The 71,466-nt window shown below is 42.1% G+C and overlaps 5 protein-coding genes across 12 annotated transcripts in view; all 5 read left to right on the top strand.

The window, feature by feature from the left end:
* LOC108425726 (Fc receptor-like protein 5) overlaps nucleotides 1-5,611 on the top strand; it is a 6,373-nt gene extending 762 nt beyond the window's left edge. The window contains exons 3-9 of the mRNA XM_037534404.1: nucleotides 110-376; nucleotides 1,271-1,537; nucleotides 1,610-1,849; nucleotides 1,970-2,051; nucleotides 2,203-2,251; nucleotides 2,575-2,798; nucleotides 3,578-5,611. Of these exons, the coding sequence (XP_037390301.1) occupies nucleotides 110-376; nucleotides 1,271-1,537; nucleotides 1,610-1,849; nucleotides 1,970-2,051; nucleotides 2,203-2,251; nucleotides 2,575-2,798; nucleotides 3,578-3,611 (1,163 nt within the window). The 3' untranslated portion in view covers nucleotides 3,612-5,611. The remainder of the gene's footprint in view (nucleotides 1-109; nucleotides 377-1,270; nucleotides 1,538-1,609; nucleotides 1,850-1,969; nucleotides 2,052-2,202; nucleotides 2,252-2,574; nucleotides 2,799-3,577) is intronic.
* Nucleotides 5,612-27,604: 21,993 nt separating this feature from the next.
* Nucleotides 27,605-60,987, top strand: LOC108425725 (C-C chemokine receptor type 5-like). Of its 4 annotated transcripts, XR_005129627.1 has the most exons (4): nucleotides 27,605-27,741; nucleotides 29,131-29,316; nucleotides 33,427-34,606; nucleotides 60,447-60,987. XR_005129627.1 is itself a non-coding variant. In XM_037534333.1 (3 exons), the coding sequence occupies exons 2-3, from the start codon at nucleotides 29,247-29,249 to the stop codon at nucleotides 34,449-34,451; spliced, it is 1,095 nt and encodes a 364-aa protein (XP_037390230.1). In that variant the 5' UTR covers nucleotides 27,605-27,741; nucleotides 29,131-29,246; the 3' UTR covers nucleotides 34,452-35,191. The 4 variants fall into 4 exon arrangements, 3 of the variants coding, with proteins under 3 accessions (XP_037390230.1, XP_037390232.1, XP_037390231.1); XM_037534333.1 differs by lacking the exon at nucleotides 60,447-60,987 and having other exon boundaries at nucleotides 33,427-35,191; XM_037534335.1 differs by lacking the exons at nucleotides 29,131-29,316; nucleotides 60,447-60,987 and adding an exon at nucleotides 29,005-29,079 and having other exon boundaries at nucleotides 33,427-35,191.
* Nucleotides 35,543-40,553, top strand: LOC108425695 (vegetative cell wall protein gp1-like). Its single transcript, XM_017694573.2, has 4 exons — nucleotides 35,543-35,793; nucleotides 35,909-36,375; nucleotides 37,871-37,892; nucleotides 40,384-40,553. The coding sequence occupies exons 1-4, from the start codon at nucleotides 35,661-35,663 to the stop codon at nucleotides 40,551-40,553; spliced, it is 792 nt and encodes a 263-aa protein (XP_017550062.2). The 5' UTR covers nucleotides 35,543-35,660.
* LOC108425694 (C-C chemokine receptor type 4-like) lies at nucleotides 40,400-60,987 on the top strand. 2 transcript variants are annotated; one of them, XM_017694572.2, is made up of 3 exons: nucleotides 40,400-40,811; nucleotides 42,598-42,787; nucleotides 59,099-60,987. In XM_017694572.2, the coding sequence occupies exons 2-3, from the start codon at nucleotides 42,769-42,771 to the stop codon at nucleotides 60,121-60,123; spliced, it is 1,044 nt and encodes a 347-aa protein (XP_017550061.2). In that variant the 5' UTR covers nucleotides 40,400-40,811; nucleotides 42,598-42,768; the 3' UTR covers nucleotides 60,124-60,987. The 2 variants fall into 2 exon arrangements, with proteins under 2 accessions (XP_017550061.2, XP_037390233.1); XM_037534336.1 differs by lacking the exons at nucleotides 40,400-40,811; nucleotides 42,598-42,787 and adding an exon at nucleotides 52,800-52,930.
* Nucleotides 60,988-66,224: 5,237 nt separating this feature from the next.
* Nucleotides 66,225-71,246, top strand: LOC108425703 (C-C chemokine receptor type 4-like). 4 transcript variants are annotated; one of them, XM_017694584.1, is made up of 2 exons: nucleotides 66,225-66,324; nucleotides 69,657-71,246. In XM_017694584.1, exons 1-2 carry the CDS (start codon nucleotides 66,291-66,293, stop codon nucleotides 70,676-70,678), a joined length of 1,056 nt encoding a protein of 351 aa, XP_017550073.1. In that variant the 5' UTR covers nucleotides 66,225-66,290; the 3' UTR covers nucleotides 70,679-71,246. The 4 variants fall into 4 exon arrangements, with proteins under 4 accessions (XP_017550073.1, XP_017550072.1, XP_017550071.1 ...); XM_017694583.1 differs by having other exon boundaries at nucleotides 69,654-71,246; XM_017694582.1 differs by having other exon boundaries at nucleotides 66,225-66,330; nucleotides 69,654-71,246.
* Nucleotides 71,247-71,466: the final 220 nt, after the last annotated feature.

The following is a 71,466-nucleotide window of genomic DNA, read 5'->3' as shown; positions in this document are numbered from 1 at the left end:
CAAGTTTTTGTCCTGTAAAGCTACCATTTTGGAGACATGAAGTTTTGTTTCAACAGGGACAGTATGTTGGCACTATAATATCTCAGTTTTGGTTTTTCTTTCCAATCAGATTCTCCTAGAAACACAAGAGCCGTGATCGTTCCCTCTGGAGAGGTAGTGGAGGGAGAGTCAGTGACTCTGAGCTGCAGCAGTGATTCAAACCCTCCTGTTCTCATCTACTGGTTTAAGCAGAGAGCAGCTTCAGACGCCCCACTGACAACAGGCCAGAATTACACCATCACCAACATCAGCTCCCAGCACAGTGGACTCTACTACTGCACCGCTCACAACCAGCTAGGACAGCACAGCTCAACACCCACCCGTCTGGACGTGCTATGTACGTGCCTTTATTATTATATATTTTTTTGCTTTAAATCAACAGAACATCAGTGTAAAATGGCTGGTGTCTCAGAGACACCAAGTCAGTGATAAAATTCAGCTGGAAATTAATACTATCTAGAGTAAAACCAATCTGATATGACATGTGAATATTGAAAACATCATTTTCAACCAATAATAAAAAAACTGTCCTAGCTTTAAATGTGGGGTTTAGATCATAGTGCCATCAGAGATACGGAGGGTCGACACGCTGTAGGAAAAAGTCAAGTAAGTCACATTCGAAATGCCAATGAGATATATATCAGCTGTGAAAATGATCTGACAATCAGCACTTTGAAATGAGCATTCCAACAACATAGGGCATCTGATAATGACTGGCAAAGGAACCATGCTACTCTGATCAGGACCCTAAGAAGAGGCTCAGTAACCAGCACTCAAATATCAGAGAGGGCCAAACGGAGGATTATTTTGGTTCACATTTGACGGAAAGTAGATCAACAACTGAAAGAACCCATTCAGAGAGAACTTCTCTCTTACTCTCCTTTTGTACATCAGAAAACGGAGGAGATACCAATGTTCTTAAGTCACTATGATTATCAAAGACATTATTCAGTGACCCAGTGTACTTACTGCAGATTTTATTTGTGTCTACTGGTGAAATCATACATGATCAGCCAGTCACCCAAAGTTTAGGTGCACTTTTGTGGTTTACAGAAATACCAGAATCTCACCTTGAGCTACCTCAGTTCCATGCACCTCTCATTTGGTCCAACATGTCCAAAACATATACTACAAGGACATAAAGATTCCAAGCATCTTTATAGGGCTCCATATGACATTCTTAGCACACCCATGAAAAAAGAGCTCTATCTATGTCTGCGTCTATTTTCAGATTCCCCTAGAAACACAAGAGCAGTGATGGTTTCCTCTGGAGAGGTAGTGGAGGGAGAGTCAGTGACTCTGAGCTGCAGCAGTGATTCAAACCCTCCTGTTCTCATCTACTCCTGGTTTAAGAGATCAGCTGCAGACGCACCACTGACAACAGGCCAGAATTACACCATCACCAACATCAGCTCCCAGCACAGTGGACTCTACTACTGCACTGCTCAGAACCAGCTAGGACAGCACAGCTCAACACCCACCCGTCTGGACGTGCTATGTAAGTGCAGTTTGTTCTGTTTTTAATAAGTGTGATACACTAATTGACTGGCTGAGTCTCCGTTTGGCTTAGACCCTCCCAGACTACCATCTGTATCGGAGCATGTCTCTGGCAGCTCAGTCACCCTTGTCTGTGTCAGTGACTCCAACCCTGCCAGCTCTTACTTCTGGTACAAGAAAACAGGAAGTGACATCCAACTCATTGGAAACAGCACCAATTTAACTTTAGTCACAGGAGCACATGGATCTCTCTACTGCATGGCAATGAATCAGTATGGATCATACAACTCATCGGTGTCGTTATTTATATCAGGTATGTTATGGATCTAATAAAGGTGCCTTCTTTCTAGTGCTTTAGTCCAAAACAGAAAGGCTGGCCAAGAGTTCTATAACACATCATAAAAAAATCTTTGATGTCTTTTCACAAATACAGATAACACATCTGCAAAATATGCAGCTTCTTCAGTCACTGTGATTCTCATACTGACGGTCATTGCCGCCTTTTTGTGGATGAGGTGAGAAGTTTAATCCACATGTAATATATTACACATGTTCTGTATACTGCATGTAAATCGCTTACACAGTCCATAGGCTCTTTAATCTGCGCTAGAGTAAAAAAAAAATTCTGGAATTGTGGATAACCCTTCTGTACAAAAACTCCGACAGGAGACAAGCAGCAGCTGCCAGCAACAGGAGTGGGGAGAAGAGTGGAAGGGTAAGTTTAACTAATGGATAAATATCATTTAATCCCACTTTAAACTTACTGACAAGTACTCAATGGCTCTCATCACTGGCGGTCTCTAAGGAGTAGGGGGGACCAGTCCCTTGGTGCCCCCATGGTTGAAAAGCCTCGCTAAGGTGCCCTCTAGACTAGCAAATATGAGAGAAACAGTCTGATTGGCTGCGCTTCACAGGGAAAACGTTGTTTGAGCATCTCCATCAAACAGCCTGAGTCTGCCACTTGGTAGAGCCATTGTTTGTATTAAGGGCTGTGCATCTTTACCTCCACATATATCTCTGTTTCTCCCTCTCTCTCAGGATGAATGTGCTCCAGTGTATGATAACATCTCAGCCGTGCCCATGACTTCTGCTCCCACAAGGACAGCAGCGTCAGATGATGATGAGGATGAACTTAACTACACCACTGTTCGTTTCACACGCTCTCCCCTGCTATACTCCACTGTCCAACTGCCAAATGCTCTTCAACAAGGCAAGGATGTGGAGTATGCCACAGTGACCCTTTCTAAACCAAGAGCTCTTCGGTAAGTGATGCATATGACTGATCACTCTTGCGCACTCGCACACACACACACACACACACACACACACACACACACACACACACACACACACACACTAGTTGATTCAATTCAGTTCAAATGACTTTCTATAGCACTTTAGCCCGATTGCCATTATTGAAGCTGTTATTTAAGTGACCGCAGTTTATTTTTGAGACATGCCATGGGTCTTACAAAAAACAACAAAAGTTCTACTTTATAACTTTGTGCTATAACACATTTAGAGGATTGTTTGAGTGTCATAACACAACACACGATTCTGTCTAACTGTAGGTGTTTTCTCTGTTTGCCTTCACATAGTAGCACAGTGTATCATTTCATGTCAGTGCAATCTGATATTTGCTACAAAGTAAACCTCGCTAGGAAGCAAAATGCCTAATGGTGTCAGGTTGCAGTTTGATAGCTGCAGAAAAATGAGCAACAACAACAAAAACACGTTAACTGTGATTATTTATGTGACCGCAAAATTTCCTGATCATATCAGGCCTAGCATTGACATCTGATGCTTAATTCTGATGCTTGCTTTTCTCATGAAGAGACGGTGGTGCATGTTGAAAAGAAAAGGATCTGTTCAGTTTGTAAACGTGAGAAATGAGCAGAAATCTACATTTTGGAACATGGCTAGCACTTCCTCCTGAGCACAAAGAACAAGGAAGCGTGTGAAATTCGTCAAGTAAAGCTCCCTTTTACATGCCAAAATGGCTAATGTGCCCTAATATGCCCTCAATGATATGTTTTTGCAGAAATCCAATCTACGGCACAGTCAAAAGAACCTGAGAAGAACAAACTGCTGCATCGAGCACCAATCTCTCCAGACTCACCATAACAAATAAGCGCAGATACTCCTCCAATCATCAGTACAGCATTTAAAGTGATATTACAATTAAAAAAACGAATATACACTATGCGGATGAAAGTCCTGGGACACCTACACATTACACCTACAGGAGCTTTTATGGCATCCTGTTCTAGGCATTACTATGGATTTGATCCCTCCTTTACAGCTTTAACAGCTTTCACTCGTCTGGGAAGATTCGGGAGTGTGTCTGAGTATTGAATTGATATTTTCGACCATTCATCTAGGAGAGCATTTGTGAGGTCAGACACTGGTATTGGATGAGAGAACCTGGCTCGATCACCATTGAATTTCCCCCCAAGGTGTTCAATGGGTTTAAGGTCAGGGCTTTGTGTGGGCCAGCCAGGTTCACCAAATTCACCTAATCATGCCTTTGCTCTGTGTACTGGAGCTCTGTCATGCTGGAACAGAAAAGGGTCTTCCCCAAACTGTTCCCACAAAGTTGGAAGCAGGCAGTTGTCCAAACTGCTGAAGCATTAAGACGGACCTGTACTGGAACTTACGGGCCTATGCCAGCCCCTGAAAAACAACCCCATAGCATTATCCCTCCTCCACCAAACTTCACACTTGGCAGTCAGAAAGGTAACATTCTCTGGGCATTTGCCCTTCACTTGATTTGTCACTCCACAGAATACATTTTCCCTGTTAGCTATTGGGTGTGACTGAAACACTTGAACTCAGTAATTAGGAGGTGTGTCCCACTACTTCAGTCCATATAGTGTAGTTCCCATAATCATAAGGGTTGTTTAGTTTGTCACCTTTTATGAAACACTGCTCTAAACCATTGGACCAAAATTTGCAGAGCATGTTTATTATGTGTTACTGGTTTAGACTTTATTGCTTTACAAACCTACTACTGCTTCACCTCCACTGTGATGTACATTTCTGTGTTGTATTGAATGTCACACTGTGTAATGCTGTTGGGTACCAAACTGAACGACCGTAATTTAAATAGTGATGTGAAATTCTAGCCTTACTCTTTTCATAACTGCTAAACTCCAGATCTACTATTCATCAGATTTTGTATTTTACTGAAAGGATTTACCTCCATGTGGTTTGACAATAACATTTATTAGTATATATAAAGAAATGTGATATTTGTAACTATATTAACACCTCTTCAGTACCTTGCTGTCTAATCAGCTGCTTAATGATCATATTGGTCTCAAAAGTGTGAGCTCATTGATAAAAACAAAGACTTGTCAGCCAGTTTTCTACATTGCTTCCTCAGATTAAGCCTAAGCCTAAATACTGTTGGCACTGCAGTTCATTCCAGCACCTAATCTATGTCTGAAACATACCTGCCTTGTGAGCAGTTAGAGATTATCTACTGTAATGTAACTGGTATATGTATAATGTAGAGCATATTTCTTATGAATGTATTCTTACACTGAGCATGTAATATATGACTCTGGGTTTTGTGCCTCTGTGAGGCCTGTGGTATGTTTGTGTGGTGTTTTTTCATGGACTGTTGGAGAGTGATTGTTCCTTGAGATGGTTTTTGTGACCTGCTTATCTCAGTCTCCAAAAAGTCCTGCCACAGTCTGCAACTGACACTGGGTGCTGTAACTGTGGGTCTAAGTAATAGGTGATTTTGTAGCCCCTGATTGCTTTTAACATGCATATGAGGGACCCACGTGGACATCATTTCTGTTGAATTTAAGTAGTGAGATGATGCTTAGTTATGTTTGTGAACCAGCCCAATCGCCTTTATATTATATTACAATACATTCTGCTACGTTGTCTGAGACTGTATATTGCAACTGCAAACATGTTGATCTGTTGATATCATTTCTCTACTTTTTTTTATTGTTGCTAGCATTTCATCTATTTTTATCCATTATCTTTTTTCAGGTCTATTTTTTATGTTTGTGTAATTCTGGAAAGTAAGTTTACTATTAAATTGTGTGGTTTTTCTGTATAAGTTCTGGTTTGAGGTCTTCTCTACTTGGTGCATAACAAGCAGTGATGGATGGGCATTTGCAACAGTACTTCATAACGACAGTAGGGGAAAAACTAATTCATCATCAGTGGACCAAAAAGCATCACTGTCATATAGTGTGAAACGGACAATGATAATGAAAAATGAGAATTCAGATTTAAATAAGGTACAAAAAGGGTAAAAGCAAAAAAAAAGTACAATAAACTGAAAGTTAGTAGAGTAACTCAAACTTTATGACCGTCCAGCAATACTGTAGCATCCATTGTCTCACATCAAGGTGTGGGTGGGATGTATTTGCGGGGTAAAAACTATTGAATACTTTTTTAGTGTTGGTCATACAATAAATATGTAAAGACTCAGTAAAAGTCATTTCAGTCAGGAGCACTTCATCAAAGACGAGATTTTGTTTCCATTTGCATCAAGTTATAATTGGTGGTATGGCTCTATTCTGGGACCTCCCTGTCCTTCTATGTGCATACATGGGAGACCTAAGGCAGGGAGAGCAACAGAAAGACCACCAGAACAGAGCAGGCATTAACAACAACAACAACAACAACAACAACAACAACAACAATGTGACACTGAGTAAGTCAGACACAGCATGAAGGAGGTGTTGGGGTGGAGGCGGATTGCAAAGTGGTCCACAGAGGAAGCGTGAGAATGGGCAGCTTAAATAAGCGCCCTGACAAATTTAGCCAATCGTATGCGTAGGACACAGTCAGCTAGAAGCTGGGGACTTTTGAGTCTACCTCAATTAACCCCATGCTCAATTTTATAAACACACAGCTGTTTTTTGTAAAAAAAAATAAAAAGTGTTCTTCTTTAAAAATGTACAGATGGAGCATGAAATGATGGACTCCTTTGGTAGTTATACCATAACAAAAATACTTTCAGACAGCTTCAGCCTGTCTGTTCACAGTGAAATCATAAAGAGTGTTTAGCCTGGACTGCTTTTTTCAAAGAGAGGCAATACAGGGCAGCCAATCAGAGCATGGATCAATTACATATCTGCCTTAAAGGCACAGTAACAAAAGTTACAATGGCAGAAACCAAGTCGGAAACCCAAAAAATAAAGAGACTCTCCAAAACTGACAAAAAAAAACAACAACAACAACACATAGAAAAACGGTTATATTGTCTTTTGCTCCAGAAATAAAAGGTCCATCTTTCTCAGCTTTTCTCCTACATCGTTAGAGGTGTTTGGTTTACAGGAGTGGGTAACATCTCTTCCTATGCTACAGAATGGAGTTCACTCTCTTACCTGGGCAAAATACCAAATGCAATACTAATAAAAGGCCCTGAGCAAAACACCTAACAGTACCTTCACCTACCTCTGTAAAGTGATCTAAGTGTAAGAAAAATGCTGTGAATGTATCTTCAGGGCTGAAAGTCGAGTCCTCTGAGCTCAAGGTGAGTGTTTATTGTTTATAATACTGGACCTGGCTGCTGGTCTGAGATGGTCATCAGCTGCATAAGAGTCCTGTGGAACATGAAATGAATGGCTTAATGATGTATTTTTCCACTCAGCCAAATGTAATAGACTTTGCATTTCAAAGTGTGGGTACAATACCATCATTTGCTCAGCAGATGGCAGCAGTGCACCTGTTGAAGTTCATAGACAGAGACAGGACCCCCCCTCTTGTCCTGTGCTTGCACGATGAGCTCTGGCAGGGACATTTCCATTGTCTGAGCATTTGGAACCAGCAGAACGATGTCCAGAACACTTGGCACTGGTCTCTCTGTAGGGTCAAAGGCAGGGCAAAGACAGAGAGGATATACCTGCAAGTCATCCATATAACCTTCCCTATTGTGTTCCATATGTATTTACCAAATATGTTTGTGCAATATATAACAATGGACATGAAGTGAATTAGTGGTACTGACTTCTGTGCTCTGCATTGTACTTTGCATCAACCATGTGACCTAAGCAGGAAGACAGTGCTACAATAGCTTTTTATACAAATAGTGCACTGAATGCTGATGCTGTGGCTGAATCCCGCAATGGGTTTCTATTAGACATACAAAGCATTATTTGAATGTGGATGTTCTTGTTTCATGACCCATAGTGCTCTACATGGGGAGCTGGGAGCCATTTTTGAGTTACTTAACTGAGTTGACAGGTAACACAATTGATTTTAACCATTTTAGCTCCACACAAAAGCCTAAAACCGCCTAGAACTTTGTATCTTTGGTGTTGAATATCCATAATGAAATGTTTTTATTCAATACATATTTATTCAGAGTTTGCTGTCTACCAAAACATACGGCTTGAGTCGCCTTATTTCAATATATATTTATATTTATATTATTACAGGGTCATATACAGATACAAAGGGACCCTGAGAAACATGCTTTATGCCAAGCCAGCACCCTTTTTAACATACTGAGAATCTGCACAGATGTAATGACTTGGTTTACTCACTGGGTGGCAGCAGTGTGTCACCCAAGTTCACAGCAGCATAGTGAATGAGCACTTCTTCTGAGGTTCAGCAGAGCAGAAAAGAGACCCTTCCTGTGAGTGAGATGAACACTGGACTAGTGCGTATCACTGATGGGTTTCATCTTAACCTGATTAATCCTACATACAAACCTGAATCAAGATTTCTTCACTTTTTTCCCTTTAGGCCACACCAAAAAGCAAAAACAGACGTATTCCTACACATTTCAAAGTGTAAAACATATCATTTGATTGGCAGCAACTAAATTAATGATAATAAACCTGAGTGGTTTGTGTACAGATAACATTAATTGTTTTACTTCATTTATTTAGTCATTTGAACATATTCAAGGGCTATTAGTTGATCTAACGCTTATACCTTCAGCAGACTGTCGCAAGCATTTGAGCCGACTCAGGCCTGGTGCTCTGAAACCTCCTAGGCTCCTGGCAGTCAGAGGCCCCTGTACAATGGCCACGCTGGCTCTGTCAGTAATCCATCAGGGGGAAATCGGACCACACATTTGCATAACAAAGCCAAAAATGGACCAACCCCTACCTACTTGATGGCAATGGTGAAATCTCGAACTGCACCACGAGCCATTCGAGCTTCGAGTACAGCTCTGCTTCACCCACCATCCTTCAAGGTGCACGGAAGACAAGCGTAGAGATTGTTCTCTGTACTGGTGCCCAAGTGGTGGAGTGAACTCCCACTGGCTGTCCGTACAGCAGAGTCTCTTGCTGTCTTCAAACGCAGACTGAAGACACATCTCTTCACACAGCACTTAAATGGGCAGTGAATTAAGTGTTGTTTGCAATCTATTGTGCTGCACTTATATATTATATTTTATTGTTTTGCACTGTGTATCATAGTTTACTGTATTGTATTGTATTGTACGGCACAGATTTCTGTGCTCAACTCTGTTCCTTTTTTCTGGGTATCTACAGTGACTTTTGTTTCTAGCAGTGTCTGAGCTCAGGACTGTCTTTCTCTCTAACCTATTGGTAACTAGCAAAGATACTTTCTCTAGACGGACAAAGCACTTCTTGTAAGTCGCTCTGGATAAGAGCGTCTGCTAAATGCTGTAAATGTAAATGCATAACAAGGGATATAAGAAAATACATGTAAAAATCATTTTATAATGTTTTTCTTTTTTAGGATATATTATCTTGAATATAGGGCCTGGGTTCTAGTCCCTGGCTGGGCAACCAGGGTCCTCTCTGTGTGGAGCTTGCATGTTCAAGTTTGCATGTTTCCTCCGGGTTCTCCGGTTTCCTCCGGGTTCTCCAGTTTCCTCCCACAGTCCAAAGACATGCAGTCAGGCCACTTGGACTTAATAAATTGCCCCTAGGTGTGAGTGTGTGAGTGAATGTGTATGTCTTTCTGTCTGTCTGCCTGCCCTGCGATGGACTGGCGACCTGTCCAGGGTGTATCCTGCCTTCCGCCCGATGACTGCTGGGATAGGCTCCAGCACCCCCCCGCGACCCTGTGGGAGAAGCGGCTTAGAAAATGTGTGTGTGTGTGTGTGTGTGTGTGTGAATATCTTATTATATCTTGAATATATAATAATGTTTCAATAGCATGATGCATTGATGAAAGTAGAATTCTTTTTTTGTCACTGGTCATAAAACCAACCATAAAACCATGTCACTGATTCAAAGTGGGCCTCCACCCTCTTAAAGTGTGAAGAGATCAGATAAGGCCATATCCAGCTGAAGTGTGTCATTCTATATTTGGCATAATGCACATATTACAAACTCTGACTCTAAGCTGGTTTCCTCTATGAGGAAAATGAATGGCTTATTTGAAAACTGCCACTATCGAACCCTGTGGTAAGCCAAAATGTTCCAAAGCTGATACGTTCTGTATGTAAATGTTTTCAGTTGAATGTTGCTGGATCCTCTGAGAAAGGCGATTGTTGAAAAGTTGAAATGCAACTACTGCTACATGCAAGCTGACGTGAGGAATTGCTATGATTTCAAGGCAACTCACATAGTTTATTATCTTCAAATAAAGAGGTACCCGAGACCAGTGCCGGAAGCCCTGCATTGGGTCAAGATGAAGTGGCCCTTTAGTTCAGATCTCAACAACCTAGGAGACTGGTTTTATAGGGAAACCACAAAGCTCAGTGTCTGTTGAACACACCTCAAGTTCAGTCAGTTGACCCACTCAGCCAATGGAAAGTCACAGTGCTGCAGAAGGGTCCGCCCACCCAGTCTCTGTGATGATGACTGTCATCTCTTACATGTAATTAATATCGTTTGATGATTTATTTGTTAGTGCAACTCAAATATAAGCTACCATGATGACTGATGCATAGCTTGCTAGCCAGCTTATGTCAGCAATTCATTGCTACATGTCTTAATATATATGTATCTCAAGTAAGTCGACACTGAATGATTTTGATATTTTAGGTCACACAATGAAAGTGGTAGTTCAACTTTTCTTACGCAGTAGTGGCTGTTTTGAGAAGCAGGTCGCTTGGTAGTCTCTGCCTTGTTTAAATTCCAATGTCACTGGTTAAGGGACGTTTTAATGAAACTAATCATTAACTTTTAACAGGTGTTTTTAGTGGTGGTGTCAGTTTAATTTTTAGAAAATGTCTATACACTTTATTTTAAAACATTTAAAGACACAGATTTTCTCACATTTTCTCAACTGTTCTTAATAAATGTTGGGAGGACCATCCTACCCACCCAGAGAGAATGAGGCAATAGACCCTACACAGAGTCACTTTATCGTCGCATCCATCTGTATATAGTAGTGTTATCAAACTTCTGCCTGCACCATTTAACAGACTGGTGGGGCAGTTGTGGGCTGGAGGTTAGGGAACTGGCCCTGTGACTGGAAGGTTGCCGGTTTAATCCCCAGGACAGCACATGACTGAGTGTGTCTTTGAGCAAGACACCTAACCCCCAATTGCTCCCCGGGCGCTGTGGACAGGGCTGCCCACCGCTCTGGGCAAGTGTACTCACTGCCCCCTAGTGTGTGTGTGTGTCTATACACTAGTGTGTATGTGGTGTTTCACTTCACGGATGGGTTAAATGCGGAGGTGGAATTTCCCCGTTTGTGGAATTAATAAAGTATCACTTCCTCAAAAATCCATTTGCGAATTTCAGCATGGTTAACCCTCTAGGGTCCATGAACCCACCCCTACATCAAATTCAATATTTCTATATAGGTTTCTTTATCTTTTTGATAGTGTATAAACAGGTTATGGTCCCCATAACAAACAAGTTCATGACAATAACCTGTAAAATTTCGCACACACATACAGAGGCACTCTCTCTCTCTGCATTAAAGAACTGTGTGAGAATGGTCTATTATGCTCTTTTGGACTCTTGGCCATTAATGGCTGTGTCCTTGAAGGACCTCAGTTCAACACTCCCATCTGCCAGAGTTGAACTGAGATAAAAACCAACCACAGTTCCACTCAAAGCCTTTTACACTGGAAATGAAGATTCTAATGAAGTTTCCTCTTACAGCCGGAGGCAAACTTCTACATGACCGGCAACAACAGGTTTATCTGACTACATATTCCTGAATGCAGCCGTTTGGCTTTGGCAAAGCCATGTGCCTTCAAGTCAGGGCATGCCAGAGGGAAAAACCAGTTCCCAGATCAGTAATTATGTGAATGAATTACTCTTCTAGGAACACCTGTCTTTTTCTTTCATTTTTGTGATCTCTGCAGCTCTTCTTCACTTTCGCTGAATCACTCTTCTAATTTAATTAGCAAATGCAAAAAGTCAATGTTACAGTATCTACACGCTGAAGAGTTCTAATAAAATCCAATGTATATATATATATATATATATATATATATATATAATGTTCAGAACCATTTGCCACAGAGGAATTAGACCTCCGCATTTTAACCCCTCCATGCAGTGGAACACCCACATACATCATACATGCACACTAGTGAACACACACACTAGGGGTCATGTACTGTCGGCCAAGGGGACCAAACTAGCAACCTTCTGATCACAGGGCTGGTTACCTGACCTCCAGCCCACAACTGCCGCCTTACATATGTACCCTTATAAGATCATGACATAAAACCCAACGTTTTAACGAAGGAAGTACTTGTTAAAATCTAACTATGACAAGAGATTTTCCTATTATAAAGCATTTTGTATTGCCTTTATTAAATCAATAGCATTATTTTCATCATGTGAGTGTATGGTTTTTCCAGTTTTGCACTGACATCCAGTGAGAGAAACAGTGGCTGCATGTTCCTAAATGACCCGACTCGCTCTCATTGAACTACATTGTGTCTTTTTTTGATGGGTTTGAAATTGCTTCGATTAGTTTAATGTTTGTGGGTAGTCGTGGGCTGGAGGTTAGGGAACTGGCCCTGTGACCGGAAGGTTGACGGGTCGATCCCCAGTGCCGACAGTACATGACTGATGTGTCCTTGAGCAAGACACGTAACCCCCAACTGCTCCCCGGGCACTGTCGATAGGGCTGCCCACCGCTCCAGGCAAGTGTGCTCAATGCCCCCTGGTGTGTGTGTTCACTAGTGTGTATGTGGTGTTTCACTTCATGGATGGGTTGAATGTGGAGGTGAAATTTTCCCGTTGTGGAATGTATCACTTAATTTATTGACGTATAGACCTCACAGGGGCAGATTTAGTGATTCTGGGGATCAAGGCAGAAGACAGTAATGGGGTCCCCTGAATGCACATTTCAACATTAGTTACACAACTGTTTGCACTGCTAAAAATATGTTTTTGGCTGATTAACTTATTTCTAGACAGCTTAAACCTTACTATATTGGCAGATCTTATATCTCATTTTAAGAAATATCCTTGAAGCAAACAAAATGATTTTACAATATAGTGAGAAGACCATGAATGGATATAAAAACCATGTTTTAGGCCAAAACCTTTGTAAAACTATACCTATTTTGTTTAATAGCTGTTAGGAAGCCTTTACAGGCATTGGTATTAGACTTGGTAAGTGTTTCTAGAATTGAGCAATTCACATTAAACCACTCTGTTGACCCTTAACTTAGTAAGCTGGCAGAGTAATGAATTTACATTAGCAGTCAAGTACATAGATTTCTTCTTAAAGTCCAATTTAAATGTACTTAAGTAAGTACTTGCAACCTTCACTTGTGCTAATACAGTCACCTTTACTTTCACATTTACAGCATTTAGCAGATCCTCACATCCAGAATGTCCTACAAAAGGTCTTTGTTGTTCACTCAGAGAATGCTTCCATAGCTATAAATTACCAAAAGGTTGAAATATGATATTATTAAAGCCTACAGAAACAGAAAGAAGTGAGTAGTAAGTTCTGTTTGACCTGTATTACATTGAAAAGTACAAAAACACCATCTGATGCCTGCAATACCTTGAAAAAATATGTTTACCACAGTGTTATTTTACCCATCCTGGACACTGAAGACACAAAATGAAAGCTCATTTTCTGCCATTCTTCAGTTATACAGGTCTTCAATGTGCAACTCTTGGGCCTTCGCTGTAGTATTTTGTACTGAATAATGCAGCATATTTTCAGCAGGACACGGATCTGAACTTCAGGCAGGCCAGTCTAGCACCCGCAACCGCAGAATGGCATGGAGGTTTTAAAATGGCACCTTTGTAATGACCCTGGGGGATTCCCATAAGAGGAAATGGAGAAGGTAAGTTGGAAATAATGAGAGAGTGAGAAAATTCTAAAGAATCAGTCCTGTAAATGGAAGCGAGCAGAAATGAATCTTATCTGACAGTCTAAAGTCAAAAACGAGCAAATGTTGACTCTTCAATTAACTGAATCTTAGGGTTGTGTTGAGACTTGGTATGATTAAAACCCAACACTTATGCATTTGCTTTTTTAGTGCAATGTAAGCAAGTGATGAAGCAAGTCGGTCTCAGTTTGCTTGCAAATGAAATCTGAAGCAATACATTTGAAGTATAAACATGGGCCAAAAATCTCTAAATGGAAAAATCTCTTCTTTGGAGCATTGAAAAGACCAGTTTCTGATGCTGCTTTGACATGTGTATGAATTATATAATCTTTTTATAATTGGCAGATCAGTTATCATAGAAAGGAATGTTTCAAAACAAAGCTAAGGCGCATTTGAAGTCCATCCATCCATCCATCCATCCATCCATCCATCCATCCATCCATCCTCAACCGCTTATCTGGGTCTGGGTCACAGGGGCAGCAGCCTAAGCCCAGGCCTTCCTCTCCCCTGCCACCTCCTCCAGCTCTTCTGCAGGGATACAGAGGTGTTCCCAAGACAGTTGAGAGACATAATCCCTCCAATGTGTCCTGGGTGTTCCCCAGGGCCTCCTCCCTGTCAGACATGTCTGGAACACTTCCCTAGGGAGGCATCCAGAGGCCATCCTTACCAGATGCCCGAACCACCTCAACTGGCTTCTCCCAATGTGGAGGAGCAGTGGCTCTACTCCGAGCCTCTCCCGAATCGCCGATCTTCTCACCCTATCTCTAAGGGAGAGCCCAGCGACCCTGCGAAGAAAGCTCATTTTGGCCACTTGTATCCGCGATCTCATCTTTCAGTCTGCTACCCAAAGCTCATGACCATAGGTGAGAGTCAGAACATAGATTGACCGGTAAATTGACATCTTCGCCTTCTGGCTCAGCTCTCTCTTCACCATGATGGACTGGTATAGGGTCCGCATTACTGCAGATGCCGCATCAATCCACCTGTCAACCTCATGCTCCATCCTTCCTTCACTCGTAAACAAAATCCCAAGATATTTAAACTCCTCCACTTGGGGCAAGAATTCACTCCCGACCTGGACAGAGCATTCCACCCTTTTCCACCCTTTCCTTGGATCACCACCTTACCGTGGTGGAGAGGTTTGCGTGCCTACATGATCCTAGGAGCTATGTTGTCAGGGGTAAAAGCTCCTGGTAGGGTCTTCCAAGGCAAACAGGTCCTAGGTGATGGGCCAGATAAAGGGTGATCCAAAAACCCCATATGATGAAAAAGAACAGGACCCAGTTTCCCTTTAGGGTTAGGGTTACCAGGGGCCTCACCCTGGAGCCAGGCCTCAGGGAGGGGCTCCTCGGTGAGCACCTGGTGGCTGGGCTTTTACCCATGGGTCCCGGCCGGACCCAGCCCGAAAGAGCTACGTGGGACCACTCTCCCATGAACCCACCACCCGTGGGAGAGGCGCTTATGGGGGTCTGGTGCAATGTGGATCGGGTGGCGGCCGAAGGCGGGGGCCTTGGCATTCCGATCCTCGGCTACTGAAACTGGCAACCTTCACTTGTGCTAATACAGTCACCTTTACTTTCACATTTACAGCATTTAACAGATCCTCAAATCCAGAATGTCCTACAAAAGGTCTTTGTTGTTCACTCAGAGAATGGAACATTACCACTCTGGCAGGGAAAAAGCCCAAGCTAGTGTATGAGGCTGAGAGATACCAACTAGATATAGTTGGGCTCACCTCAACACATGGCAGGGGCTCTAGAACAGATTCTCTCAAGAGGGGTTGGACTTTATTCCACTCTGGAGTTGTCCAGGGTGAGAGGCGTCGGGTAGGAGTGGGCTTACTCATAGCTCCCCGGCTCAGCGCCTATACGTTGGGGTTTTCTCCGGTGGACGAGAGGGTTATTTCCCTGCGCTTCAGGTGGGGGAACGGGCTCTGACTGTTGTCTGTGCTTATGCACCGAACAGCAGTTCAGAGTACCCGGCTTTCTTAGAGACCCTGGAGGGGGTACTGGAAAGTGCCCCCTGTGGGGACTCTGTTGTCTATTCAATATACACATTTGACTGCACACTTATAACCATATTGTGTATTGAGGCACAATGGTTTCTCCATTTTGTAAAAGCGGTTAGCCACTCAAGGCTGTTACAAGGATTTCACTCTGCTTTGCATTGGGTAAAACCAGGTTAATGCAGAAAGTGTGATGGCTTATTGCTCTGATATGACAAGTCAGATACAACAAGACAAACCAACGAGCCCAGACAGAACAGAGAATGGCACGATTCAGAGCAATTGGTGGACATTATCACAACTATTTTACGACATAAAATCTGTTGTGACCGTTACTTGTAATACTTTTGTATACATCTTTAGGCAATGTTTTATGGACAGTGGTGTCTATATGTGTAAAACATGGAGAAAACTTGTCATTTTGGCATCTCGTATTCGATGTGGATCATGATGTTAGTGATGTTCTGAAGTGCGTTGTTCTTTACTCGGCATGATTTTGCAAGACATTAGCTGAGCAGCTTTGAGAAGAAAGTACTGGATTTGTCTCCAGTAAACAACATTTTTACAAAATAGATAGTTCCAGTCCTAAAATCTGATTGGCTGGGTTAGATTTGACACAGCTGTAAAATAGTCAACATACACAGACTGCTTCAAATCCAAGATGAATCTGAAATGATTCCCTCCTTCCCATGTAGTGTGCTAGTGAAATTCTGGCTTTCAGACCCAAATGGTGTATTGTTTATTTGGTGCAGAATACTGCACACATGGCTCAATCCCAAATGCCTATTGGTTTGATATATTAAGCACTGGTTGGAAGCAGGAGCCAGTATTTTAACCCCTTAAACGGCCAGGATCTGCTGGCAGGGCCAAAATTTTATTACACACTTCTAAAAGCTAAAAATAGTAAACATTTTTGTATTGTAGTCCCTGTAAGTACTGAATAATAAGCCTTAGTACATGGAACCCTGGGATTTTAAGGGGTTAATCCCTATGTAGTGCACAATTTAGGTGGCAAGTTTAGCTCCAGTGTGGTTCTTTGTAGCAGCAGGCAAATGCATTTGTTAAAAAGGCTGGCAGTGCTATGTAGTGACCCTGCAAGAAAGTGGGTTTTATGGCACTTTGTGCCATGCCTAATAATACACTTTTGATCAAATCACTGTAATGCGCAGCATCTTGTGGTATTTTTCTCAATTTTCTGTGACAAGTGATGAATTATGAATCATTTTCTCAAATGAAAAGAATGAAAAAGTAAATGAGGAGCTCCATGTGCCAGAAAACAAGTCACCAAAACTTGATTGGATGGTGTAAGTCTTGTTCATTTTGGCCTAATACTGCTTCGGTTGTTAGGTCAGTGGAAATGCAGTGTATGTAATTGGTTAGTAATTGAATCTAATTGGTCAATAATCTGTTCTAAGACTTATTCTTTTTTAAACTGTGCAACAGACTTTGTGTGTTAAAATCAAGTTCAGTTCCAAGAATTCCTCAGATGCATAACATGAGTTGATGCCTCTTTGAAAGATGATATCAGCCACAGCTTCAGATTTCCTGGTAATTACTGTCTGAATCAGACAGGCTGGCACACACGTCCACGCCTCACAATCTACAAAGCACTCTTACACTTACAAATACCTCATCAGCCCTCAAACTACCCAAACCCCAATTATAAAAAATATATAGATAGATATATGGATATATATGCATATACATTTTGCTTGAAAAATTACTGTATTCTAACACTGTAACTAACCAGATCTTACACTCATCATTAACTCACTGTATTCTTCCTCCACATGTTCATCACTAACTCACTGCACTCCTGCTCCTCATCTTCATCACTAACTCACTGCACTCCTGCTCCTCATCTTCATCACTAACTCACTGCACTCCTGTTCCTCATCTTCATCACTCCAACGTTGCACTCTTGTTCCACATCTTCATCAATACAATACTGCACTCCTGCTCCTCATCTTCATCACTAAGTCACTGCATTTCTGTTCCACATCTTCATCACTAACTCACTGCACACCTGCTCCTCATCTTCATCACTAACTCACTGCACTCCTGCTCCTCCTCTTCATCACTACAAGACTGCACTCTTGCTCCTCATCTTCATCACTAACTCACTGCACTCCTGCTCCTCATCTTCATCACTAACTCACTGCACTCCTGTTCCTCATCTTCATCACTCCAACGCTGCACTCTTGTTCCACATCTTCATCAATACAACACTGCACTCCTGCTCCTCATCTTCATCACTAAGTCACTGCATTTCTGTTCCACATCTTCATCACTAACTCACTGCACACCTGCTCCTCATCTTCATCACAAACTCACTGCACACCTGCTCCCCATCTTCATCACTAAATCACTGCACTTCTGCTCCTCATCTTCATCAATAATACATTGCACACCTTCTGCTCATCTTCATCCCTTGAACACAGCACTCCTGTTCCACATCTTCATCAATACAACACTGCACACCTGCTCCTCATCTTCATCACTAAATCACTGCACTTCTGCTCCTCATCTTCATCAATAATACATTGCACACCTTCTGCTCATCTTCATCCCTCGAACACAGCACTCCTGTTCCACATCTTCATCAATACAGCACTGCACACCTGCTCCTCATCTTCATCACTAAATCACTGCACTTCTGCTCCTCATCTTCATCACTAAGTCACTGCATTTCTGTTCCACATCTTCATCACTAACTCACTGCACACCTGCTCCTCATCTTCATCACTAACTCACTGCACACCTGCTCCTCATCTTCATCACTAAATCACTGCATTTCTGCTCCTCATCTTCATCAATAATACATTGCACACCTTCTGCTCATCTTCATCCCTTGAACACAGCACTCCTGTTCCACATCTTCATCAATACAACACTGCACACCTGCTCCTCATCTTCATCACTAAATCACTGCACTTCTGCTCCTCATCTTCATCAATAATACATTGCACACCTTCTGCTCATCTTCATCCCTCGAACACAGCACTCCTGTTCCACATCTTCATCAATACAGCACTGCACACCTGCTCCTCATCTTCATCACTAAATCACTGCACTTCTGCTCCTCATCTTCATCAATAATACATTGCACACCTTCTGCTCATCTTCATCCCTCGAACACAGCACTCCTGTTCCACATCTTCATCAATACAACACTGCATTCCTGCTCCTCATCCTCATCACTAACTCACTGCACACCTGCTCCTCATCTTCATCACCAAATCACTGCACGTCTGCTCCTAATCTTCATCAATAACTCATTGCACACGTTTTCCTCATCTTCATCACTCCAACACTGCACTCCTGTTTCCCATCTTCATCAATACAGCACTGCACTCCTGCTCCCCATCTTCATCACCAACTCACTGCATTCCTGTTCCACATCTTCATCACTATCTCACTGCATACCTGCTTCTCATCTTCATCACTATCTCAATGCTTTCCTGTTCCTCATCTTCATCACTAAGTGCACTCCTGCTCCTCATCTACATCAGTAATTCTCTGCAGTCATGCTCCTCATCGTCATCACTAACTCACTGCACACCTGCTGCTCATCTTCATCACTAACTCACTGCACACCTGCTGCTCATCTTCATCACTACAATACTGCACTCCTGCTGCCACTGGTTCACATTCAGACAAGTGAGAAACAGGTGTACCTCTGCAGTTAGATTACCAGCTCTACAAACACTCAGATCTTCTGGAAAACTGTAAAATCCCTTAAAACAATTCCTCTATCCTTCCAACCAGTGTTATAGTTGATGATCAGCTGATATCTGATCAGAAGGAAATCTGTAAAGTTTTTAACACACATTTTGCTGCAGCTGGTCACATTTTTGAAAATACTGACTCAAATCTGCAGTTAGATAAAATGGACAACAACTCTCTTCACACTCCAGCCCTTCGCCCCAATCACAATAGCTAAATTTCTTACTACTACAATCCCAATTCCAATGAAGTTGTGACTTTGTGTAAAACATAAATAAAAACAGAATACGATGATTTGCAAATCCTTTTCAAACTATATTCAATTGAATACTCTACAAAGACAAGATATTTAATGTTCAAACGGATAAAGTTTATTGTTTTTTGCAAATATTCACTCATTTTGAATTTGATGCCTGCAACACGTTCCAAAGAAGTTGGGACAGGGGCAACAAAAAACTGGGAAAGTTGAGGTGAACAGGTTAATTGGAAACAGGTGAGTGTCATGACTGGTTATAAAGGGAGCATCCCTGAAAGGCTCAGTCATTCACAAGCAAGGACGGGGCGAGGTTCACCACTTTGTAAACAACTGCGTGAGCAAATAGTCCAACAGTTTAAGAACAACGTTTCTCAATGTGCAATTGCAAGGAATTTAGGGATTTCATCATCTACAGTCCATAATATCATCAATAGATTCACAGAATCTGGAGAAATCTCTGCAAGTAAGCGGCAAGGCAGAAAACCAACATTGAATGCCCGTGACCTTCGATCCCTCAGGCAGCACTGCATTAAAAACTGACATCATTCTGTAACGGATCTTACCACATGGGCTCAGGAGCACTTCAGAAAACCACTGTCAGTGAACACAGTTCGTCGCAAGTTAAAACTCTGCCATGCAAAGCGAAAGCCAGATATCAACAACACCCAGAAACACCGCCGGCTTCTCTGGGCCCGAGCTCATCTGAGATGGACTGACGCAAAGTGTAAAGTGTCCTGTGGTCTGATGAGTCCACATTCCCCCTTTCCCCAGCCACTTCCACTAGCTCTCCAAGGGGGATTCCGAGGCGCTCCCAGGCCAGCTGGGCGATATAGTCACGCCAGCGTGTCCTGGGTCTTCCCCGGGGTCTCCTCCCAGGTAGACTTGCCTGTGACACCTCCCGAGGGAGGCGTCCAGGAGGCATCCTAACCAGATGCCCGAACCACCTCAGCTGACTCCTCTCGATGTGAAGAAGCAGCGGCTCTACTCCGAGTCCCTCCCGGATGACCGAACTTCTCACCCTATCTCCAAGGGAGAGCCCAGACACCCTGCGGAGGAAACTCATTTCGGCCGCTTGTATTCGCGATCTTATTCTTTCGGTCATTACCCAAAGCTCATGACCATAGGTGAGGGTGGGAACGTAGATCGACCGGTAAATCGAGAGCCTTGCCTTATGGCTCAGCTCTTTCTTTACCACAACAGACCGGTAAAGAGCCCGCATCACTGCTGACCCAGCACCAATCCGCCTGTTAATCTCCCGCTCCCTTGTACCATCACTCGTGAACAAGACCCCGAGATACTTGAACTCCTCCACTTGAGGCAAGAGCCTATCCCCGACCCAGAGAGGGCTCTCCACCCTTTTCCGCCTGAGAACCATGGTCTCGGATTTGGAGGTACTGATTCTCATCCCGGCCGCTTCACACTCGGCTGCAAACCGATCCAGCGAAAGCTGAAGTTCGCGGCCTGATGTCCCCAATAGGACCACATCATCTGCAAACAGCAGCGATGTGACACTGAGATCAACAAACCGGACACCCTCCACCCCCTGACTGCGCCTAGAAATTCTATCCATAAAAATTATGAATAGAATCGGTGACAAAGGGCAGCCCTGACGGAGTCCAACTCTCACTGGGAACAAGTCTGACTTACTGCCGGCCATGCGAACCAAACTCCTGCTTTGTTTGTACAGGGCCTGAATGGCTCGTAGCAAAGAGCCATGTACCCCGTACTCCCGAAGCACCTCCCCCAGAATACTCCGGGGAACACAGTCGAATGCCTTCTCCAGATCCACAAAGCACATGTGGACTGGTTGGGCAAACTCCCATGAACCCTCCAGAATCCTGGAGAGGGTGAAGAGTTGGTCCAGTGTTCCACGACCAGGACGGAACCCGCACTGCTCCTCCTGGATCCAGTACCCCTGCATAGACCTTACCAGGGAGGCTGAGGAGTGTGATTCCCCTGTAGTTGGAACACACCCTCCGGTCCCCTTTTTTAAAAAGAGGCACCACCACCCCAGTCTGCCAATCCAGTGGCACCGCCCCCGATGTCCATGCAATGTTGAAAAGGCGTGTCAGCCAAGACAGCCCCACAACATCCAGAGCCTTGAGGAACTCAGGGCGTATCTCATCCACCCCTGGAGCCTTGCCACCAAGGAGCTTCTTAACTACCTTAGCGACTTCGGCCTCAGTAATGGACAAGCCTATTCTCATGTCCCCAGACTCTGCCTCCTCACTGGAGAACGTGTCGGTGGGATTGAGAAGGTCCTCAAAGTATTCCTTCCACCGCCCAATGACGTCTTCAGTCGAAGTCAGCAGCACACCATCTCCACTATATACAGTGCTAGTGGCACACTGCTTTCCCCTTCTGAGTCGCCTGATGGTTTGCCAGAATCTTTTCGGAGCCGACTTAAAGTTACTTTCCAAGGCCTCACCAAACTCCTCCCATACATGGGTTTTTGCCTTGGCGACGACTGAAGCCACAGATCACTTTGCCTGTCGATACCTGCCAGCTGCCTCTGGTGTCCCACAGGCCAACCATACCCGGTAGGACTCCTTCTTCAGCTTGACGGCATCTCTCACCTGGGGTGTCCACCACCAGGTTCGAGGATTACCGCCCCGACAGGCACCAACTACCTTACGGCCACAGCTACAGTCAGCCGCTTCAACAATGGAGGAACAGAACATGGCCCATTCTGAGTCTATGTCCCCCACCTCCCCGATATCAGGTCAAAGTTCTGACGGAGGTGTGAGTTGAAGATCAATCTGACAGGTTCTTCTGCCAGACGTTCCCAGCAAACCCTCACTATACGTTTGGGCTTGCCTGGTCTGACCGGCATCTTCCCCCACCACCTGAACCAACTCACCACCAGGTGGTGATCAGTTGACAGCTCAGCTCCTCTCTTTACCCGAGTGTCCAAAACACATGACCGCAAGTCCGATGACACGACTACAAAGTCAATCATTGAACTGCGGCCTAGGGTGTCCTGGTGCCATGTGCACTTATGGACATCCTTGTGTTCAAACATGGTGTTCGTGATGGACAAACTGTGGTTTGCACAGAAGTCCAAAAACTGAACACCACTCGGGTTCAGATCAGAGAGGCCATTCCTCCCAATCACACCCCTCCAGGTCTCACTGTCATTGCCCACGTGAGCGTTAAAGTCCCCCAGTAGGACAATAGAGTCTCCAGGAGGAGCACTTTCAAGCACCCTTTCCAAGGACTCTAAGAAGGCTGGGTACTCTGAACTGCTGTTCGGTGCATAAGCACAGACAGCAGTCAGGACCCGTTCCCCAACCCGAAGGCGTAGGGAAGCTACCCTCTCGTCCACCGGAGAAAACCCCAACATACAGGCACCGAGTCGAGGGGCTATGAGAAAGCCCACACCTGCCCGCCGCCTCTTACCATGGGCAACTCCAGAAAAGAATAAAGTCCAGCCCCTCTCAAGGAGATTGGACCCAGAGCCCAAGCTGTGTGTTGAGGTGAGCCCGACTATATCTAGCCGGTATCTCTCAACCTCGCGCACCAACTCAGGCTCCTTCCCCGCCAGTGAGGTAACGTTCCAAGTTCCAAAAGCCAGTTTCAGCAACCGAGGATCAGAACGCCAAGGCCCACGCCTTTGGACACTGCCCGATCCACAAAGCACCGAACCCCTACTACTGCCCCTCCCATTGGTGGTGGGTCGATGGGAGGGGGGACTCATGTAACTCCTTCGGGCTGGGCCCGGCCAGGCACCATGAGTAAATGCCCGGCCACCAGACGCTCGCTGGCGAGCCCCTCCCCCAGGCCTGGCTCCAGGGTGGGGCCCCGGTAACCCTGATCCGGGCAGGGTACACAAATCCTGTTCTTGTCTTCTCATAGGGGTTATTATGGATCACACTTTGTCTGACATGTCACCTAGGACCAGTTTGCCATGGGAGACCCTACCAGGAGCTTTTGCTCCAGACAATATAGCTCCTAGGATCATTCAAGCATGCAAACCCCTCCACCACGATGAGGTGGTGATCCATGGAGAGGCACATTTCAAACTGTTTCTGGAAATCATGGACGTTGTGTCCTCTGGGTCAAAGAGAGGAAAAGGAGTGTCCAGATTGTTATCAGCTCAAAGTTCAAAAGCCAGCATCTCTGATGGTGTGGTGGTGTGTTAGTGCCCATGGCATGGGTAACTGGCACATCTGTGAAGGCGCCATTAATGCTGAAAGGTCCATACAGGTTTTGGAGCAACATCTGCTGCCATCCAAGCAACGTCTTTTTCAGGGACGACCTGCTTATTTCAGCAAGACAATGCCAAGCCACATTCTGCACATGTTACAACAGCGTGGCTTCATAGTAAAATAGTGCGGGTACTAGACTGGCCTGCCTGCAGTCCAGACCTGTCTCCCATTGAAAATGTGTGGCGCATTATGAAGCGCAAAATACGACAACGGAGACCCCGGACTGTTGAGCAACTGACGTTGTACATCAACCAAGAATGGGAAAGAATTCCACCTACAAAGCTTCAACAATTAGTGTCCTCAGTTCCAAAATGCTTATTGAGTGTTGTTAAAAGGAAAGGTGATGTAACACAGTGGTAAACACGCCCCTGTCCCAACTTCTTTGGAACGTGTTGCAGGCATCAAATTCAAAATCAGTGAATATTTGCAAAAAACAATAAACTTTATCTGTTTGAACATTAAATATCTTGTCTTTGTAGTGTATTCAATTAAATGTAGGTTGAAAAGGATTTGCAAATCATCGTATTCTGTTTTTATTTATGTTTTACACAACGTCCCAACTTCATTGGAATTGGGGTTGTATTAATCCACGAAAGATGGGCTGAACCCTTTCTTCCTGTGTCCAGTTATTTTAGAATACATAACACATATTTTTAATCTCTCTCTTTTATCATGCAGAATTTCCAGGATCTGGAAAATAGTTCATGTAACTCCCCTAGATAAAGGAGGTGAGGCAGCAGATGTAAATAACTACAGGCCAATCTCAAAATTGTCCGGTTTAGCAAAAATTTTAGAACTCCTAATACATAGTCAATGAAAATTCTGTCTTTTTTAGCTATCAGTCTGGTTTTAGAGAAAGACACAGCACCATTTCTGCTACCACACTGGTTTTAAATGATCCATGGCTTCTTCCATAGATAGGAAGAAGCATTGTGCTGCCATTTTACTGATCTATTAAAAGCGTTCGATACAGTTGATCAAACTCTTCTTCTAAGGAACTTACAAAAGATTGGCTTTGATACAAATGCACTAAAATGGACCCAAAATTACCTTTCAGACAGACAACAATGCGTAGCATTGAGGAATTACAAATCTGATTTCTTGAGAATATCCAAGGGAGTACCACAAGGTTAAATTTTGGGCCCAGTTCTATTCAATATATATATATATATATATATATATATATATATATATATATATATATATATATATATATATATATATGTGTTAATGAACTTTCTGCCTCTACCTTAGAATGCAAAGTGCACCTGTATACTATTCAGCTGACTCTGTTTATTCTGTTAATAATGGTATTTATCAGACTCGATCCACTGGCTGGATCACATGCCAGGTACCAAGGGTTTTTACTGAACTGGGAAAATCTGCTTTTAGTTACAGTGCAGCTAGAACTTAATACAGGACACACTATAGCTCAGCTTGCTGGCGTCACTTGGTCATTTTAAACTTCTACTCTCTAACCACCTCCAATCTGCCTTGCCATTTTTATGTTATTTTCATTTTTGTATTATCCGTAATTTTAATACATTTATTCATATTCCTATTCTTATTTTAATTATTGTTTTTATTAATATTTGTCATTTTAATGAATTTATTAGTATTTTTTATTATTTTTATAAAACATGGTTTTATTGTAACGTGATTTTATTAACCTTTTTATCTCATGTATGTTTTAATTTCTGTTTTATTATTTATTTATTTATTTTATTATTCTATTTTTATTATTATTAATCTTTCACTTTTGATACCTAATTTGAGTCTGCATTTATTAAATTTACTTTTATCATCTGATATGTTTTTACACACGATCAATCCACTTACTCTACTAACTCGGCAAAACTGTAAATGAGGGGCAGCCTCAATGTTCTATGAGACTAAATAAAGGTTGATTGATTGATTGATTGATCTACATCAGTAATGCACTGCAATCCTGCTCCTCTTCATCACTACAACACTGCACTGCTGATCCTCATCTTCATCACTAACTCCCTGCACTCCTGATCCTCAACTACATCGGTAGCTCACGCACCACATCTTCATCACAACAACACTGCACTGCTGCTCCACATCTTCATCACTAACTGCAATCCTGCTCCTCATCTTCTTCACTACAGCACTCCACTCTTTCTCCTCATCATCATCACTAACTCACTGCACTCCTGCTTCTCATCTTCATAACTACACCATTGCACTCCTGCTCCTCATCTTCATCACTAACTTACCGCACTTCTGCTTCTCATCTTCACCGCAAACACAATCCACTCCTGCTCCTCATCTTTATCACTAACTCACTGCACTGCTAATCCTCATCTTCACTACTCCGTGCCTGTATTCCTGCTCATCTTGATCACTTAATGACTGTATTCCCACTCATCTTCATCACTAAATCATTGTATTTCGGGGCCTCGACTTCATCACTCAGTCATTGTATTTCTGCTCCTCATCTTCATCACGACAAAACTGCATTTCTGCTCCTCATCTTCATCACTAATCTATAGGTGAGGTAATAAGATGTGTGGGGGAATCAATCAACATCAACATAAACCACAAACAGCTTCGTTTGTGATTTATTTCTGAATCACGTACCAAATACACTACCACGCCTTTTTCATCTCGTATAACCTGAAACCCCTGTAAAACCAAACATTTCAAACAGCTGTTGTGCTTTTCTGGTCACGCTAAGCTGCTTTTTTGCCGAAGCGGCCACAGCATTTTCTCCTCCTGCTCTCTAGAGTCTTGTATAAAACACACTCCTATGGTATTTTTCCAAACAACACTGAAGGACCCAGCTAACCTCCTTCAAACCAAATCGCCTCCTACCCTGCCAACACACCCCCAAAGGAAAAAAGACTCAAATCACCAGAACATAAACTTCACACTTCCTCAGTATTTCAAGTATTTCTGCAGACTGTACCAAACAAAGCCAGTTAATGGATGTAATAATGACCATATTTCAGCGACATGCATGAATCAGCACGACTCCTGCAGCAGTCCTGTGTTGCGGTTTATCCAATTACATGCATGAATGCAAACAACAGAGACTATTCACCATTTCTGCTCTGTGTAGTGAAGCAACATTACAAATGAACCCATTAAATGGCCAGGGCCTGTGGGTGGGCCCAAACTTTTGTTACACACGTCTTTCAGTTAAGAACAGCTCTACCGGTTTGCAATGAAACCCCTGTAGTTAGTGAATACTAAGCTTTAGTATGTAAGAAGCTGGGAGTGTTTCAAATGAATGAATAGAGAACTTTTTCTCTCTGTTACAGGTTCAAAACAGATGTTCCTCATTGAGTCTGTAAGGAAACGTTAAGCTTATTAAGAACAGGCTTTATATTTTGTTACTTCAGTGAAGTTATAGTTCATTTCATTTACCTTAGAAAGACAGGATTCTATCAGCATGTCAGCTGAACAGGGGTTCCTATTCTTCACATACAAGAAAAGGATTTGAAATATTGGTGCAATGTGGAAAAAAAGTGTCTGTGCAGGATCCCATACAGATCACTCAATGACATAAGTCAGTCGAATCAACTGTCACGTCAGGACATGAACTGTGTGTTGTGTTGAGGCGGGTATGTTTATGTTAGCACGAGTGGGCTTTGTAGACGTGCTGAGCTGTCCGTGCACTGAAAGCCTGACTCAGGAAATTACAGCTCAGTCTCTCCACATGTTGTAAAGCTGCACAGAGCTCTGCCTCCCTGATTTGACTGTTAGTGCTCAGACTTATGAATGACCATGACCGGGAATAATACGTTCAACACAACGGCGAGTAAGTATAAATGGATGTTTTTCAGTTCTGATTATCTAGTTCAGTGTAAAGAAACTTACCACTTATTAACTCTTACTTCTTTACAGTGGGTTGCAATGTCTCAAATTTAGCCATGTTCACCATGCTTGGCTTTAAAGTAAAGCTTTATCGTAAAAGGCAGTGTCAGGCAGGGTGTACCCATTTCACATAAGAGCTTTAAAATGAGTTGATAAGCTGGATCGAGCGTGTTGAGGCAGGTAGTAGTTGTAACCATGCGGTGCTGTGGATCCTCAGGAGAGGAAATTAAAAGCGCTGTTTGTCGAAGAACAAAATCAAATCTTATAAAAGTGCCTTGCCAATGTAATGTAATTATTTACTTGTTGTTTAGATTCTCAGCGAGTTTGAGGAATAAAAACAAACCTGAAATAAGGGACATCACTAGGAAACTAAAAGGGACACTTTACTAGGAAAAAAAGAAACTTTGGTAACACTTTATTTGAAGGCTACCTACATAAGGGCTTTATGATGCATTCATAAGCACTGAATAATGTGTTTATGAAGCACTACTTGAACATTTATTAAGTGCTTATGTCGGTTCTCGCAACCTGACATAAGATGTTTTATGAAATAAATGACATTGTACCGACATAATAAGAATAAACGTTGAACATATTTACAGCACTAAACACATTTAATACATATACATAATTGCATCAATCATCTTATCCATGCCATGGAGTGAAGAGGGGGTGGTTTCCAGGCATATTTAACCTGATATCAGTACAATGTCGTCTTAGGAATGCTGACATATATAGTTATGTATAGTGTTTTAAATATGTTTAGTGCTGTAAATATGTTCAATGTTTATTCTTATTATGTCAGTACAATGTCATTTATTTGATAAAATATCTTAATGTCAGGTCGCGAGAACCGGCATAAGCACTTAATAAATGTTCAAGTAGCGCTTCATAAACACATTATTCAGTGCTTATGAATGCGTCATGAAGTCAATATGTAGGTAGCCTTCAAATAAAGTGTTACCGAAACTTTAATATGTTAGTTTATTATGTCATCTTTACTGGGGGTAAAAGTTGTGCCTATCTGGATGGAAGGGTGTCGCCTTGTTGGTTGGGTTTAAGTTGTATTTTGGTTGATGTGCACATGAAATTGTGCGGCTTGCTTTATTATTTTGCTTTCTGCAAAATCAACTTGTCTCCAGTCATTTATAAGTTCAAATATGTGAATCCCAGATGCTCAGTTGCATCATTTGTTTTTGCCGTATAGTGACAGGCCAAATGTTTACAACCCCCAGGGAGCCATGGAGGCATTAATCCAGCCTTGGCAAATATAATGACAAATGTAAGTATTCTTGTTTGCTAGTAAGTCACTGAAAGCATCGTATGTCCACAGATGTCAGCAGCTATGGGATACTATGTTAGCACAATGATATGAGGCCTGGTTGTCCATGCGGCCACAGCAACACCAGTACTTCACCAGCCAGTTACGCAGTTTAAGTTTCTTTGGAGATGAATTGCCAGAAGCTGTGGGCATTGACTCCATGCAGGTCCAAGGACAAGTGGGCAGTGAGGAATCTAGGTTAGTGCATATTGTTGCTTTTCCACAAGCGCAGGGCTCCTCCAAGTGGGTGGGCAAAACTACTTGTTTGAAAAAAACATAGTCTTGAATGTCGGGCTGACAAAAGGCAACTCGAATATGTTAAACTTACTTTCATCACTACATATAGCAGCTGTCAGAGCTAAACTCAGTGTTGGGCAGAATACTTTGAAAAAGTAGTGATTACTGAACATTTAGTCATCACTACTTTAACAATACATACTGATAAGGCAGATACTCACTGTTACTGCTTGGCAGTTTTTTCATGCAGGGTTGGGATAACTACTGTAAAAATGAGCTAGATACAATTTAACTACATTTCCAGAAAGAGTAGTGGCTACTATTTAGCAGCTTTTTGAAAAAAAATGCACTACTTTTTAGCTACTTTCAAAGCGTGATTGTCAGAATGTTTGTGAATCTCCACCTGACACACCAAACAAGCCCAACAGGTAGTGTGAACAAGACACTGCATTTAATCATGTGCCAGAAAGAACCACACAACTGAAAAGCTGCAAATTTACAAAAACATCACCAAAAAGAGACTTGAAGTGTAACCAACTATCAAACTTACACACCCAAAGGCGAGATATCCAACAACGATTTAGACTAAAGGCAAAATCAATCATTCCAACAAACATCAACAGACGTAACCGAATACACACCAAACAAGTTTGTGCAAAGCTTTGTGAACTGCTGAAATAAAACTGCTCCAACTGAAACATTTCACCAGGATCTGTACAGACACGACATTCAGAGTCTTTATTAAACTGCATGTTTACATTCGCACTACACTTTGCACTACATAGTACTTTGCATTACATTGTATTACTTATATTACCGATCTGCTTTGAGCCTAAGTCTAAGAGATTCATTTAAAGTTTTTGCCTATTGTCACGCCCCAGACAGATCCTCTCAGTGTTTAGAACTCCATCTCCCAAGATTCATTGGGAGAACACGTGACCTCAGACTTTCCAACAGCTTCGGAGTCCAGAGAGGACTCCGTTTCCCAGGAGACTCTGAGTGATCACAGCTTTGGTGATCAGCCACACACCTGGTTCCGATCACAGTCACCGGATTACTGACTTTCTGCACCTGTGTTAGGTGATCACATGACTAGCTAAAATGGTACTTAAGCTAGGGCTTTAGCTAGCTCTCATTGCGAGGTATTGTTTCTTCTATGAACTTGCTGAGCGGTTTGCAGAGTCTCCCGATCTTGTTTTTGTGCCTGACCCTTTGCCTGTACATTTGGACCTTGAATTTTGCCTTGCCCCTTTGGTTTTGTTTGCCTGTTTTTGGATTCCTGGTTTCGACCTTTTTGCTTGTTTTGATTACCTCATGTATTGGATTACACAATGTAACACAAGTTTTGTTCCCAGCTTTTTAATGTTATATTCCAATTGCTTATGTCTAAAACAAATTAAAAATTGCTTACATTCATCATAAACTTCGCTTTTGTGACCACGGCAATGAAAATTATGAATTTTTATTATAGAAACAGACGATTTAGCATCTTCTCATTTATACAGTCAGACTAAGAACACTATAGGCATTGCAAATTTACACAGATTACCAAAAACTGTTCAGAAGTGTGTGGTTTTCCGAGATTTATGACTATACTGCAAATCAGATTCACGAATCAATCCCCAAATATAGTCGCCCATCATGTTCTCGTTATATTGTCCTTGGTAACGGCATTCAAAGTTCATAATGTCAGTGATCAGTCGGTTCACGCCAAATTCTTGGGACAGCAACATGCATGGCTCTCTTCTCTCCCCTGTACCAACCTATAAGCAAACAAAATAAAATTTGGATTGAGAATTTGATTTAGGCCTATTTCACACTAATGACTAGTGGTATGTGCGATATTAACACAGTTTGAAATCTGTTATATATCAAACAATAAAATATATCTGTATATATTTGATATATTTAACTACAACATGTGAAAAGGTGTTAATTAAAGCTCTTTTAAACTTTAACTGATTTAAAAATTTTGCAAAATAAAAATTTAAATCTGCTATTTAAGAGAGTATCATTTATCCGCTTACCGTCAAGAGTTTTCTTGCAGTGCTCACATGTGAAATGAGGAGCCCATGGTTTGCCTTGGTCACCAACAGGCATGCCGAAGGATGCTTTGTAGGCCTCACACATCTTAGCAGATGCTTCCACAGAGTACTTTTTCACTCTTGTCTTTATAAAATGGCCACATACATAGCAAAATGCGTCTGCTAGATCTTGATGCCATCTAAATTGACTAAGTTGCTGTGTACTGTAAGGAAAAAGGATGTCTCTCCAAACTCGATAAAAATGGTCAAACTTTATTCCATACAGTATCAAAGTACAAGAGTGTACTGAGGATTCAGCAGAGCGAGACTGATCACCCGGTAGCAGAGTAACACACAATATATACATTTGAAAGCAGTGGTCCTTCCTAAGCTCCTCCTGTAATGGATGTGGGGTGAAGTGTGAATACTGTTGTTATCAGAATCTGAATAGAGAATGAATTCACACCTGTCTGTCTAGATCAATACCCCTTTGTCTGTGATGGCTGTTGCCCACTTACTATGCAATCCCAATCAATTGGATCATGTCTCTCCGTCTCTAATGAAGGGCTATAGTGGCCCTATATAACTGTAGTTATACAGCTACCTACAATTCTGTACAGTCCCAGAAAGTTCTAGATAATTCTGGACAGTTCTAGAAACTTCTTGATAGTTCTCACAATTCCAGAAGCTTCTTAAGTATCTGGAAATATGGCGAATATCCTTAAAAATAGATACATTTCAAAATATCATTGTGCTGAACACAAAAGCAAAGTTTACAGGGAATGATAACTTTTTTCTATTAATTTAGGGTACAAACAATCAGGAAAACACACTTAACAACTGGGAACAACATTTTTTTTGAAAATTGTTACATGGTGTTATCCTTCTGCTTTTATCTGCCTGGTGTCACGATCACTCTGGTGATCATATATGCGGTTTTGGTCTCGACCCACGCCTGCCTCTGGACTTCCCCACTGTTTCACGTAAATAAATCCAGTCATTTCACTAACATCTGCATTCGTCTGACTGATACTGAATTCTTACACCTATACTAGAACATCAGCACATACTGGAACATATTTACCGCCAAGATGGTAAAATGGACATAAAATGTTTGGCTTGAAAGGACAGAATGGCTCTTAACATTTCAGTTTCGACTCCTGAGCTAAACCTACTAGTAAGGGGTGATCAGCGGTGATCATCCACTGATTTAAATTAAGTTGTGAAATTCTCAACATTACAAACACAGGGTTGCCAGCATATGCACTATTTGCCTGCACAGTCTTTCACAGAGTAGTGAACAACTCCTCATCTTTACTTCTGAAAGACTCAACCTCTCTGGGACGCTGTTTTTCTACCCAGTCATGTTATTGACTTGCTGCTAATTAATTGTGAGATGTTCCACCTTGTTATTTTTTTTAGCATTATCCAGCTTTACCAGATTTTTGTTGTCCCTGTCCCAACGTTTTTGAAATGTGTTGCAGGCATCAAGTTCAAAATGGGCATTTTTTCAAAAAATAAAATTTCTGAGTTTCATCATTTTCAATTAAATATAGGGTTTAAATGATTCGCACACTATTGCATTCTGCTATTATATAAATTGTGCATGACCTTTTTTTAGGAATGGGGTTATACTAACCCTTCAGAATCATTCTCATCCAAAAGTGAAATCTATGTATATAAAAGTGAATCTAAAGTATTCAAGTAAAGTGACTACAGAAGCTGAAAGACCTCAACAGAGCTATAAAGCAAGGGAATCTTCACAAAGGGAAGCAACACAAATCTGGACTAATCATGGGCAAATACAATTCAATATTTTCCATACGACTTATTGTATCCTATATAAAAAGAAAATGTGCTACCTGAAGAACTTCCTATTGTTTCAATTCAGTTTTTAACACAAATGCACAGAAGCATTTATTTCATTCCAAAAAACATTGATAAATGTTCAAAATTCAGCCAAATATTTCTTGGCTTGTGGAAAAAAAAAAAAATATATATAACAATACATGTGTGATATTTTTTTTTCTGTTTGTTTTCTAAACAGTGGACGATTACTACAAGCTTAATCCGGACGATTTCACACCATGCATCACTAGCGACGTAAAGGACTTCAGCCGAGTCTTCCTCCCAACACTCTACAGCATGGTCTTCATCGTGGGCTTAATTGGAAATGGCCTGGTGTTGTGTGTCCTTGTGAAATACTACCGGAAATCAAACATGATGGACATGTGCCTCTTGAACTTGGCGCTGTCTGACCTGCTGTTTCTCATATCTCTGCCGTTCTGGGCCCACTACGCTGCCACCGACATGTGGATCTTTGGGAGTTCCATGTGCCAAGCTGTGACTGCATTTTACATGCTAGGCTTCTACGGCAGCATCTTCTTCATGCTCCTCATGACGGTGGATCGTTACCTTGTCACTGTCCATGCCCTAACCTCCCTTTTATTTAAGCGCCAGTCAGTGAGCGTGGGCATAGCCTTGGTCTCGTTTGTGTGGGGCCTCAGCCTGGGCGTTTCTCTCCCAACCATCATATTCACTCAAGGGAGGAATGAGTCAACTGGATCATGCATGCCGAAATATCCTAACAAAACATGGAGGTTGGTCAGCTACATGGAACTGAACATCCTTGGCCTGATCCTCCCCCTCACCGTCATGGGGTTTTGCTACTCTCAGATCATCCCCACTTTGGCTGCTATGAAGTCTAAGAAGAAGCACAGAGCCATCAAGCTCATGCTGGTCTTGATCATAGTTTTCTTTCTCTTCTGGACACCCTACAATGTGGTCATATTCATGCACTTTCTTCATCACCTAGGATACATGGAAAGCTGCAAATGGTGGCATGACCTGGGCCTGGCCATGCAGTGGACTGAAACCATCGCCTTCAGTCACTGCTGCCTCAACCCCATCATCTATGCCTTTATGGGTCAGAGGTTCAGGACATTAGTCATAAAGACTTTGAAAGAGTGGTTTCCAATTTGCTTCAGCCGGTGCAGAACACTTCACATCCAGCTGACAGATAAGAGGAGCTCCACGTATTCCACGCGTTCCACAGAAATGACATTTGTGTAGCTGCAGTGGCCTCTCAGTAATACGGCTTAATCAAAACAGCAACTTTTTTCATTTGTTGACATCATTTAACACCCTGACTCTTATGCTCATTATTCTAGTATTAATCATAAGGCTTTTAAATACCATGAATTCCATGACTGTTGTAAAACCATAAGGTGTATGTTTCATTTCAACCTTTCAATAATATGCTTATAAACAGTTATTCAATATGTATAACAATCTTGAACAATTCAAATTACTATTATATCATATAAATGTACTACTATCTATGTACTACTAGCTATGTGGACGAATTATGCTGAACTTAAATCAACTTTCATCCAGGGTTGTTTTAGCGACTGGACTGTTAGAATTTGCAGTGATATGGGACTTCTGGCTAGTGGAGTTTAGAAGCTCGCTTTGCTTCGTGAACAGAAAATGAGCTAAACTGATGTGCGAGCTCTCCTATTGGTCCATTCATCATTAAATTCAGTTCATTAGTTTTTTCACATAATCACATTTCAAATTGTCAAAAATATCAACAAAAATGGAGAAACATGTTTATTTTGTAATGTGAAAGTAACTTACTGTATGTTTACTGTGAAAAAAAATACTGTATGTTTACTGTGAAGATAACCTACTGTATGTTTATTGTGCTTTCTTTGGTGTATTCTATGCTGTTAATACCCTGGTTGGTTAACAGAGAATAATTAAATAATAATAAAGCATCTGGCTGATTTTCACCTGTGGAGCTAAAATAAGTTCTGTTATCAGGCTTTCTTTTCTTTGCCACTTGCATGTTGCTATCAGCTTTACAATATGCAGGTCCAGTCCAGGTCACACACTAACAATGTATGTATTTATATGTATTTTGTTATTCCAGCCACTGTCTTGTACTTCAGTCTGTGTTTATTTTGACATGTGTGTCCCGTGATCTCTCCGTGTTGGATATATGAACCTGGACTGTCATGACCATGCCCTGCGATGGACTGGCGACCTGTCCAGGGTGTATCCTGCCTTTCGCCCGAAGACTGCTGGGATAGGCTCCAGCATCCCCCCGCGACCCTGACGGAGAAGCGGCTTAGAAAATGGATGGATGGATGGATGGATGGAAAACTCTCTCATCTCCGCACATGCATCCGCCTCCTCACTCCCAGGCGTTACAGAAAGACCAACCAACAGAGGACACAGCGAATAAGCGACATACTGGGATGTGGCTGTTTCATTGGGATGAAGCTCCAGCTGTTTCTACACAGCCCGAGTTACCCACATCCCAACGCCGCCAAGCCAGTGAGAGCATCTCGTTGGTCCCGTAAGAAGATGAAGGACTATCCCGTCCTCGATTTGGACGACGAGAGCTCAGGTAAGAGCCTTGGGTCCACTCAACACTGCAGGGAGGAGTGACCTTCAGCATAAGTTGAGGTGAGATGAAAGGACATACAGATAACCCTTACTTTGGTACTCGGTTTGTTCTCAAGCACCACCGCGAGCTTCCTGTAGCTCAAGTGAGCCTTGGGAACGGCAGAGAGGGTCCCATTTCTGTGTGTTGGAGCAGCTGTGCCCACCCCGTGGCATTCCTGATCCCATGGCTGCACCCCATGGCAAGCCTGATCCCGTGGCCGCACCCCGTGGCACTCCCGCGCCTCCAGACCCGCCTTCCGTCACCGCACCTTCGGACCTGCCTGCCTCCGTGGGCGTTGTTGCAGGCTCGCCTGCCTCCGTGGGCGTTGTTGCAGGTTCGCCTGCCTCCGTGGGTGTTGTTGCAGGCTCACCTGCCTCCATGGACGTCACATTTCCTTTGTTCCTGCCCGTCCCGCCCTTGCCTGTGTCAGTTGCTCCCTATGGGTCTCCTGTTCCTCTCATGTCTGCTATTCCCTGTGGGCCTCCTGTTTCTCCTGTGTCTGTTGCTCCCCATGGGCCTCCTGTTTCTCCTGTTTCTGCCTCTGTGTCCCCTGTTTTTTCTTTTCCTTTGTTTTTGCCTTCCTCTGTTCCTGTTGTGGTTCCTGTTCCTGTGTCTCCTTCTGTTTCTGTCCCGTGTCAGTTTCTGTCTGTGTGTCAGTTTCAGGGCCTATGTCCATCTTGGTTCCTGTTCCCCTCTCGTTTGAAAGATCTGTCTTGCGTTCTTGTGTCCCTCGTCCTGTTGTGCGTCCAGTCGTCTCTTGTTCGGCGTTGTTTTCTGTTGTGCCTCCTTGTCCTCCCTCCCGGCCCATTGTTCGTCCTCAGTCTGCTCGTGTGTCTTCTGTTCCTGTGTCTGAGGCTATGTCTTCTGTTTCTGTGCCAGTTTCAGTTTCTGTGCCTGTTTTGGCTTCTGTGCCCGTTGTTCCTGCTTCTGTACCCGTTTCTGTGCCTGCTTCTGTGCCTTTGGTCTCTGCTCCCATTTCTGTTTCTGTGCCTTCTGGTCCTGTTCCGTGTCTGGTGTCTGCTCCTGTGCCTGTTCCATTCTCTGTTCCTCGTGTTCCGTGTTCTGTCCTTGGTTAGTTATGTCCATTTTTGGTCCCTTGTGTCTGTTTTTGGTTTTGTTCAGTTTTTTCAGGGGGGGTGGTGGCACTGTCACGATTGGCCCCTCCCAGTCATATTATCCATGTGCTTTTTGTTTACTTTTTGATAGTCCACATGCTTCTTTATCTTGATATCCCTAGTCCTTCCCACTTGTTGGACTGTCATGACCACGACCCTGGATTTGTCCAAAATAAAACTCTTATTTCTCATAAACTCTTAAAGCTTATTTCCGCACATGCGTCTGCCTCCTTGCTCCCAGGCGTTACAACCCCAGGGGTCGGCAACCCAAATATTAGGAGCCATTTTGTCCTTTAAGCAAACATTTTACCTCCATTTAACCATCATGGCTGTAAATATGTCTCAGTATACAATGATGTACTTGTATAGACTAAAAATATAATATAAATGAAAACACAGACTCACTTTGCTCTGCTTTAAGCTTTAGTTCAGCTATAGCCACTTTTCTTATATCACTGGCAGGAAACCTTTCTGCAAAAGTAGAATAGATTCTTTAAAATGTCTTTAAATGTTCAATTTTATTTACGAGGCTGAAGTCAACTTCTTATTCATCTGCTTCTTGTTCGAATTTCTTGAAAATTTGAATTCGAGTTGGCTTTTTGGTGCTTTAAAGCTTCTCATTGCAGATAACCATTTCTGCAAATCATATTCATGCCAATATCCAAAACTGCTATCAATGTTTGTAGTTGCAGTTATGTATTATAAAACTGGTTAAAAACCTGTTAGAAGCATTAGGAAAGAAAATAAGGGGTACCTACCACACGAACCCATCTGTTGTGTCACTTTTAGGTTTCAGCTTCATTTTATGGTGGCAAGTTCTGCATTTTACTTTTCTTCTCAACAGCTCCTTTTCTGTAGCCATTTAATTAACCTGGATATCTTCTTTTTACTTTTTCATACTTTTTTTATTCAATGTTTTCTAGCTTTCAACTACGAATGGCACAGGTACACCATGAGTCGAAATGAAAACATAATACGAGTCCTACATGATGTTAAGATCTATGGCGTACCTTCAGAATGGTGACATTTGCAAGTTGAGACAACAGTAAAGAAGTATAAGATCCACTGGAGCTTCATGTTGAGTGTCCAGAGAAGAGCTTGACTTGACCTTAACCAGATAGCAGGTTGCACACAAACTAAAACGCTAAAGAAGTCAGTGACAGTATTTGAAAATTCGACCATAGCCTGAGGAGGAAATTGAGGGGAAGGGACTGAGGGCGAGAGCATGCAGAGTTAGTTAGAGACATAATGCTAGCTAGCTAGAGTACGTTAAGTTAATGAGCATGGAGGAGAAGACGGTAGCATTACTTAAAAGCACAAGAAAACATATGCCAGTGCCTCACAGATATCGCGTAGAAGAGACAATTGGTAAGCACCACAGAAATGAGGTTATATAAAAACACTATACTTAGTGAACTTTCTGGTATTAGCTAACGTTATATGTTTGCCAGCCTTAGCCAGCTAGCTTAGCTAGCTAGCCAGCTTAACCGATGTGCAGCGCTCATCTAGCGCTAGTCTAGCTGTCCTTAGCTAAGATGTTCTAAGATGTATAAAATACACTGACCAGCAAGCTAGCTAACGCTAGCTAGTATTTTATGAATGTAGTAAAAGCAATGAAAACCAGTCATAGATCTACAATGTTAAGGTTGTAGCTTTCTAGCTTCTACAAATGTGAGATTTTTGCCTTCTCTAGGTTATGTACCTAGCTAGGTTAGCAAGGCGCTTCATGTGTTAACACGATGTGAAGTTTCATTACATTATATTCCCATTTATTACTGTGAGAGGACTGATGTCTGTTCTCTTTTTAACACTTTTATTCACTCCTGCAGAGAAAAAGACAGAAGAACAAGGTGTATACAAATATCTGTATAGTTGAATGTGTTTGTAGAATGTGCAAAGTAAACTTAACCCTTTTCATTATGTCAAAACAAGGACAATTATGAACTGAGTATCAGAAATTACAGTGTAAACGGCAGCACGGCTCGTCTTCAATCTGCCCAAGTTCAGCCACGTCACCCCCCTGCTGAGCCCCCTTCACTGGCTCCCTGTAGCTGCTCGCATCAGATTTAAAACCCTAATGCTGGCCTTTAAAGCCAAAAATGGACCAGCCCCTGCCTTCTTGATGGCAATGGTTAATCTCAAACTGTACCACGAGCCATTCGAGCTTCAAGTACAGTTCAGCTTGACCCACCATCCTTCCAGGCGCGTGGAAGACAAGCGTGGAGAATGTTCTCTGTACTGGCACCCAAGTGGTGGAATGAACTCCCACTGGCTGTCTGTACAGCAGACTCTCTTGCTGTCTTCAAACGCAGACTGAAGACACATCTCTTTATACAGCACTTAAATGGGCAGTGAATTAAGTGTTGTTTGCAATATATTGTGCTGCACTTTATTGTATGGCACTGTGTATTGTAGTTTACTGTATTGTATCTGGGTATCTACAGTGACTTTTGTATCTAGCAGTATCTGAGCTCAGGACTATTTTTCTCTCTAACCTATTCAAAACTAGCAAAGATCTCTAGATAGACAAAGCACGTCTTGTAGGTCGCTCTGGATAAGAGCGTCTGCTAAATGCTGTAAATGTAAATGTAAAATGTAAACGTAGACCAAATACATTGTAAATATGCATTGTTCAGAATAGCCACCATAACAGACCTAAGTTAACCACAATACTTTCTGACCAGTTAGTGTGAGTAACTTTATATCTAATTGAATTCATATTTTTTGGAATTTTTGGATATATGGACATATATTTATGATATGTATATATTATATTTGGATATACAACAGAGACACAGACCACACACATGCTCATGCCCTCCAATGGCTTCTCTAGCCTGAGGCCAGAGGACAGGTTTAGCATGCATGATTTGAGCCCTGGTGATCTCTGCTTGTTCCTTGATGGCTGGTTTGGAGTCAGACGTAGTCTCAGGTACTCTGCCCACCTATAGACGGACAGATAATTATATTCTTGCATTTTCAAATAATCTTATATCTAATAGTGCTTTTTTCTAAACTACAATTTCTCTTTTGCACAGATGCACCAATCTTAAAAGTAGCTCTACGAAGGGCCGGGCAAGAAATCAAGAGTTTGAAGGAGTAAATAGTCTGCCTTGATGAGGACAGAAATTTCCTCTGGGAGACACTCAGAGAAAAACGACAAAACTGGAGGACAACGCAGCCAAAGTTGGACTGAAACTGAACGGACAGAAATGCTAAGTCAACAGTAGGAGTGATGACAAGCTGAAGGCTGGCGGACAAGAAGTGGAAGAAGTAGAAAGCTTCGCTTATCAAGGCGCAAATGTCACCAAGGATGGAGGAGGCGCACAGATGAAGCGGCTATCAAACATCTGGCAAGCTGGAAACATCAGCAGAAAAACAAAAGCATCCCTTTTTAAGAGTCTGGTGCTATCGATACTACTTTACGGGTGTGAAGCCTGGAAACTGACCAAGGGAGATGAAGAGAAATTGGATATCTTCCAGACCAAGTGTCTGAGAAGGATACTCAGAATCAGATGGCAGCAGCATGTATCCAACAGAAAGGTGCTAGAGATGGCAGGAGTGGAGAAGATCAGCAAGGAGGTTAGAAGAAGGAGATGGAACTAGATTGGGCATGTGCTGAGATGGGACAGGAATGATGACTGCGCTGTTGCCCTCGAGTGGACACCAGAAGGAAAACAGGCCGCCCGAAAACAACTTGGCGGAGAATGGTGGAGGCAGAGAGGAACGGGGCAGGCTGGAGCACGTGGAATTCAGCACGTCGTGCAGCTGCAGACCGAACCAAGTGGAGGAGCGATGTTCAAGCCTTGTGTGCCTCCTGGCACAGAGAGAATTAAAGAAGAAAAGAAAAGATACTCAGAGATGGTAAGACGGGTTAGTTCTCAAAGCAGGATTTCTCTGTATGCTGGATAATTTAAGCCAAAACTTAAGAATTGTCCAGTAGGACTCCTTACCTCTGCTCCTACTGGACAGTCTTGGAAGCACTGCTTAGAGGAATAGTTTTTTGTGGATATTATTCTGTTAGTTTTATATCTTCTGATTTTGGGTATTCAGATAAGAAGTTAATTGTTATTTCAACATAAAACTACAATCCTGTTTCCACATAAGCCTCTGTGCAGAATGTAAATAGAAACAGAATGCATTGATGTGCAAATAATTTAAACCCTATTTTTAATTGAAAATAGTACAAAGACAGCATATCAAATATAGTTTTTTTAAAGATGTTGCTGAAACCTAAAGATATTGCTTAAACCTTGTATCTACAAAATGGTGACTTTACAGGAGAAGGAAAAACGTGCAGTACTTTTAATGTAAGTCAAAGGAACCAGAATTTTTTCCAGAGGAATTTTGGACTGTTTCATTTGGTCCAATCACCATGAAATTTACACACAATGTATATGACAAGGTATTTTCAAATTATGTCAAAAACTGAAAAACAATAAAAATGGAGATACGTTTTGTCCCGACAGCAGCATTATGCCCTTTTCTCAATTTTATGCCAGCAACACAAGTCAAAAAAGTTGGGACATGGGCATGTTTACTACTGTGTTTCATCACTTTATCAACATGCTGTAAGCATATGGGAGCTGAGAAGCACAGTTACTGTAGATTTGAATGTAAAATGTTTGCCCATTTTTGCTTTATGTAGAATTTCAGCTGCTCATGAGTTCGGGCCCCCCTTAATCATGTGTATAATTTCATAATGTGGCCAACATTTTTTAGTGGGTGACAGGTCTTGACTGAAGGCAGGCCAGTTTAGTACCCAGAATCTTTTACGATGGAGCCATGCTGTTATGTTGTAATGTCTTAGATGCTGGCTTCTGACCTGTGGTCTGGTAACAAGCCTGATGGTTCCTCTCCTCTTTAGTTTTAACTTGCATTTGTGATGCAGTGATGAACTGTTTTCACAGACGGTGGTTTTTGGAAGTGTTTCTGAGCCCATGCAGTAATTTCCTCTATAGAATCATGTCTGTTTTTAATACAGTGCCATCTGAGGGCCCAAAGATCACAGTCGACCAGTATTGTTTTTTTTTTTTAACTTATCCCTTGCCTACAGAGATTTCTCTAGATTTCTGAATGTTTTAATGATATTACATACCATTGATGATGAAGTCCCAGAGTTCTTTGCCATTTTACATTGAGAAATTTTTGCACTGTTTTTTATATTTTTAGTTGTTGCACTAGTTTTTTTCTTCTAAAAGACTCAACCTCTTTGGGATACACTTTTTTATACCCAACCATGTTATGGACCTGTTCCAATTAGCCTAGTTGTGAGATGTTCTGCTCAGTATTTTTTTTTCATGTTACACAAATTTGTCAATCTTTTGTTGCCCTGTCCCAACAAAGAAATGTGTTCCTGGCATCATTCAAAACAGGCATATCTTTTTTTTAAACAAAAACAATAACATTTCTAAGTTTCAGCATTTTATTTCTTGTCTTTGTAATATTCTCAATTAATTATAGGGATTAAATGATCTGCAAAGCATTTAATTGTTTTTCTTTAAATTTTGCACAGCATCACAACTTTTTTGGAAATGGGGCCATACAACTAGTAGAATCTTCAAGGCTACTGTAATCATACATTACAGGGACCTTGGGGTTTAGTTAAATACAACTAAGATGTACATTTATTTTATTTTGCTTGTTACAGCTCTGAAGGGTGACACTACAAGATCATCAGTGCCAGATGAACAGATGCCAGTGGCCAGGTCTTCAGCACATTTGAGAGACAAGTGGAATACAGAGGACTCTGAAGATTCAGATTCCTCACCTGCAAGGAAAAAAAAAGCAAACAAAGAAGAAGTCCAAGAAAGCCAAGAAAATGGGAAGACACATAAGAGGTATGTTATGAACACTAAACAGGCACTGTCAGGAAAAGGTACTGTACAGGGACATTTTTGTCCCCCAAGGTACAAACACTTGGTCTTGGTCTTGGTCTTATTTAAAGCCTTAAAGTCTGATTGTATACCTCAGTAACTCAATTTCTTAAAATGAAAGGTGCATATTTTTTAAAAATTATTTTAAAAATAAATTTAAAAGCATAGGTTTAGGACAGGCTGTGTGGAGTCAGTGCATCTTAAAAACATAATACTCTCAGAATATACACTCTCAGAAAAAAAGTATGAAACATAATTATATGATAAACCATTGAAATTTATATTAATATAAAACTTTTGCACAATTGGACCTTAAACCACTTTTACATTGTTTGTACCTTGATGAACAAAAATGTACCGACACAGAACCTTTATTTCTGACAGTGTAGTACAAGTATAGTCCCTAATTAAAGGTACTGAAGATATAACTTTAAAGGGGAGGCTGACAGCGTAGTACATTTTCTGTGAATACAGCTGTGTCAATTGTGTGTTGTTACACACTGTTGGCATTTAAATATATATATATAATTTTCAAATAAAACCATTCTGGATGCTTTAAATAAACCTGTAGATTAACATTGACATATTCTGGATGTCCCTGCACTTTCAATAAGAACCATATTTTAAAACTGAAGTAAAATTAAGAGGTTCTTTTGCTGACATTGTAAAAATATGCATTTTTCACATGCTGTATTTTGAAAAGCTTTGTGTGGATCAAGCCACAGTAACTTTTAAAAGTAAAAAAATTGTTGAAGACTTCACTCAGACCATTTAAAGCCATACTCCAACTGGCTTTGCTATCATTTCATTACATGAAACTAGTCATGGAGTCCATACTGGACATACTGGACGAGAAGCACTGGCTCCGCTCTAATTCATCCCAAAGGTGTTCTATCAGGTTGAGGTCAGGACTCTGTGCAGGCCAGTCAAGTTCTTCCACACCAAACTCACTCATCCATGTCTTTATGGACCTTGCGTTGTGCACTGGTGCGCAGTCATGTTGGAACAGGAAGGGGCCGTCCCCAAACTGTTCCCACAAAGTTGGAAGAAAAAAAAATCTCTTGGTCTGCTGAAGCATTAAGAGTTCCTCCTGAACTACTTGCAGTATTTTGAAATAACTAAGCATTAAGCATTAACTAACTAACCATTAAGAGTTCCTGGAACTAATGTAGTTCCAGACCACTTGCCTTACTTCCAGAATCAGTGTTGTCTGATGGGCAAATACCCAGGGAGCAGTGGTGGAGTAGAGCTCTTACTGCCTTCACACACTCTGCCCACCTTGTTGTGTTAAGCTTACTAAGTTTTTTGGAAGTAGCTGAACAGGGTTCTCCATTCACTGTCATCAACTCCCGCTGAGTTTGAGTGAAGGCGTCCTCTCATTTTCCAGTAGCTGTCATGAATCCACTTCTTTCTTGGGTTCTCTGTTCAATGGCATCTCAAACTAGTGAACAGAATCCTGTACAGCCAAATTCAGAGAGTACGCTGTGCAATGGACAACTATACCATTTGCTCAGCAATGATGTGTGCTTGGTCTCCACCGGTGCAGCCAATCATGTTGGTATCTACATCATAGCACTGGCCCCCTAGATTTGAGAGTTCTAGACCTTTCATGCATGAATTGTGACATGAACCAGGATTTTTTTCTCCCAAATGGCTTTATTCTATTTTTGTGCTGAAAAACCTACTGAACTGCTTTATTTTTATTTTAAATGTATTCATGAGAGTGATTCATGTGTTTACTCAGGTGGTCAGCATAAATTTGAATTACAAGTGACATTGCAATAGCCCAATGACCAATCATTTTTTAAAAACAAGTAAAATGAGAATTTAATGCTGTAGAACAAATGTTATGCCATCACATTTGAACACGTACTGGTCTGGCTAGGAAAGAAAACATGAACTGTAGTCCTCTACCATGTGTGTTTTCCAAAAACAAACAATGATGTGCAAAACAAAATGAAGTCTTCAGAAACATTTAAGACAAAATAAAAAAAAACATGTTCTTCTCTTCAGTGTTCTTGATTTGTACATCAAGTCTACGTATGATGATGGAAGGTAACAAAGCAGCCGGGGCTCAAAGGCACAAGACGCTGCATGCAGACATGCTTGTTTTTTTCATGTGCATGCAGCATCATGGCATCTGCATGCATTTTTTTTCCCAGGCCTAAATCTGATTTCACGGGGTGCCATGGATACTGCTCTGTGCTTCAAAGGAAAACATTAACAACTTTTGTAAATGGATTGTTTTACATGCATTTGGTCAGGTTTCGAATTTTTTTTATTATATATTTATAAAACCCTGCAGGCAAATGGGTTTTATGGCACTTTGTGCCATGCCTAATAATGCACTTGCGATCAAATCACTGTAATGCGCAGCATCTTGTGGTAATTTTCTTAATTTCCTGTGACAAGTGATGAATAATGAATTATTTCCCTAAATTGAAAGAATGAAAAAGTAAATGAGGAGCTCCATGTGCCAGAAAACAAGTCACCAAAACTTGATTGGATGGTGTAAGTCTTGTTCATTTTGGCCTAATACTGCTTCGGTTGTTAGGTCAGTGGAAATGCAGTGTATGTAATTGGTTAGTAATTGAATCTAATTGGTCAGTAATCTGTTCTAAGACTTATTCTTTTTTAAACTGTGCAACAGACTTTGTGTGTTAAAATCAAGTTCAGTTCCAAGAATTCCTCAGATGCATAACATGAGTTGATGCCTCTTTGAGAGATGATATCAGCCATAGCTTCAAATTTCCTGGTAATTACTGTCTGAATCAGACAGGCTGGCACACACGTCCACGCCTCACAATCTACAAAGCACTCTTACACTTACAAATACCTCATCAGCCCTCAAACTACCCAAACCCCAATTATAAAAAATATATGCATGTACATTTTGCTTGAAATATTCTAACACCGTAACTAACTAGATCTTACACTCATCAACTCACTGCAGTCTTCTTCCACATGTTCATCACTAACTGCACTCCTGCTCTTCATCTTCATCACTAACGCACTGCAGACCTGTTCCTCATCTTCTACACTAACTCACTGCATACCCGCTCCTCATCATGATCACTAACTCACTGCACTTCTGCTTCTCGTCAGTAACAGTAAATCGTCAGTAACAGTAAATCATTGCATTCCTGCTCCTCATCTTCATCACTAAATCACTTGCCTTGTTCCTCATCTTCATCACTTAACGACTGTATCCCCACTGAAGAATTTCAAACCCTTCAGAAATCCAGGGGACCAGCCTGTTGTCCATACAGTAGAGTTTATTGTTGCGCACAGGTACCAGACACCTAGCCAGCCCATAAGACGTTGGGCTAACGCAGTTATATAGCTGGACTGATGCCAAGATTAGACCCAGCTCATACAGAACAAGTAACAGGTGTGACAAACACGACCACCAGGAATGTTCTAAATACAGTCACAGTACAGGCACACACCATACAGAATATGTAACACAGATATAGCACAATTCAAAACAATAAATTCCCCCTTAGAACATACTATGAAAGATATGTTCTCACAAGCTTGATCTATTGTTTTCGCTTCCAGAGAAATATGGCCAGTATTTCCCTCTTTCTTCACGTCCTAAAGACGGGTCTCTTCCCTTCAGTCCGTATACAGACAAATTGGGAAAATGGCGTGGTTCGTTGTTTATAAGGAACGCCTACGATGAAGTTTAGTCATTAAGCACCAAAGTAATTTGAGGCAACTGTAGTATGAAATGAAGCAGTATCTGTAGTTATTTGGGACATAGATACAGCAATAAGTATTGAGAATGTGAGATACCCCTCCTTTTTCTAAAGTTAGCAGATCTATTACCTTCCCATTTTCCAGCACTACTTCCCGGAAAGCATGGAGTTCATCATTTACTGATCGGAGAGCTTCACTAGTCTCATTGGCTAGGTTCTGTGTGGAATAAGCCAAATAATTTATCTTCCGTAAGGTATCTACAATACCTCCAAATGGAAATATACCCCACCCTACTGTCTGTGCTATACTAGACCAGGGGTCCTTTATAACATGACCATTCCATGTCTGTATACCACCTAGGGTGACACCAAGCTCTCTTTTTCATTCGATGTAAAGGTCCATGAGATTGTAATGTGGCCCATGGATCGGTAATATCCATGAACTGTAATAGGGGGCATGACTACAGCCATCTAACAGGAACCGCACCATGAATCAGATGGAAGTGAAGCATAAGCCTTATTTAAAGAAACCCAATAATACTCCAAAGGAAGAGGTTCACGCATCCAAACACCACATGGGTTGGTATTTGTGGTGGTAACATGTTTACACCAAATTGTGCCATTCATAGAGAAGGCAGAGATTGAAATAGAACATGTACAGTTCCCCAGAAAAATGTCCTCTGGATAACAGGGCTTATTAATACATACCCAGCCTGGGGATGCCCTCACAGGAATAGCATCTGCTAGTCCATAGTTCCAGCTAGTTTTATCCTGATAATCATGTGCTATAGTTAAATTTGGATAAACCATATAGTTGTAATTGTATGTTGGGGTTTTCCCCGGTGGACAAGAGGGTAGCTTCCCTACGCCTTCGGGTTGGGGAACGGGTCCTGACTGTTGTCTGTGCTTATGCACCGAACAGCAGTTCAGAATACCCAGCCTTCATAGAGTCCTTGGAAGGGGTGCTTGAAAGTGCTCCTCCTGGAGACTCGATTGTCCTACTGGGGGACGCTCACGTGGGCAACGACAGTAAGACCTGGAGGGGTGTGATTGGGAGGAATGGCCTCTCTGATCTGAACCCAAGTGGTGTTCAGTTTTTGGACTTCTGTGCAAACCACAGTTTGTCCATAACGAACATCATGGTTGAACACAAGGATGTCCATAAGTGCACATGGCACCAGGACACCCTAGGCCGCAGTTCAATGATTGACTTTGTAGTCGTGTCAGCAGACTTGCGGCCATGTGTACTGGAAACTCGGGTAAAGAGAGGAGCTGAGCTGTCAACTGATCACCACCTGGTGGTGAGTTGGATCAGGTGGTGGGGGAAGATGCCAGTCAGACTAGGCAAACCCTAACTTATAGTGAGGGTTTGCTGGGAACGTCTGGCAGAAGAACCTGTCAGATTGATCTTCAACTCACACCTCCGTCAGAACTTTGACCAGATATCGGGGGAGGTGGGGGACATTGACTCAGAATGGGCCATGTTCCGCTCCTCCATTGTTGAAGCGGCTGACTGTAGCTGTGGTCGCAAGGTAGTTGGTGCCTGTCGGGGACGGTAATCCTCGAACCCGTTGGTGGACACCCCAGGTGAGAGATGCCGTCAAACTGAAGAAGGAGTCCTACCGGACATGGTTGGCCTGTAGGACACCAGAGGCAGCTGGCAGGTATCGACAGGCCAAGCGATCTGTGGCTTCAGTGGTGGCCAAGGCAAAAACCCAGGTGTGGGAAGAGTTCGGTGAGGCCTTGGAAAGTGACTTTAAGTCGGCTCCGAAAAGATTCTGGCAAACCGTCAGGCGACTCAGAAGGGGAAAGCAGTGTGCCACTAGCACTGTATATAGTGGAGATGGTGTGCTGCTGACTTCGACTGAAGACGTCATTGGGCGGTGGAAGGAATACTTTGAGGACCTTCTCAATCCCACCAACACGTTCTCCAGTGAGGAGACAGAGTCTGGGGACACGGGAATAGGCTTGTCCATTACTGAGGCCGAAGTCGCTAAGGTAGTTAAAAAGCTCCTTGGCGGCAGGGCTGCAGGGGTGGATGAGATCCGTCCCGAGTTCCTCAAGGCTCTGGATGTTGTGGGGCTGTCTTGGCTGACACGCCTTTTCAACATTGCGTGGACATCGGGGGTGGTGCCACTGGATTGGCAGACTGGGGTGGTGGTGCCTCTTTTTAAAAAGGGGGACTGGAGGGTGTGTTCCAACTACAGGGGAATCACACTCCTCAGCCTCCCTGGTAAGGTCTATGCAGGGGTACTGGAGAAGAGAGTCCGGCTTATAGTCGAACCTCGGATTCAGGAGGAGCAGTGCGGGTTCCGCCCTGGTCGTGGAACACGTGACCAACTCTTTACCCTCTCCAGGATTCTGGAGGGTTCATGGGAGTTTGCCCAACCAGTCCACATGTGCTTTGTGGATTTGGAGAAGGCATTTGACTGTGTTCCCCGGGGTATTCTGTGGGAGGTGCTTCGGGAGTACGGGGTACATGGCTCTTTGCTACGAGCCATTCAGGCCCTGTACAAACAAAGCAGGAGTTTGGTTCGCATGGCCGGCAGTAAGTCAGACTTTTTCCCAGTGAGAGTTGGACTCCGTCAGGGCTGCCCTTTGTCACCGATTCTATTCATAATTTTTATGGATAGAATTTCTAGGCGCAGTCAGGGGATGGAGGGTGTCCGGTTTGGTGACCTCAGGGTCACATCGCTTCTGTTTGCAGATGATGTGGTCCTATTGGGGACATCAGGCTGCGAACTTCAGCTTTCACTGGATCGGTTTGCAGCCGAGTGTGAAGCGGCCGGGATGAGGATCAGTACCTCCAAATCCGAGGCCATGGTTCTCACGCGGGAAAGGGTGGAGAGCCCCCTCTGGGTCGGGGATGAGCTCTTGCCTCAAGTGGAGGAGTTTAAGTATCTCGGGGTCTTGTTCACGAGTGATGGTACAAGGGAGCGGGAGATTGACAGGCGGATTGGTGCTGGGTCAGCAGTAATGCGGGCTCTTTACCGGTCTGTTGTGGTAAAGAAAGAGCTGAGCCATAAGGCAAGGCTCTCGATTTACTGGTCGATCTACGTTCCCACCCTCACCTATGGTCATGAGCTTTGGGTAATGACCGAAAGAACGAGATCGCGAATACAAGCGGCCGAAATGAGTTTCCTCCGCAGGGTGGCTGGACTCTCCCTTAGAGAAATGGGTGAGAAGTTCGGTCATCCGGGAGGGACTCGGAGTAGAGCCGCTACTTCACGTCGAGAGGAGCCAGTTGAGGTGGTTCGGGCATCTTGTTAGGATGCCTCCTGGACGCCTCCCTTGGGAGGTGTCGCAGGCAAGTCCACTGGGGAGGAGACCCCGGGGAAGACCCAGGACACGCTGGCGTGACTATATCGCCCAGCTGGCCTGGGAGCGCCTCGGAATCCCTCCCAGGGAGCTAGTGGAAGTGGCTGGGGAAAGGGAGGTCTGGGCTTCATTGCTCAGGATGCTGCCCCCGCGACCCGAACCCCGGAGAAGCAGAAGATGATGGATGGATGGATGGATGGATGGATGGCATATAGTTGTAATCTGTACTTTCAACTTTAATAGTATAATGCCAGCCAACAGTCCGGGAGCTATCAGCGTTTGGATTGTAACAGGCAGCTCTATTTGAGCCAAGACATCTAACCATAGGCAATGGCCAGTTATCTTCACCATCTATTATCATTTGCGCAATTGTTCTCATGGTTTCAGGAGTGGAATGGTCTGTACATAAAGCTTGTTGTCACGATTGGCCCCTCCCAGTCCTGTCCATGTGTTCATGTTTTGGTTTAGCCCCCTCGTTTCATGACTCCGCCCCTGATTGTCTCCACCTGTCCCTTGTTTTCCCTGTGTATTTGAGCCCTGTGTTTGCCTCTTGTGTTTGCTGGTCAAAATGCTGTGTTGGATGTTCTGTTTCTTCTGTTTTATTGTGGTTTATGTCATGTCTGCCCCCCCGATCTATCCGTGTTGACCCTGGACTGTCCCTGATTCTGGATTTGCCCATAATAAATCTCGCTTGTCTCCGCACATGCGTCCACCTCCTCGCTCCCAGTTACACTTGTACAGAAACATTAGAAATTGAAACCACATAATAGGGGTGATGTAAGGCATCACCTCCTTAGGTATTATTTTGTTCCCACAAGATGGCTTGTGCACAAACCATGTTGTGGTCACAAACATCCTCCATGATGCCTGCAAAAGCTGTCATCAGAATATTAATGACAACTACACCTTACATTCTTCTTACGTCCCTTTCTTTGTTACAAAAGTCTTTTATTATGCAGCTTGTCATAGTGGTAGCCGTCTTCACTTCCTGAATATAAGGAGACAATGCAGATGTTTCCAAACAGCTCCAGGGCAGCATCAGGGAATCTATATAGATGTCAGTTCATCGATCACCATTTACGAACGCGTCTGATGTCCTGTTCCTTCGTCACTGTCCCCGTTCTGCTCTGGCATGTTCTACAACAAAACACATAGACACAGCACATAGACACAACTTTCCCTACCTAACCTGGGTCCTGGCCTCTGGATGGAGTAGGGGAGCGCTAGTCACAAAGGGCAACTAGGGAATCTTCACTCTGAGGGTCACCCCATGATTTCTACATATCATAGGTCTTCCTCAGAGCATCTCCCAACCAGTGTCACCCATTTATCCCTGTGCTAGGCATCACCATCAGGTGGTGCTACCACATTGGCATGGCTTACAAGGATGCTCTGATATGGACCTTCCCACTTTGACCCTAATTGAGTGGTATACACCTTAACAATTACTCACAATATAGTATCAGTAACCGGTGTGACAAACACGACCATACAGGGATATACAAGTATAGACAGAAAAATGTTCTAAATACAGTCACAGTACAGGCCCACACAGTACAGACTATGTAACACAGATATAGCACAATTCAAAACAATGAATTCCTTCACCACTGTTCATCTTCATCACTGACTCACAGCATTCCTGCTCTTTATCTTCGTCAATAAATCACTGTCTTTATCACTAACTCACTTTACTGCTGCTCCTCATCTTCATTACTTAATGATTGTATTCCCACTCATCTTCATCAATTAATGACTGCATTTCTGCTCCTCATCTTCATCACTAACTCCATAGGTGAGGTAATAAGATGTGTGGGGGAATCAACTGTTTGGCAAGAGAAAAGAACAAAAACATGGCATCAACATAAACAACAAACAGCTTCGTTTGTGATTCATTTCTGAATCACGTACCAAATACACTACCACGCCTTTTTCATCTCGTATAACCTGAAACCCCTGTAAAACCAAACATTTCAAACAGCTGTTGTGCTTTGCTGGTCACGCTAAGCTGCTTTTTTGATGAAGCGGCCACAGCATTTTCTCCTACAGCTCTCTAGAGTCTTGTATGAAACACACTCCTATGGTATTTTTCCAAACAACACTGAAGGACCCAGCTAACCTCCTTCAAACCAAATCGCCTCCTACCCTGCCAACACACCCCCAAAGGAAAAAAGACTCAAATCACCAGAACATAAACTTCACACTTCCTCAGTATTTCAAGTATTTCTGCAGACTGTACCAAACAAAGCCAGTTAATGGATGTAATAATGACCATATTTCAGCGACATGCATGAATCAGCGCGACTCCTGCAGCAGTCCTGTGTTGCGGTTTATCCAATTACATGCATGAATGCAAACAACAGAGACTATTCACCATTTCTGCTCTGTGTAGTGAAGCAACATTACAAATGAACCCATTAAATGGCCAGGGCCTGCGGGTGGGCTCAAACTTTTATTACACACGTCTTTCAGTTAAGAACAGCTCTGCCAGTTTGCAATGAAACCCCTGTAGTTAGTGAATACTAAGCTTTAGTATGTAAGAAGCTGGGAGTGTTTCAAATTATTCTCTCTGTTACAGGTTCAAAACAGATGTTCCTCATTGAGTCTGTAAGGAAACGTTAAGCTTATTAAGAACAGTCTTTATATTTTGTTACTTCAGTGAAGTTATAGTTCATTTCATTTACCTTAGAAAGACAGGATTCTATTCTGTAGACGTATTTTTACAGTATTATCTCACAAACAATAGTCAATGGCTTTGAAAATCAAGATAGCATGTCAGCTGAACGGGGGTGCCTATTCTTCACATACAAGAAAAGGATTTGAAAATGAGGGCTATGTATAATGACCGAAAGAATGAGATAGCGAATACAAGCAGCCGAAATGAGTTTCCTCCGCAGGGTGTCTGGACTCTCCCTTAGAGATCTGAGTGAGAAGTTCGGTCATCCGGGAGGGACCGCCTCAGGAAATTACAGCTCAGTCTCTCCACATGTTGTAAAGCTGCACAGAGCTCTGCCTCCCTGATTTGACTGTTAGTGCTCAGACTTATGAATGACCATGACCGGGAATCATACGTTCAACACAACGGCGAGTAAGTATAAATGGATGTTTTTCAGTTCTGATTATCTAGTTCAGTGTAAAGAAACTTACCTCTTATTAACTCTTACTTCTTTACAGTGGGGTGCAATGTCTCAAATTTAGCCATGTTCACCATGCTTGGCTTTAAAGTAAAGCTTTATCGTAAAAGGCAGTGTCAGGCAGGGTGTACCCATTTCATGTAACAGCTTTAAAAAGAGTTGATGAGCTGGATCGAGCGTATTGAGGCAGGTAACCATGCAGTGCTTTGGATCCTCAGGAGAGGAAATTAAAAGCACTGTTTGTCGGAGTTTGAGGAATGACAACGAACCTGAAACAAGCAATATTTTACTAGGAACAAAAAGGGGATAATGCCTTAACTGTTCTGGAATTATGTCAGTTATGTCCCACACTTATCTGGAGTAGATGCACGCTTTATAGAAGGTTTGGTGTTTTTTTTTTTGCTTTGTCACTTTGTCTGATCCCACCTTGACATCTCTCTATCTGGTTGTTCTCCGTCGGAGCTCCACGAGTGTGCTAGAACAGTGACACACACACACGGGTGCATCAATGATCAGAGACCCTCATTTACTTACAGAAGCAGATGTGGCTGAAAGTTGGCCAGCGCAGAGATAATCACGATTTCTAAGAAGAAAATGCAGATGAGCTGAGATGTGGGGGGGTTGCAGGAAACCACAGCTGAGCAAGACGTTGCTACCAAGAAATGTCCTAGGAGATCAAGACGTTCTCTTCTGCCATGCAGACATATGATGATTAATTTAATGAGCTTGGTGTCCTTTCATTCCCTTCTTTTGTTCCATTGGAACAACACTTTTTAAAAGGAGTGTCCACCACCAGGGCTGGGCGTAAAACCTGCAACAAGGCCCAATCAGTACAGGAAAAGTCCAAGCCTACCCAAATTTCGTTTTGGTGCAGGGTATTCACACTCCCAGGTGGATTTGAGCATGCTCAGGCATTTAAGGCAACTAACTTGTGACTAGTGAAAAGATGCAGCACAAAAATAAAGTAGAACAATGAGCACAAGAGCAGAGAGCACAAAATACAAAAATGAACGCAGTCAAAATTGAAACAAAAGAACAATCAGCAGACCCATTGCCAGTGCATTCATGAGAGCGATTAGAAACTTGTTCGGACAACAGAGGGACAGATGGCAAAGGTAGAAGATCTTTCAACAGAGCGTTGGATTAAAGATGGAACACAAGGTGTAACGCCACTCAAACATAAGCAACAAAGCAAAGTCATTTAAAATGTTTGCTCATGCAGAAATGTGCAGCCTGTTTGCAACTTTGCACTGCGGGACAGGCAGCGTAGGTTGCTAGGAGAGAGGTTACTAGCACGTAATCCCATATCCATCATGGATAGAGATGACAGTATACCTGGACTGCAGTCTTCATCAGATGGGGTCCATTTAGAACGATTCACCCCTCTTAGTTACAGGGAGGGGCCGCATATCAGCTACCGAGAAACTGACAGTGAGAGAAGTAGAGAAGTCAATCTATTTGGATGCCTCCTTTTATTCTACTAGCATGTATCCATTGCAGATGTTCATTAGTGAAAACAACTGTTCTTGTTTCTGCAGTGCTTCACCAACTTTCCTGGAAAGCAAACCTTTGACTAGTACCTTGTTGCCTGGTTTAAACGGGTGTGGGAACGAAACAGCAACATTAGCTTGTATGTTGGTTAACGTGTAGATCAGGGCGGCTGTGTAATCTGACATAATTTTGTCCATGTCGCCACTGATCATCGGAGCAGGTTAACCTCACACTTACGGTGTTGGAAACCTGGAATACAGTATCTTATGTTAGGATTATCAGTCACCCCTCTTCGTGCGACGTGAAATACTATGAAAGTGTTGCACGAGGAAAGGCAAACAAGATTTTGGCAGTGCTATGCAAACCTCAGAACAGGTCACAATGCCATCAGAATGCTTAATACAATAGTCCTTATCTACCTGTGAGGCATTTCATATGATAGTAATGTGAATAAGGCTAGGATCAGTAGACAATGGATGAGAGAAAACTGAGAAAGACCAATTTTGTTGACTAATGTATGGACATTGTGGGCCATTCTAGAAAAACACCATCTGCTCCCTCTGCCGAACTAGGGGACTTGTGGCCCATAACTTTGACAATAAGCCAGTCTTTGACAATGCAAGCTTTTCATCGGGAATCAGTGTGGAGTGAGAGACTGGTTTCCCATCAGCTCTAAGAAACCCGCACTGGGACCAGTTGCTCCCGTAATTGTGAGCCACACCCTAAGACACATCCGCTGTCAGTCAGGATGCTGATGTCATGATCTTTAGAGTACATGCCCTGAAGAGGGCCACTAGTTCTGCTGCCTGTGCCGACTGATGAGGAAATCAGTGTGCTTCAATTACCAAATTAGGAAGCTGACATACATCATAACCACATAAAAATGCACCATCACAGGGCTTAGTCAAGCAACAGGTCTCATGTGGCCACCATGCTGCTGAGACAGCACACCTGCAGTGACCCCGAAATGTTCATGCATGTACATATGAAACGACTGTGTGTAGTCTGGCAGACCCAGAGCTGGACAGGGTCACAGGTCTGTTTCAGTGCTAAGAAGGCCTTTTCCATTTCTGTGGTCCATTCAATCATGTCAAAATCTTGTCATAATAAGAGCAATGAGGAACCCATGCACAGCAGTAATTGATCAAACACTGAAAAGACATCATGCTTTCTTTGTGGATGGAGGCGTAAATTCTCTTTTGAGAGTCTACAGCTTCCATTTGACAAAGTGAAACCGAGATAGGATCCTGAGGTTTTACAGTACTGCAGCTTGTGAAGAGCAGCTTTGAAACCACATGCAGCTAAATACTGAAGCAGATGCACAGAGCCAGCCTTGCACATGGCCTCATCCTTCGCTGTCAGTAGCAGGTCATCAACATACTGTAACACAGTACAGGCAAAATATGGATATGGCGGCAGGAAAACAACAGGAGAATCCAGACATCTACAACAATGAAATGTGTGTGTTAATGGAAATCTATTACCAATGGCAAAATTGGCCCAGGTGGGATGACAACTTAATTTACCTGCTGTAAATCTTGTGTAAATCTCCGACTTCTACCACGCACCTGTGAACAGGATTTATTGGCGTGTTATATAGAAATTATATGGAAATGTTGTTTCAATGATCCTACCTTGTATCACCCCAATTCGTTCCTCCTTTTCTCTAGACCTCACATGTCAAACACAAGGCCCACAGGCCAGGTGCATACTTTATATAAACAATGGCCGGTTTGCTTTAAAGCACAATACTTATAAAGAACATTAATTTCCCTATTCACTCCCACAGACTGAGTCATTGCACCGGACACTGGCCCATTATATTCATTACCACTAATTGAAGAAAATGTCTTAGAAAGCACTGTCAAATTAGGAGCATCTTCAACAATGTGGGGTGCATTCTGTGGGCAGCCGTATGCAGTCATCGGGTTCCAGACAACAGGTTGTCTGGTGTGTGTTTTAGGGCTCTCCGTTGGGGTCTAAAATGTTTTTTGAGATTGACTTTCATCAGAGCATTTTTTCCTACATACTGTCATCAAACGTCCCTCTTTTCCATGAAAATGACATGCCCCCTGCCTCTTCTGCTGATTGTCCCTAGCACCTGAGATACGATCACTCCATAATCTGGACCTGAGAGCTGGGAGTATCGAGTCATTTTCACCAGTGAATCAGCGTATATGTGTGGTTGGCATGGGGATAGAATACTGGCAACAATCTGTTTATTAAAGTTAGATTAGGTGCTCTGAGCGTTACCACATTGCCAGTAATAGAAAAAGATGCAGCCGTATTCTACGGCTATGAATTACAGTCTGTCATGTCCTCTGCATCTGAGTTAGAGTCAGGGTGAAAGAAGAATTAGTGCTGGTTTCATTCTGCGAGTTAATCGACCTTGAAGTCATTAGCAGCCTCGTATGCCAGAGGAGGAACTGAGGGGAGCAGATAAGTTGGATTCTTTGAAGTTAATACATGAATACTTGACTTAGTCTTTTTGTTAACCCTCATTGCACTTTATGGGGTGACATATTTATGCCATTCAATTTTCAGTTCACTCCATGCCACCAGACAATGATCCATATATTGAGTGGCTTGCGTTATTCTTTTGCTTTCTGCAAATCAACTTGTCTCCTGCCTTTTAAAAGTCGCTCATATAAAAGATGCTCAGCTGCATCATTAGTTTTTGGTATATATTGTCAGTGGCCAAATATTTACAACCCCCAGGGACCCATGAAGGCATTAATTCACACTTGGCAAATATATTGACAAATGAAGTGGTATTGTTGTTTACTAGTAGCAAATAGGAAAACATCCTATGTCTGCAGATGTCAGCAGCCAGGGGACACTATGGTAGCACAATGATATGAGGCCTGGTTGTTCATGCGGCCACAGCTATACCAGTAGTTCACCAGCCAGTTATGCAGTTTCAGTTTCTTTTGATATAATAAATTGCCAGAAGCTGCGGAAACACAGGGTTGCCCCCATTGCTATTTGCAGAACCCACAGAATCATTATCCTTCCCAGCTGACTCGAATGTTTCTCGTATCAATTTGCAAAATTTACACCAGTCATTTATTAGTAGATCTTACAGCCCTATTTCCAAAAAAGTTGTGATGCTGTGCAAAATGCTGATAAAAACAGAATGTAATTATGTGAAAATCATTTAAACCCCATATTTTATTAAAATAGTACAATGACGATTTTTTCTTTGAAAACATATTTGCCTGTTTTGCATTTGATATCAGCAATAAAAAGTTTATGTTTACCACTGTGTTGTATCACCTCTTATGTTAGCACCACTCTAAGCGTTTGGGAACCAAGATGTTTTTCTGTTCTTGCATGATATAAGATTTCAGCTGCTCAACATTTCGAGGTCACCTGTGTTATGTTTTTCATTTCAGGATACAACAAATGTAATTTTTTTGTGGGTGAGAGGTTTAGCACCAGGACTCTTTCAATATTGTATCATGCTGTTCTAATACTTGCAGAATGTGGTTTGGCATCATTTTGCTGAAACAAGCAAGACCTTTCCTGAAAAAAGATAATCTGGATGGCAACGTATGCTACTCCTAAGTAGATCATGATTTCCAAAATCAAATTTTGATTTGTTAGACCAAAGGGCACTTTTACATTTTGCCTCAGTCCGTCTTAAACGAGCTCAGGCCCAGAGAAGGCGGCGGTGTTTCTGGATTCTGTTTATGTGTGGTTTCTTCATTGCATTTTAACTTGCATTTGTAGATGCACTAACAAGCTGTGTGGACAGACAGTGGTTATCAGAAAAGTTCCTGAGCCCATGCAATGATTTCCACTACAGAATTGTGTCTGTTTTTAATGCAGTGCCGCCTGAGGTCCTGATGATCACAGTCAGACAATATTGGTTTTCGGCCTTGTCCCTCGCATAGAGATTTTTCCAGATTCTTTGAGTCTTTTAATGATATGATATACTGTAGATGATGAAATAAATTGTTGCATTCTTTCACAGAGTAGTGAACTCCTCCTTCCTTTACTTCTGAAAGACTCTGGGATGCTCGTTTTATACCCAATCCCATTATTGACCTGCTGCTAATTAATCTAATTAACTGTGAGATGTTCCACCAGTTGTTTTTTTAGCATTACATAGCTTTACCAGTCTTTTGTTGCCTTGTACTACATAAGCTAGGTAGTTTTTGCAGTATATCCATTTCAGTGTAATAAGGCTTTGGATTTATCCTGAGATAGATGGTCCCATAAATAGGCCTAAGTATCATTGAAAGAGCACGATGAAAGAATGTTGATAGACAATGATGTAAATCTGGAATAATCACAGGCAAATACAATCCAATATTCTCACATAAAAATAGGTTCTTCAGGTAACACATAAAACAATGTGTAGCCTGAAGAACTTCCTATACTTTCAATGTGTTCCCTGAAGAACTTCCTATACTTTCGATGTGTTCCCTGAAGAACTTCCTATACTTTCAATTCAGAACACAGATGCACAGAACTATTTATTTCCTTCCAAAAAACATTGATAAATATTCATTGTTCATCCAAATCTTTCTTGGGTGGTTATATTTTGTGAAAAGAAAACTTAACAAAAAATGTAAATATATATACTTGTGTGATGATGAGATTTTTTCTGTTTGTTTTCTAAACAGCAGTCGGTTTTGGCTATTTTAATGTGGGCGATTTCACACCCTGCAGCAATAACTACGTAAGGGACTTCAGTCAAGTCTTCCTCCCAACACTCTACAGCACGGTCTTCATCGTGGGCTTAATTGGAAATGGCCTGGTGTTGTGTGTCCTTGTGAAATACTACCAGAAATCAAACATGATGGACATGTGCCTCTTGAACTTGGCGCTGTCTGACCTGCTGTTTCTCATATCTCTGCCGTTCTGGGCCCACTATGCTGCCACCGACATGTGGATCTTTGGGAGTTCCATGTGCCAAGCTGTGACTGCATTTTACATGCTAGGCTTCTACGGCAGCATCTTCTTCATGCTCCTCATGACGGTGGATCGTTACCTTGTCACTGTCCATGTCCATACCTCCCTTTTATTTAAGCGCCAGTCAGTGAGCGTGGGCATAGCCTTGGTCTCGTTTGTCTGGGGCCTCAGCCTGGGCGCTTCTCTCCCAACCATCATATTCACTCAAGGGGGGAATGAGTCAAATGGATCGTGCATGCCGAAATATCCTAACAAAACATGGAGGTTGGTCAGCTACATGGAGCTGAACATCCTTGGCCTGATCCTCCCCCTCACCGTCATGGGGATTTGCTACTCTCAGATCATCCCCACTTTGGCTGCTATGAAGTCTAAGAAGAAGCACAGAGCCATCAAGCTCATACTGGCCTTGATCATAGTTTTCTTTCTCTTCTGGACACCCTACAATGTGGTCATATTCATGTACTTTCTTCATCACCTAGAATACATGGAAAGCTGCGAATGGCTGCATGACCTGGGCCTGGCCATGCAGTGGACTGAAACCATCGCCTTCAGTCACTGCTGCCTCAACCCCATCATCTATGCCTTTATGGGGCAGAGGTTCAGGACATTAGTCATAAAGACTTTGAAAGAGTGGTTTCCAATTTGCTTCAGCCGGTGCAGAACACTTCACATCCAGCTGACAGATAAGAGGAGCTCCACGTATTCCACGCGTTCCACAGAAATGACATTTGTGTAGCTGCAGTGGCCTCTCAGTAATACGGCTTAATCAAAAGCTTGACTCTTATGCTCATTATTCTAGTATTAATCATAAGGCTTTTAAATACCATGTATCCAGTGACTGAATGTAAAACCATAAGGTGTATGTTTCATTTCAACCTTTCAATAATATGCTTATAAACAGTTATTCAATATGTATAACAATCTTGAACAATTCAAATTACTATTATATCCTATAAATGTACTACTATCTATGTACTACTAGCTATGTGGACGAATTACGCTGAACTTAAATCAACTTTCATCCAGGGTTTCATCCTTTCATGAATGTAAAACCATAAGGTGTATGTTTCATTTCAACCTTTCAATAATATGCTTATAAACAGTTATTCAATATGTATAACAATCTTGAACAATTCAAATTACTATTATATCCTATAAATGTACTACTATCTATGTACTACTAGCTATGTGGACGAATTACGCTGAACTTAAATCAACTTTCATCCAGGGTTGTTTTAGCAACTGGACTGTTAGAATTTGCAGTGATATGGGACTTCTGGCTAGTGGAGTGTAGAAGCTCGCTTTGCTTCGTGAACAGAAAATGAGCTAAACTGATGTGTGAGCTCTCCTATTGGTCCATTCATCATTAAATTCAATACTATCCTCTTTTCACATTTCAGATTATGTCGAACAATATATATCAACAAAAATGGAGAAACATGTTTATTTTGTGATGTGAAAGTAACTTACTGTATGTTTATTGTGCTTTCTTTGGTGTATTCTATGCTGTTAATACCCTGGTTGGTTAATGGATGAATAATAAAGCATCTGGCTGATTTTCACCTGTGGAGCTAAAATAAATAAATAAATCTGTTATCAGGCTTTTCTTTTCTTCTTTGCCACTTGCATGTTGCTATCAGCTTCACAATATGCAGGTCCAGTCCAGGCCTATAAACAAGCATGTAAACACGTTCTTGGTTTGTACATCAAGTCTATGTATGATGGAAGTTAGCAGAGCAGCCAGGGCTCAAAGGCACAAGACATGCTTTTATTTTTCCTTTCATGTGCATGCAGCATCATGGCATCTGCATGATTTTTTTTTTTGCTTCAGTGAGCTGAGTCCAGTGGTTTCCAGGCCCAAATCTGATTTCAGGGGGTGCCTTGGAAACTGCTCTGTGCTTCAAAGCAGGTGGGGTCCCACTAGGTCTTCCTCTTTTGCATGTCTCAACAGTGAACCAGCCCTAATTAGCAAAGAAGATCCTTTTTTTCCAGGCATTCGTGACAACCACATCCAAAAAATGAAACAAGACTCGGATGTACCACCATTGGTTTTAGCGCCTATGGAGATACTTTGAGATGCACTGATCCATGAGGTCTAGTCCTCCCATGTGCTTATTGTACAGACATACTGCAAATGGCCTCGGGATGTTGATCATGGATTTTTCCTTCTTGCTCCGTCTTTGGGTTGCATCCTCTGGGGACTGACCAGCGCAGGATGACATCATGTGGATCACTGAACTGTGTAACCATGTTGTGACCGAGGTGTTTTCAGCTGTGAACCCATAGATGCCCTGTCTTTGCAGTGTCTGAAGGAGTGGAATGGTAAGAAACTGTCAAAGTCATTTTGTAATTCTTCTGTATGTCATCACAGAGACAGAAAACTACATCTATGCACATTCCCAGTGAAATGTTCTGAAGGACGTCCTATCACAGGCTGCCTTTGAGTGCCAGAAAAAAGGGATGATACCTTTTACCTGTTTTGGTTGTTTGGTTTCAACCCTCATGTGTTTATCTACTTTGACGTTTGCCTGAGCCCATGTATCTTGTTTAACTGCTCTGTTTATGACCTAGTGTTGTGTGAACCCTGTTCCTTTGGTGAATTTTCATAAACCTTCCAGTTTATTTTATCTGTGTCTGATAAGTCAACCCAGCATTACAAATTCTTTGCCAGAATGCAGACAGCAGATATCTTGATCTTGGAGATCATGTCAGCAGTAAGTACCCAAGGTGCTAAATTAGGTCAACACCACCAATTGTTTGAGTATCTGTACCTACTCTTACACAACAGCAGAGTGAGCAACAATGACAGTTGACCTCAATTGCCAACAACCTAAAAGACATTACTACTTGCTTACAGAATTTGAATACTGGTGAGTCTTGAGTCTTGGTTGCCACCAATCCATTTGTTTCTCCACCTCCTGTAACTAGTGTTTTTCCCATTAGCAAGCCACTGGGAGTGGATAAGAGATAATGGGTAAGGACAGCGATCTCTTGTTTGAAGACCATAGCACTTTAGCTACATGTCTTGACCTGAATAAACCTGCCAAGATCACCAGCTCACACAATACCACAACCACCCAGCACTGAGGAGCCACTGCAGGATGTTTCTCCTGTTGGTGTCTCCAACAAAGACAAGTGCAGACTGAACCCATGCAGTGTGATACACAGTTGCAGAAGGCATTATCAACATGCTTACCAATCCAGTCACCATGTATATGACTTTCCACAAGGTGGAGATTTGCTTTTCCGTGCTAAACTCATCAGCATAATCAGTTATTCTAGGACATCCTAGGTTGCATAAGTAAAGCCCCAACATCTGCTTAGATCGTGAGATCATTAGTTGGTCCCCCTCATGTCATGAACAATGCCTAGAGTTCCCCAGTCTAGCTTTGATGTCTACAAGGTCAGTCAAGCCAGCATTACGTTTACCAAAAAAACTAACAACAAAATCATACTCAAGGGTGAATTTTCTCAAAAATATGGAGTAAAATACATTTGATGGTTGAAATACCTCTAGGATGTTAGGGGTCCATTTCAGTGGACATCTGGCTCATCATAATGTACTACCTACAGAAAATCAATACTAAAACAACAAAACAATTATACTGCTCCTGAAATGTTTTTTCCCTGGAAAGATGCTTTTTAATGGAAAATGACTATTAAATAGCTGTCCACTGTAGTGACCTCCATGTGTAAAAGGGCTACATTACATAACAACCAAGTCATGTGAAGCATGTCTCATCACAATTGAATTTTGTCCCTATGATGACATATCAGTCGTACTATTTACTTAAAAACGTGCTGAGGACATTGTCAAGAGCTTCATTTTGTATCTCATGTGAGCAACATTTATCTCAACTCTGTAACCAAGATTCCAATATTGCTAATATTACATTACATTACATTACATTTACATTTAGCAGACGCTTTTTTATCCAAAGCGACTTACAAATAATGAGGTACATAGAACAAACATAGTCAGGCCTTAAAGGAGGCCAAAGGGTAACAGCGGGGTAGAGAAGGGAAGGAGGGCAAAAAGCAGATGAGGTTGGTAGTGGTTAGATTGCAAGAGGCGATTAGAGTAAGTGCTCCCTGAAGAGCTCTGTCTTCAGGAGTTTCTTAAAAATAGTGAGGGACGCCGCTGCTCTGACAGTGGAAGGTAGCTTGTTCCACCATTGGGGAATCAAGTATGAGAACAGTCTCGATTGCTTTGTGTGAATATTTGGCAAAGCTAAGCGACGTTCATTGGAGGATCGCAGCGGCTGGGTGGTGCTGTAAGCCTTTAGGAGCGAGTGCAGGTAGGAAGGAGCCTGCTCTGTATTATCTAATATTGCACTGTCTCTTGCTCACAGTCTCAGTAATCGTCTGTACTGACCCTGAATGGTACAGTAACTAAATGTTTTCAAGGATTTTCATGAATACCTCCTTTGCTTGCACTTGCTCTGTTTGTCTTCCTGACAGAATCTGTGTAGTCACAGGTGCTTTCTTGTGTAGTGAAGCCATTTTATGGTGGGCACTTTCTTGGTCAAAGATGTATCATCACTCCTGAATGCTTCTAATTTGAAAACCCTTTTATAGTAAATGCATCACTGATGCAATTAGAGAATTTCAGCTCCACCGCTACTCTGCAAATATAGCCAAATGCCTTTCTATCTCTCCACCTTATCCAGTTCCATATGAATATTCTTGGCAAAGGAGATACGAATCAAGCTGTAATGGTGTTCAGTGATCTTTTTCAAATTCTAAACCATTCCTGGTGTCACAAACATGTTGTGAAACTGTCACAATATGAACCTAATCTACAGTCTATAATTCATAATTCAAAATATAAATAAACATCAATATTCGCAATTGACTCCCTTTAGCAGTGGCACCAGCAGTGACTGCAGTGACTGATCTATCATCTCCTTTTTCTCTGATTGAGCAATGTCTGGGTCATTGCCAGTAGTACCAGCTGAATAACTGCTGAATGTAGTTAGAGCTACATGTAGTCACGGTTATGGCTAATATGGAAAATCCTGAATCTTGAATATCTTGGGATATTCAAAGCTTGCTGTAAGACATTCTATTCTACTTGCCAATTTTACACATATTAACTGGTTATTGTGATAACAATTGTAACAACAATACAGAATCAGGCTGCATATTCATAATCACGTCATGTATTAAGTTTCTAATAGTGGGGCTTTTAGAGGCATTAAACTTTTAAGACATTTACCACTGTGAACCATGGATCGATTTTTATAATGTTTGATAAGTCACACTGGGGATGCCATGAAAACCGACTTGAGTGGAACTATCTGTGATCCACCATAAAACATTTTGGGTTAGGCATTAGCTTTATTGCCCTGATAAATGTATTATATGTGAACCCAACAGCAGTGGTGCCTTCGGGTAACAAACACTCTTTTCCAATGGGACGAGGTACTCACCCATTGTCACCCCTCTTTCTTTATGTCCTCCTTCTTTATGTCCGCTCAAATCTGGTCTTCGGTCTTATGGGGCACCCCTGATCTTCAAGTTACAGCTACACACAACACTGAAAGTGGTTAATCCACTTTGCAACATCAATTTTTATGTCGCCCTGCTTTTGCACACCACTTGAGACATGTTCAGTCTAGTCTATGGATCTTAATTGAGAGCACCAGGAGCTCTTTTTAAGTCATGTTTGGGAAACCATTCCTGTTGTCTTCAAAAAAACCAAATGACCAAAGAATACACTGGAAACTTTCACACAGATTTTACTAAACAGCATCAAGGCAATTTCATATGTATTTGACCCAGTCTCTGATATGTAACTTGTTTTTGTTTGGCCCATTTTTCCATTATTGGTCATGTTTCAAGGGCTTTAATTTCTGGCACTGGGTCTCTGGCATCACCAGTTTTAGTGGCTCTGTTGGACTATGGGGCAGTCATGGGATGGAGGTTAGGGAACCAGCCTCGTGACCGGAAGGTCGCCGGTTCGATCCCCAGAGCCGACAGCACATGCCTGAGGTGTCCTTGAGCAAGACACCCAACCCCCAACTGCTCCCTGGATGCTGCGGATCGGGCTGCCTACCACTCCGGGCAAGTGTGCTCACTGCCCCCTAGTGTGTGTGTGTGGTGTTGCACCTCACGGATGGGATAAATGCGGAGGTGAAATTTCCCCATCGTGGGACTAATAAGGGTCACTTAATCTTAATGATGTTCCATGCTTTGCATCTGGATTTATTTTCAGTCATTTTTATACCAGCACAACACACAAAAACATGCAGTGCTGAGAATGATCCACTACCCAAATAATGCCTAGTCTGTGGTGGTCCTGTGGGGGTCCTGATCTCTGAAGAACAGGGTTAAAAAATATACAGAGAAACAGATGGACTACAGTCTGTAATTGTAGAACTGTAGAATTGCACTTACATGGTAAACCTTTAGCATTTTTGCTGTGACAAAATCAAGTGTGAAATATAAAATGTGCCATAACTTGTACACAGACCAAATTCTGTATTCATTTTGTCCCAGTTGTGTGGAGGTGTGCAGAGGATGTGTTAGCTTATTTTCACTTTAGCTTATTTATGCTTATGCTTACTTGCAATAAAGTTGATGTCAAGGAAAAATGATTTTGAAAAGGAGAATTGTGTTAGTGCAACTAAGGAACTAAGTCAGCATATTTCAAACACAGATCACTCATGTTTTACACATTCTGTTTCCTTAATGACATAAATCAGCCACATCAACTTTCATGTCAGGACATGACATGCCTTGTGTGTTGTGTTGAGGCGGGTTCGTTTATGTTTGCACAAGACGACTTTTCAGACGCGCTGAGCTGTCATTGCGGTAAAGGAAATTACCGCTCAGTCTCTCCACATGCTGCACAGAGCTCTGCCTCCCTGATTTGACTGTTAGATCTTGGACTTATGAAACATGATTGGGAATCATACAGTCAACACAATTCCGAGTAAGTGTAAGTGGATTTTCTTCACTTCTGATTATTGTGAAATCTAGCATCTTTATCTTGTTTGCCAAAGGGAGTTCCACTCAGTTTCAAATATATAAACACAGTCATTTAGAGTGGTAAGCAAAACTTAATGACTCTGTATTTTTTTACAGTGGTGGTGATAGGACCCAGGGGTCATGATGTCTCCACACAAATATAGCCTTTTTATTTACCCTACATGTGTCTTCTGAGTTTCTATAAATGTAATGCTGAGAATGGTAAAATAGTGGTGAATCGGAAAAGATTTCTTTGCCTTAATACACCTTGCATGTATCCCTCCACAGTGAAACAGAGCCCAGAGGCATTAGACACTTCAGACTGGGGCAGTTATAGGCTGGAGGTTAGGGAACCAGCGCTGTGACCGGAAGGTTGCCGGTTCGATCGCCTTGGCTGACAGTCCATGACTGAAGTGCCTTTGAGCAAGGCACCTGACCCCCAATTGCTCCCCGGGCGCCGTGGATAGGGCTGCCCACTGCTCCGGGCAAGTGTGCTCACTGCCCCCTAGTGTGTGTGTTCACTAGCGTGCATGTGGGTGTTTCACTGCACGGATGGGTTAAATGCAGAGGTCTAATTTCACAGTGGGCAAACACAGTGACAAATGGTTGTAAACTCTAATTCAGACGTCTAGTTCCTATCACCACTGATGTGTTTCTCTTGAAAGGAGCATTGCAACCATTCTTATTGACTCTTCTTAGATCTTAATGAGTCAACTATGCAGAAATTATAACCCTAAGATATGGTTGTAGAGTTTCTTAAGCAGTTTGTAAATGTATAAAAAATTTTCAAACTAGGGATTAAACAGAGTTTAATGTTGCTTTTTGTCTTGATTAGGGTTTGTTAATGTTAATGTCCCATTTGAAAAAAAGTGCATCATGCAGGGTTATGCAAATGTTTTGAACTGAAACCTGGACAAAAACCTGCAATATTTAAGTTTTTTCTCTACAGACAAACCAACAAAATGTAATTTGAATGGGGTGGGGTTGCTTTTGCCTTCTGTGAGCTATCTGAAGAAATATTAATACTATCTCTCTTGCTAAGAGGTCATTTTTTGTGCAGTGTTTCCCTTAATCAATGGAAATTGACCTTTGAAGCAATCCATTGTTACACATTTGATCAAAGAGTTGTTTTTCAAGAATTGTGCATTAATTCAGTTTTTATAAGGAGCAAATTGACCTAATGTTTTCCTTAAATATAATAGCTAACCCTAAATCTGACCCTCATAATGGTCTGCTTTCACTTTGCCCTCATTCTCAGTGATTGGGTGAAAGAAATTGGCACATTTGAAGAGTTTCAGTCCAAAATGCTGAACATCTATTTAGAACCATTTTGTTGTGCAATTTGTAAAACTCACAACACGTTTAACACCAAAAATAATAGGCTTTTGTGGTAAGTAATTAATTAATTATGCAATTTTTTTTTTAGCTTGAAAGCTTTTAAGACCTACAATCTACAAGAATCTACACAAACATTTATATCCTCTCATTATGGGACACAACAGTTTCCTCAGTCAGTTCATGGCAACCCACTGCACAACTAAGTCTGAAATGTTCTCTGCCTCAACACGCCTTTTCTGGCTGATTAAGAGCTGGGAAATGAGTTGATAAGCTGGAAAAAGCTTGTTGAGGCAGGAAATAGCTGAAACTCTGAAGCACTGAGGGTCGCCAGGAAAGGAATTCGGAAGAACAATACCAAAGCGTAAAATAGTCTTCCAAATGGTAATGTTGTTTTTACAGTTTGAGGAATGAAAATAAACCTGAAGACTCTGTCACTGTTCCAAAACAGAAACGTTAATTATGCCATCTCTAGTGGTAAAAGTAATACCTGTCTAAAGTGGACACATACTTCATTGGAGGGTGTTGTGTTGTTGGCTAGTATTTGTTCATGTGCACATCATTTTAAGTAGCTTCTTGCTTTATTATTTTGCTTTGGGCTTATGAACTCATCTCTAGTCAATTGTGCTATAAAAGTGAAAACTTACAAACTTACACACACACATTCACATCTTCTAAATTGCTTCGTATTGGTCGTGGGCACAAAGTTACAGTATATACCAATATATAAAACCAGGATGCTCAGTTGCATCACTTACTTTTACCATATTGCGACACAGGCCAAATATGTACAAACCTCAGAAACTCATGAGGGCTTTAGAATCTGCCTTTTGGCAAATTTGATGAATGAACGTATTCTTGTTTCCTTGTGAGTGGGTCATTAAAAACATCCCATGTCAATAATTGCTAGCAGCCACCAGATGCCATGCCAGCACAATGATATGAGGCCTAGTTTTCCATGAGCTGAATGAATTAAATACAGAACAAGAAATGTCATGTTTTTGGTATTTCTCTCTTCTGCGGTACTACAGACAGAGCTGCCTGTGCTCCCCATTGATATTTGCAGTAGCCAAAGATCTACTGAAATTAGCCCCCCAAGCTGAGTTGACCATTTCTGGCCCTTCAGATCATACATTCTCCCTGTACGCTGCTAAATTATTAGTATATCTTATTACCCCTATTCCAGCACACTTTTAATATGTTTGGAATTGCACTGACTACATTTCCAGGAGAACTCCATTCAAAACCTAACAAATGCAGTGAAGATACTTCCATGATTTTAGATATTTAGTCAGCAAAATAAAACTCATTATACCTCTTGAAGATGCCTAAACATTTTAGACTTCACTTGAATCCCCTTCTTCCTATATCCTATATCAATGGACATTTCCACACTTTAAAATTTCTGCTGTACAGGGCAGAGGTTTAAATTGACTTATCGACACAGTTCAGGATCATATGCAATTGGATTTACTATAAGAGGAATGGGCCCAGATGGCTCTCAACTGAGCAAAATGAAATGTTTGGTGCACCATAAAAAAAGTTTTTATAGGCACCAAGGACTTCTGTTAACAAAACATTTACTTAATTGTGCACATATGTAACACATATATATTTCTCATGACATTAGGACCGAATATATATATATATATGCCTTCAATGAATAACCTTTTACTCACCAAGCTGAACACTAAACCTATGACCCAGTAATTAAATTATTAATAGGGAAAAATAAAAAGCACATAACTTCAACTGTCTATAAAATGATGTGGGCAAAAATGATCAATGACCAATATTACCTCAAAGGTTTTTTGCCTGACTGCATATGACTAATATACACTGTTTGTTTCAATGCATTCTCATCTCCATACATTTTATTTCAAACATTAGTCACATCAGTCAAATATGTGTGATAATGAAACTGTTCTTTATTTGTTTGCTTGTTTGTTTTCTAAATAGCAGAAGACTATGGCAGTTACTACAATAACAGTGATATGTGGGCGCCCTGCAACAACAGTATTGTAAGAAACTTTGGCCAAATCTTCCTCCCGACCCTCTACACCATAGTCTTCATTGTGGGCTTAATTGGAAATGGTCTGGTGTTGTGTGTCCTTGCCAAATACAGCAAGAGACTGAACATGATGGATGTGTGCCTCTTCAACTTGGCACTGTCTGACCTGCTGTTTCTCCTATCTCTGCCGTTCTGGGCCCACTACGCTGCCACCGACATGTGGATCTTTGGGAGTTCCATGTGCCAAGCTGTGACTGCATTTTACATGCTAGGCTTCTACGGCAGCATCTTCTTCATGCTCCTCATGACGGTGGATCGTTACCTTGTCACTGTCCATGCCCTAACCTCCCTTTTTTTTAAGCGCCAATCAGTGAGCGTGGGCATAGCCCTGATCTTCTTTATGTGGGCAATCAGCCTGGGCGCTTCTCTCCCAACCATCATATTCTCTCAAGTCAAGAACGAGTCAACTGGATCGATGTGCCAGCAAGAGTATCCAGGGAAGTGGAGGTTGGTCGGCTACATGGAGCTGAACATCCTTGGCCTGATCCTCCCCCTCACCGTCATGGGGATTTGCTACTCTCAGATCATCCCCACTTTGGCTGCTATGAAGTCTAAGAAGAAGCACAGAGCCATCAAGCTCATGCTGGTCTTGATCATAGTTTTCTTTCTCTTCTGGACACCCTACAATGTGGTCATATTTATGCACTTTCTTCATTACTTGGGATACATGGAAAGCTGCAAATGGCAGCATGACCTGTTAATGGCCATGCAGTGGACTGAAACCATCACTTTTAGTCACTGCTGCATCAACCCCATCATCTATGCCTTTATGGGGCAGAGGTTCAGGACATTAGTCATAAAGACTTTGAAAGAGTGGTTTCCAATTTGCTTCAGCCGGTGCAGAACACTTCACATCCAGCCGACAGATAAGAAGAGCTCCATGCGCTCCACAGAAATTACAACAATTTTATAGTTGCCCCCCACTAATACTAATCAAAACAGCAACTTTGCAATTTTTATTTGATATCATTTACCATCATAACTCTATGCATATTATTCTATTTTAAAACATGAGGCTTTTAACTACTATGAATTCAGTAACTTCTATAACGCTATCAGGCAGGGTGTAGGTTTCTTTTCAACTATGGGGGAAAATACTGCTCATGACATCCAGACTCATCATGTTTTATTTTATGTGCCAATAAAATGGTGATAAATGGTTAATCAATATTTATACAATCTTATCCTGAACATAAATTATAATTATTATATTTCACACTCTTGTATCAGCATCATGACAGTGTTGCCTATTTTCCAAAAATATCCAGCCAACAGCGACCTGTGGGCAGCGTCCTGTGACCAGTGATGAAGGACTAGAGGATGAACAACACAAACTGTGCAGCAGCAGATGAGCTACCGTCTCTGACTTTACATCTACAAGGTGGACCTACAAGATACAAGTGTCTATTAGAATGGACAGTGAGTGGACACAGTGTTTAAAAACTCCAGCAGCACTGCTATGTCATATCTATGCATACCAGCATAACACACACTAACACACCACCACCATGTCAATGTTACTGCAGTGCTGAGAATGATCCACCACCCAAATACTACCTGCTCTGTGAGGGTCCATGGGGGTCCTGACCACTGAGGAAAAGGGGACTAACAAAGTATGCAGAGAAATAGATGGACTACAGTCTGTAATTGTAGAACTACAATTCTACAATTAGAAGTGCATCTGTGACAATGAGCATAGAA

Source organism: Pygocentrus nattereri, chromosome 25 (genome assembly GCF_015220715.1).
Source record: "Pygocentrus nattereri isolate fPygNat1 chromosome 25, fPygNat1.pri, whole genome shotgun sequence".
NCBI classification, from domain to species: Eukaryota; Metazoa; Chordata; class Actinopteri; order Characiformes; family Serrasalmidae; genus Pygocentrus; species Pygocentrus nattereri.
The sequence above is the reverse complement of the archived record's forward strand: the minus strand, read 5'-3'. Positions and strand labels throughout refer to the sequence as shown.

Bases quoted from the DNA above. Each gene is read 5' to 3' on its own strand.
- LOC108425725 (XM_037534333.1), top strand. From the start codon at position 29,247: ATGAATTGCCAGAAGCTGTGGGCATTGACTCCATGCAGGTCCAAGGAC. The intron at 29,317-33,426 runs GTTAGTGCATAT...TTTTCTAAACAG, and splicing joins GTGGGCAGTGAGGAATCTAG to TGGACGATTACTACAAGCTT.
- LOC108425695 (XM_017694573.2), top strand. From the start codon at position 35,661: ATGAAGCTCCAGCTGTTTCTACACAGCCCGAGTTACCCACATCCCAAC. The intron at 36,376-37,870 runs GTGTCCCCTGTT...AATGTTTTCTAG, and splicing joins TTTCTCCTGTTTCTGCCTCT to CTTTCAACTACGAATGGCAC. The intron at 37,893-40,383 runs GTACACCATGAG...ACGGGTGTGAAG, and splicing joins TTCAACTACGAATGGCACAG to CCTGGAAACTGACCAAGGGA.
- LOC108425694 (XM_037534336.1), top strand. From the start codon at position 52,891: ATGACCATGACCGGGAATCATACGTTCAACACAACGGCGA. The intron at 52,931-59,098 runs GTAAGTATAAAT...TTTTCTAAACAG, and splicing joins TACGTTCAACACAACGGCGA to CAGTCGGTTTTGGCTATTTT.
- LOC108425703 (XM_017694582.1), top strand. From the start codon at position 66,291: ATGATTGGGAATCATACAGTCAACACAATTCCGAGTAAGT. The intron at 66,331-69,653 runs GTAAGTGGATTT...TTTTCTAAATAG, and splicing joins CAACACAATTCCGAGTAAGT to CAGAAGACTATGGCAGTTAC.